The sequence below is a fragment of the Syzygium oleosum genome, unplaced genomic scaffold, assembly GCF_021117445.2.
Source record: "Syzygium oleosum isolate NSW1041296 unplaced genomic scaffold, Sole_v2.1 Sole_v2.53, whole genome shotgun sequence".
Classification (NCBI taxonomy): domain Eukaryota; kingdom Viridiplantae; phylum Streptophyta; class Magnoliopsida; order Myrtales; family Myrtaceae; genus Syzygium; species Syzygium oleosum.
This window is the reverse complement of record NW_026607537.1, coordinates 636,281-689,448: the sequence shown is the minus strand read 5'-3', so window position 1 is coordinate 689,448 and position 53,168 is coordinate 636,281. Positions and strand designations below refer to the sequence as shown.

At 41.2% G+C, this 53,168-nt stretch overlaps 5 protein-coding genes, 1 non-coding gene and 2 pseudogenes across 7 annotated transcripts; 4 read left to right on the top strand and 4 right to left on the bottom strand.

The window, feature by feature from the left end:
• The first annotated feature begins 9,800 nt into the window (after positions 1–9,800).
• Positions 9,801–14,506, top strand: LOC130136870 (probable disease resistance protein At4g27220). Its single transcript, XM_056307420.1, is given in 3 exon segments — positions 9,801–9,897; positions 9,900–12,033; positions 13,278–14,506. Coding segments are annotated over 3 exon segments (3,051 nt in total). The 3' UTR covers positions 14,098–14,506.
• Positions 14,507–19,325: 4,819 nt separating this feature from the next.
• Positions 19,326–22,942, bottom strand: LOC115667238 (probable disease resistance protein At1g12290; annotated as a pseudogene).
• Positions 22,943–25,798: 2,856 nt separating this feature from the next.
• Positions 25,799–26,399, bottom strand: LOC130136894 (3'-5' exonuclease-like). Its single transcript, XM_056307464.1, has one exon. The coding sequence runs from the start codon at positions 26,374–26,376 to the stop codon at positions 26,026–26,028; it is 351 nt and encodes a 116-aa protein (XP_056163439.1). The 5' UTR covers positions 26,377–26,399; the 3' UTR covers positions 25,799–26,025.
• Positions 26,400–33,369: 6,970 nt separating this feature from the next.
• Positions 33,370–33,855, bottom strand: LOC130136869 (3'-5' exonuclease-like). The gene has a single exon (XM_056307419.1). It carries the CDS (start codon positions 33,853–33,855, stop codon positions 33,370–33,372), a length of 486 nt encoding a protein of 161 aa, XP_056163394.1.
• A 3,861-nt stretch (positions 33,856–37,716) lies between these two features.
• LOC130136898 (small nucleolar RNA SNORD36) lies at positions 37,717–37,797 on the bottom strand. The gene has a single exon (XR_008815593.1). It is a non-coding gene; the product is annotated as a small nucleolar RNA SNORD36 (small nucleolar RNA).
• Positions 37,798–39,533: 1,736 nt separating this feature from the next.
• Positions 39,534–40,876, top strand: LOC130136868 (putative pentatricopeptide repeat-containing protein At5g13230, mitochondrial). The gene is made up of 3 exons (XM_056307418.1): positions 39,534–39,614; positions 39,814–40,080; positions 40,472–40,876. Exons 1-3 carry the CDS (start codon positions 39,534–39,536, stop codon positions 40,874–40,876), a joined length of 753 nt encoding a protein of 250 aa, XP_056163393.1.
• Positions 40,877–42,069: 1,193 nt separating this feature from the next.
• LOC115691190 (protein FAR1-RELATED SEQUENCE 11) lies at positions 42,070–46,269 on the top strand. Of its 2 annotated transcripts, XM_056307407.1 has the most exons (4): positions 42,070–42,258; positions 42,793–43,888; positions 44,143–44,586; positions 45,377–46,269. In XM_056307407.1, the coding sequence occupies exons 2-4, from the start codon at positions 42,911–42,913 to the stop codon at positions 45,992–45,994; spliced, it is 2,040 nt and encodes a 679-aa protein (XP_056163382.1). In that variant the 5' UTR covers positions 42,070–42,258; positions 42,793–42,910; the 3' UTR covers positions 45,995–46,269. The 2 variants fall into 2 exon arrangements, with proteins under 2 accessions (XP_056163382.1, XP_030473626.2); XM_030617766.2 differs by lacking the exon at positions 42,070–42,258 and having other exon boundaries at positions 42,265–43,888.
• A 1,276-nt stretch (positions 46,270–47,545) lies between these two features.
• Positions 47,546–52,831, top strand: LOC115668481 (uncharacterized; annotated as a pseudogene).
• Positions 52,832–53,168: the final 337 nt, after the last annotated feature.

Sequence of the window (53,168 nt, the reverse complement as noted above, 5' to 3'; positions counted from 1 at the left end):
CCTAAAAAACCCTACACACGATTTTTGCATTTTAAAAAATATCCGTGGCTAAAATCCGTGGCAAATTTGCCACGGATTTTAGCCACGAATTTCCTAAAAAAGCCTTCAGACATTTTTTTTTTAAAAATCCGTGGCTAAAATCCGTGGCAAATTTGCCACGGATTTTTGTCATGAATTTCCTAAAAAAGAATACAATAGAATTTTTTTTTTAAAAAAAATCCGTGGCTAAAATCTGTCGTAAATTTGCCACGGATTTTTGCCGCGAATTTCCTAAAAAACCCTACACACGATTTTTGCATTTTAAAAAATATCCGTGGCTAAAATCCGTGGCAATTTCCTAAAAAAGAATACAATAGATTTTTTGTTTAATAAAAAAATCCGTGGCTAAAATCCGTGGCAAATTTGCCACGGATTTTTGCCACGAATTTCCTAAAAAAAGAATACAGTAGATTTTTTTGTTTAATAAAAAAATCCGTGGCTAAAATCCGTGGCAAATTTGCCACGGATTTTAGCCACGAATTTCATAAAAAAAGAATACAATAGATTTTTTGTTTAATAAAAAAATCCGTGGCTAAAATCCGTGGCAAATTTGCCACGGATTTTAGCCACGAATTTTCTAAAAAAGAATACAATAGAATTTTTTTTTAAAAAAAAATCCGTGGCTAAAATCCGTCGCAAATTTGTCACGGATTTTTGCCACGAATTTCCTAAAAAACCCTACACAGGATTTTTGTTTTAAAAAAAAATCCGTGGCTAAAATCTATGGCAAATTTGCCACTGATTTTAGCCACGAATTTTCTAAGAAAGATACAATAGAATTTTTTTTAATAAAAATATCCGTGGCAAATTTGCCACGGATTTTTGCTACGAATTTCCTCAAAAAGCCTACACACGATTTTTTTTTTAAAAAAAATCCGTGGCTAAAATCCGTGGGAAATTTGCCACGGATTTTTGCCACGAATTTCCTAAAAAAAGCCTACAGAAGATTTTTCTTTTAAAAAAAATCCGTGGCTAAAATCCGTGGCAAATTTGCCACGGATTTCATAAAAATCCACAATCATGCGTACGGCCTTTGTTTACGAAATCCGTGGTAAATTGCCACGGATTTTTGCCACGAATTTCGTAAAATTAAATTTTGGCTTTTCATGAAAAATTACTTAGCCTTGTGAGTGGGATTTTTTCACGAAATTCGTGGCTAAATTTCGTGGCAAATTTTCGACAGATTTTAGCCACGAATTTCATTTCTACTATCCCACACTCGCGTAATTCATTTTTTTTTTCCGGACAATAACGTTTCATTAACAATAATAGCAATAATAATATTCAACAACAATTACAATAATAATAATAATAATAACTACCACAACAACAACAACAATACTAATAATTACAGCAACAACAACAATAATAAACATGACAACAACAATAAACTTTGTCATAATAATAATAATAATAATAATAATAATAATAATAATAATAATAATTACGACATAATTAGTAAAAAGTCTCAAAAATCTAAATCTTCGTCTTCACCTTCGTCCGCATCTTGATCTTAATCGTCTTGTTCATCATCATCGTCATCATCATTGTCGTCATCATCGTCATCATCATCGTCATCGTCATCGTCATCATCATCATCATCATCATCATCATCATCATCATCCTCTGTCTGAAAATCAGATTCTGCAACACCTTCTAAATTTGATTCGCGAATTTCAATTAGATCTACATCTATCATTACTCCACATGGATCTCATAGAGTAGGAATGTTATATTCCTCAGTTTGAACCGCATTATAAACTTCCTCTTGTTGATATGCTGTATCCTTCCAGTGTTCCTCGATTTTTCTTCGTGCTTTGGTTTTACGTACAGCCCACCAATCAGCTTTGTCACATTTCAAACTAGGATATGATGCATAATATACTTGAATTGCTTGTTGTGCCAACACAAATGGTTCATATTTCTTATACCTTTTCTTGTGATTTATTTCAACCAAATTAAACTTCGTATGTACCTTCATTCCTTTGACGGGGTCGAACCACATGCACTTAAATAACACAACCTGCATTAATGGTCCGGGGTACTCTATGTCGATGATTTCATCGAACAAGCCATAAAAGTCATCTTTTGAACTACCATAATTGGATGACCGAACACACACACCACTATTCATTGTGGCTTTTTCCATTCCATATTCTCGAGTGTGAAAATTGTACCCGTTTATGAAATATGCTGGCCAACTTCGTATACTTGACTGTGGACCCCATGACAGATAATATAGTAATCCTTGCTCTTCAACTTGATCATGATTACTGTGAACCTAAGATTACACACGCAAAGTCAATAATATTTATTTAAATGATGTATAAAATATTAATAACTTGGTTTTGGTCTATAGGCAACTTACATATGTTTTGAACCATGCTGCAAATTGTTCATCGCACAAACGGTTGAACTCATTTGGTGGTAGTCCATACATTGAATTTTGAAAAATCCTATTAACAATTTACATTTCAATATTAGTAAATATTTGACACGCAATACATATATTTGCAAAAATATACACTTACTGGAAGTATGGCTCCACTTCTGGACAGTTCAGTAAAATATAGGTATGGGCTGCCTGCCGTTCTTCGCCTGTTAAGCAACGAAACTGACATGCGCCGCTTGGTCGACCGAGATAATTGAAAATAGAGAATGATTTGCAATTGGGATCGATGGGACCCTCATCATTTCTTCCTGCTCTCCGCCTCTTGCACTGCACGTGCGGCTCAAAATAGTATGATGCAAATGTTGTCACTTCTTCCACAATATATGCATTACAAATTGAAGCTTCAACACATGCCTTATTCTTCACTTTTTTCTTCAAATGATATAAGAACCTTGTTGCAATAGAAAGAAGTTTATCAGAACATAATATATAATAAAGTATTTTGAATTTTATTTTGAAAAAAATTTTACCTCTCAAATGGATACATCCATCTAAATTGGACAGGACCTGCAACTTTAGCCTCATAAGGCAAGTGAACTAGGAGATGCTCCATTGAATCAAAAAACGATGGAGGAAATATCCTTTCTAAATTGCAAAGAATAATTGGAATGTCTCTCTCCAGTTTCTCCATGTGTGATGCTTTTAACACTGTTGAGCAAATATCATGGAAGAAATTACTTAACTCTGTAATGGCGCCCCATACAAAGTTTGGTAGAAGTTCCTTCAAAGCTATTGGAATTAGTCTTTCCATAAATATGTGACAATCATGACTCTTTAATCCTGTCAACTTGCATTCGTTCAAATCAACACATCTCCCGATGTTCGAAGCATATCCATCAGGAAACCGCACAGATTTTAACCATTGACAAACGACTCGTCTCTACTCCTTATCCAATGTATAAACTGCTTTTGGTTTTGGTCCTCTGCTGCTTGCATCCACATCTAATGTTGGCCGATCACAAATATCTCTCATATCTTTTCTTGCATTCAAGTTGTCTTTTGTTTTTCCCGTGACATCCATCACAGTATTTATGACATTGTTGAAAACATTCTTTTCAATGTGCATAACGTCAAGATTATGATGAATAAGATGAGCTTTCCAATATGGTAGATCCCAAAATATACTGCGTTTAGTCCACTTATGTGCACTTCCGTACGCAATAGTTGTGCCATGAGGGTTTTCAACAACAGTTGGAAAGTCCTGCACTCGCTCCCATATTTGATCACCAGTCAACCTCAATGGTGGAGGAGTTCTTTCAATCCTATTCTTGATGAACTCTTTTTTATTCCTTCTGAATGTATGATTCATCGGCAAAAATTGTCTGTGACAGTCAAAATAGCAAGGCTTCTTACCATGTCTTAATCTGAATGACTTCGATCTCTCCAAACATATCGGACATCCTAAGATCCCAGCTGTACTCCATCCAGATAACATTCCATAAGCTGGAAAGTCATTTATCGTCCAAAGAAGAGCAGTCTTCATTACAAATGTTTGATTAGTAGAAACATCATACGTAACAACACCTTCATTCCATAGCCGTTGTAACTCTTCAATCAATGGTTGCATATAAACATCTATCAACTTTTTCAGATTTTGCGGCCCGGTCACGATCAATGTCAAAAACATATAAGGTGTCTTCATGCACATACCGGGTGGAAGATTGTACGGAGTTAAGATAACTGGCCAACATGAATAACTTTTCCCTGATTTTCCAAATGGGGCAAATCCATCGATCAGAGACCTAACCTAATATTTCGAGGCTCTATCGCAAATTCGGGGTATGTTCTATCAAAATGTTTCCATGCCTCTGCATCTGAAGGATGACACATTAGACCCTCTTCTGTTTCATGATTTGCATGCCAAGTCATGTGTTCAGCAGTGGCTTGAGACGCATAAAGCCTTTGTAATATGGGGATTAAGGACAGATAAAACATTTGCTTGCATGGTCTACGCTTCTGATTACGACCTTGCCTCCTGTTCCTGTTAATCTTGTACCAAGGTTGGCTACAGAATTTGCAAGATTCTGCATTTTCATCATCTCTCCAATATAACATACAACCCCTACTACATACATCAATCTTTTCAACTGGAAGACCTAAGTTATCCACTAACTTCTTCATATCGTAAAAATCACTTGGCATTATGTTATCAGGAGGCATTGCTTCTCGCATTACTTCAACAAAAGAGTTAAAGCAATTCTCAGACACATTATGCTCTGCCTTGATATTTAACAATCTTGCTGTCGCTGATAACTGAGTATGATTGTCACAACCTGCCCATAAAGGTTCATCTGCTGCTTTCAACACTTCCCAGAACTGATTAGATGGAAACGTTTCATTACACACATTCTCATCAAAACCTGTTACTCCTATCTCTTCAAATTATTCAAGTCTTGGAGTAAAACTAGTACTTGCATAGTTTGGATCTGAATTATGACCAGCTGCATCAATCACCATCCCCTGGTATGGGTTCATTTGGTCATAATAGCTACATTCTTCCCTAACTGAAAATTGGTCACTTATTCGATAGCCTTCATCAGATATAAATGGTTCACCATGACAAGTCCAATTATAGTAGTTCGGAGTAAACCCAAATCTACAAAGATGTTCTCTAACTGTATCACATACATGAAATTTACCATTACTGTACTTTCTACACTGACACCTTCACTTATTTCCATCCATCAACTCATATTTACTACTAGCAAAGTCCAAAAATAGTTCCAACCCAGTACGAAACTCATCGGTCAATCCTCGACGTCCAGGTAAGTTCTTATTATACATCCAAGCCCTGTCTCTTTGCATTGTCTATATAAAAATAACAAAATCTCGTAAAATATTAATACCAAAAAATTTTCGATATTAAAACCATAAAATTCTAAAAATTAAAATTTTGTTTTTGCCTAAACAATTATTTTGAAATTGAAAAAATTAAAACAATTGACTTACCCAAGTATTTGACTGAAATCTTTGTAGTACAACGTGCTCAATTTGATGAGAATTGCAACGTTCACTTCATCCGCGAGACTTTCAAACGAATACGTACCTACAAAAAAAAATTGACTTCAGATTTTATTTTTTTATAATAATTTTTTCCCCAATTTTTTTTAATAATTTCTTTTTTGAATTTTTTTCCCAAATTTTTTTTCCTTCATTTTTTTCTCCGATCGCCGGTCCGGCGACCGGCCGGTGAGGAACTCGCCGGCCATGGCCAGATCTGGACCTCGCCGGCCAGATCTGGACCTCGCAGCGAGGTCCAGCGGCCGCCGCTCGACCTCGCCGCGAGGTCCAGCGGCGACCATGGCCGCTCGACCTCGCCGCGAGGTCCAGCGGCGACCATGGCCGCTTGACCTCGGCGCCCGTAGCGGCCATGGCCGCCGCTCGACCTCGGCGCCCAGATCTAGGCGGCGAGGTCGAGCGGCCATGGCCGCAGCTCGACCCGCGGCGGCCATGGTCGCTCGACCTCGCCGCCCGATCCGGGCACCGAGGTCGAGTGGCCATGGCCACCGCTCGACCACGCCGCGAGGTCCAAGTGGCGGCCATGGCGAGGCCCAAGCTCGACCTCGCCGCGAGGTCCAGATCCGGCCGGCGAGGTCCAGATCTGGCCATGGCCGCCGCTGGACCTCGCGGCGAGGTCCAGCGCCGGGCCCCATGGCGAGGCCGCTCGGCCTCGCCCAGATCTGGGCGAGGTCCAGCGGCCCCGCCCATGGCCGGCGAGTCTCGCCGGTCGCCGGTTGCCGGACCGGCGACTGGCGACGAAGTCAGAAAAAAAAAAAGAGAAAAAAAAAACTCAATAAAATAACAAAAATTTGAAAATAGTTTTGCCCAAATTAATCACACCACTTACCGGTAGAAAAGGTTCACCGAGATAGATTTTTGCGCGTGCGGAGAGATTTATCGAGAGGAAGGGATAACAGCGAATAGGGAGAGGAAGGGAAAACAACTAATAGGGATAAGAGGAATTAGCAGAGAGAGAGAAATTGGGTCTACAAGTAGAGGAGAATTAGCGACGAATAACAATTCGTCGCTAATTCCGTCGCAAAATAACCATGAATTTTTGTTCGTGGTAAATTTCATCGCAAATTAGCGATGACATTTATTTTTCGTCGCAAATTAGAAACGGAAAAACATTCGTCGGCAATTTCGTCGCAAATTAGCCACGAATTTTTTTTCGTGACAAATTCCGTCGCAAATTAGCCACGAATTTTTTTCGTGGCAAAATCCGTCGCAAATTTTCCACGAATTTTTTTTCGTGGTAAATTTCGTCGCAAATCTGCGACGATTTTTTTTCCGTGGCAGATTCCGTCGCAAATTAGCCACGAATTTTTTTTCGTCGCAAAATTCGTTGGAAATTTGCGATGAATTATTTTTTGTGGCTAATTTACGACGGAAAATATATTCGTCGCAAATTGCGTCGCAATTAGCCACGAAAAATAATTTGTCGCAAATTTCCGTGGCTAAATCCTTGTTTTTTTGTAGTGTAATCAGGGGGGCTCTCATAATTCCCAGAGCAAAATTTTCAGAGAGAGCACGAAAGACACGCGTGAGAGAGAGCAAAGAGCAAGAGAGAGTTGGTTGCACACGTGTCTACCTCACCGTCGTGCCGCCTTACGACCGCGGCGCACCACCACCTTCCTTGCGGCCAGACCTTCGGCAGCGAAAGGTCTGCCCCTCACCCTGTGCTGCTTCCTCCGCTGATCAACTGAGCCAGTCCACGAGGATCGCTACTGCCCCTGCTACTGCTACTTTCTTCGACGACGCTGCCACAAGTGCCCCGACTTCCTGCTATTGTCCGCACAAGGAGCTGCTTCTTTTCGTGAGGGCCTGCGCTTCCACATCCACGTGACATCATCAGAAGAGTCCAAGCGGTGGTCAAGGTGTTTCAGTGAAAGTTTGAGTAGCTGAAGACAATCTGAAGTAAAAATATCCAACAAAGAAAGAAGAGAGGAAAGATCCCATGTTGGGGAGTATCACGAGGACTTTCATCCGCAAATTTTCATTGACGCTCGTTAAGTGATTTCTCCTCTCGACGAAGCTTGTCCTCTCGATCTTCCAGGCGTTCTTGACATGCCCGAAACCTTGCTGCGACGATCCCCAGACCACGAACTGAACCACCACCGAGAGCAACACCCGCTGGTCTTTCCTTGACTGAGAGGCCATTACCGAGCATCAGTGGCCGTTCTTGCTCCATCGCTGCCGCCTCTCACCATCAGCCACCGCAATCCGAGCTGCCCCTGAGCCGCCGTCGGTCACCGTCCCGATCCGCAAGCCCGAGTTCAATCCGAATTCAAATTTGGAATTATCCGCCAATTAGGTAAGATTATCCGAATATTTCTTTTAAATATTTAATTTCCTAGTTTTCGGGTGTTTGAATATTTCGTGAATATTTTGGTGGATAGCTAGATATCTTAGGGTAATTTTGTGATATCCGCAATATTCAAAAAATACCCAAAATTAGGAATCATTCCTAATTTGGCAACGTATCTGGACGACTATCCGACCTTATCCCTAAGGTACGATACGCGGCGATACGGAAAATCGTTATCTTATCCATAATCATTTGGATATGATAATAGATTTTATTTGCTTTCCAAATTTGAACAATCAGCTTTCCGTCGATATCTATAACCCTATAGATATGACCGTTAGTTTGATTTCTTTGCCTAATTTGAATATGATAAGAAGAATCTTGCGGATTGCGTGGATTGTTTGAATGTGGTTGTTATCTTCGTTTAACTGTTTTCCTTTTAAATAAAGAAAATCAAAAAAATATGTTAGTTAGGATTTAAATTAGAAATTTTGCATGTTTAGGGAATCTTAAATATATCCAAAAGAATAAGACAATTATTTGATTTAAATTGGGATTTAGGGTAGCATATTTCCTAGTTTAAATTATAGATTGTTTTAATCTTAGTGGATTATTTAAGATGTTTAATAATTTCGAATTTTAATAAAAATCCCAAAAAAAGAATCACTTTAGGATAGATCAAATCATTTTCTCTAGGATAGATTGCATGTTAATTTGAGTAATTTTTAATTCCGAATTTCATTTGAAAATACCAAAAATAAATCATTTGTCTGTCATTAGAATTAGGTCACGTCCTTGCATGACATATAGTTTGCATGTTAGGCTGCATTAATCGCATGTTAATTTTTACACGTCATTACATATAGATTAGTTTTCATTTAAATAAGTGAAAATCCTAAAAAATATTGAGTGAACTGCTTGTTAATTAGAAATTATATTAGGATTGTTGATGTGATTTTTTAGCTAACAATGCAGATGCTTACGTTGCTTCGAGGTAAGTAATTCTCCCAATCTTGCAATTTATTTAATGTTTTGATTATTGGGTGTTACTTTGGTGGTTTGCGCACCCGCATGATCACCTCACATGCTAGTGACTAAATTAAAATGGATCCAGACTACATGCATAAACATTTTTTGAAAAGAAAAGGTACCGAAAGGGCGTTAGACTAGATCTAGCGTAACCAAGTCCCCGAGCTTAGAATCTCTGGTTCGTAGGAATAAAACATATCTCCCTATGTTTTATTTAGGTTTCTAATCGACCTACCACAAATAGATTAGTGGCGACTCCAAGCATAAAAACATTTGCATGTTAAAAACTTAAACCCTAAGTTGCGAATTGGTAGGGCTTGGGAGGGCCCGAGTTAGGTTTAGTCCTAATAATCCATTAGCCTGAGAAAATTTAGGTCGCGACCCTCCCCCCGGAAATGTAACCTCGGGGAACTGTTGGTGGCATTAGTCTGTTTTCCCTCTGTTGACTGAACCTTTGAATTTGTTGATGTAGGTGGCTGTTGCAGTCGATTTTAAAGATCAAGCAGGAGAGCAGCAAACAATTGACTTGCCGTATGATAATGCTCTTGTTTCGTTTGGTCTAACTTTTCCGATGCCCATTTTTTGTGGAAAGGTGACATTTCAGATTCAGTGTGTACTTGAGCTGAACCAAGAACTGCAAGGTTGTGGCTTCTGTGACATCTCTTATTACTTTGACTTGCCGTATGCTTTTATTACATGTAACATGTCATCATGTTCTAGTTTAGGTACCAATCATTCTTGACAACATAGGTTTGCACATATGGATTAGATTCACTTAGACTGGAATTGAGCTAAATGCAGAAGTTTTAAGGTTGTTGTTTTTGAGACATCTTTGTTGAAGTCTCTGAATCATTACAAAACTTTATTTCGTTGCTGTTTATAGTGATGTTTTCCTGTACATTCACTCGATAAATGTAAAGTCGAGTTTTTTCTTTTTCCTTTTGTCTGAGTAAGTATTATTACCGACATCTCATGGCTTTTGTTCTTGTGATAGTCATGGTTGAAGCAGTAGCAACTGCAGCAGCTTCTGCAATAGCAGTTGAAGCATACAAGGAAGGGCGTAGCATTTTCGCTACATCAGTAAAACAAAAGAGTATGCTGACAAATTTGAGGTTAATTTTAAGGAGTTGACCAAACAAGCACAAACGCTTTCTAAAAGACAGAAAATTGTAGAGACAGAAATAAAGGAAAAAAAGATGAAGAGTGAGGAATGTGAAGGTTGGATTGGCAAGGTCGAGGTGGCTGAAGAAGAAGTGCTCCAATTGGACAGCAAGTACAAGAAAGAAATCAAGCATGCTTGGAGATTCCCTCGGTTCTGGTCACGTGCAAACCTGAGCAAGCATATGGCCAAAAAGCATGAGGAATTACAAGACCTGATAAAAGAAGGAAAGCTCGATAATGGGTTGGTAGCTGAAAGACCCCCGGAGCCCGTGATAGTCATAGATGCCCCTAGGACCGAGGATAAGCCTTCACTACACGAGACCGTTGAAGAAATATTGGGTTTTCTGAGAGAGAGAAACGTCAAAAGGATCGGACTCTGGGGAATGGTTGGCATTGGGAAAACCACAGTCATGCAGAATTTGAATAATAATGAAGAGGTTAAGAAAATGTTTGATATTGTCATTTGGGTATCAGTGTCGAAGGCGGGGAGCATTGAGAAGGTGCAAGATGCAATCACACGACGTTTGAAGCTAAAAGTGGAGGGCGGAGTCAACGCAGTTGAGACTGCTCAACTTATATCAAATGAGTTGGGAGGCATGAGGTACTTACTTCTCCTTGATGAAGTTTGGGATCCTCTCGATCTGCATGAGATAGGTATTCCTAATAATGACAAGGACAGCAGGGTGGTAATTGCCAGTAGATTCTTCGAGTCATGCCGTAAAATGAATGCCGATGAGCTTGTCCATAAGAAGCGTTTATCCAATTCTGATGCATATAAAATGTTCGAAGAAAAAGTCGGTCGAAGTATCATAAATCCAAACATCGTACCAATAGCAAGACTCATGGTTAGAGAGTGTTCTGGTTTGCCACTATTGATCGATAAAGTGGCTAGGACTTTCAGGAATAAGAAGAACATTCACCTCTGGAGAGATGGATTGAGAAGCTTGCGAAGATGGTCCAGTATCCAAAGTGACGGCCTAGATGAAGTGCTCGAGTTTCTACAATTCTGTTACGAGGATTTAGATGAGAAGGATAAAAAGGATTGCTTTCTTTATGGAGCATTATTTCCTGAAGAGTGCGACATATTTGTGGACTATCTGATGGAATGTTGGAAGGCAGAGGGATTTCTTCAGAACATGGATGAGTTTAGAGATGCACGCGGTAGAGGGCATAAGATATTGGAGGATCTAATTAATGCATCTTTGTTTGAAGAAGGTGCGATGAAGGAACATGTCCGAATGAACAAAGTAATTCGTAATATGGCGCTTAAAATCTCATCACGAGGCCTTGACCATAAGTTCTTGGCAAGAACATGCGAGGGGCTAAAGGAGGCCCCAAAGGAAAAAGAATGGGCTTGTGCAAGTCGAATTTCTTTGATGGATAATGACTTGCACAGTCTACCAGCAACACCAAATTGCATAAATCTTTCGACTCTACTCCTGCAAAGAAATTACAATTTGATGTTGATCCCAGATAACTTCTTCTTCTCTATGCAAAGACTCCGAGTCTTGGACTTGCACAGAAGTGCGATCGCATCCCTTCCACCTTCTTTGTCTTGCTTGACTGGTCTTAGGGCACTCTACTTGAATTCATGCACGCTTTTAACAGAACTGCCTTCAAGCTTAGGGGCACTGGTGCATCTAGAGGTACTAGACATCCGACGCACCGGAATCATCTCTTTACCTATTCAAGTTAGATGTTTAACACAGATGAGATGTTTACGGATGTCATTGTCAAATTTCGGCACCAGAAGCATAATATCCGAGGTGATTTCAAGCCTTTCATTATTGGAAGAACTCATCATCGATGTAGACCCAAACACTTCGTGGTCTGATCAGGTCGCAAGGACTATCATGGAGGAGGTTTCTATCTTGACACGGTTGACTTTGCTAACATTTTCCTTTCCTAAGGTGGAGTGCCTCGAAATCTTCATCAGATCAAGCCGTGTGTGGAAGAATGTGCACTTCACATTCCAATTTTCAGTCGGCATTTGCAATTCGGTCAAGCATCATATTCTTGATTATTTTGAATATCAATCGTGCAAGTTAGTCATGGCCACGGGCCGGTTTTGGCCCGGAACCGGCCCCGAACAGGCCCGGTCAACGGGCCTGCGATTCGGAACCGGAACCGGTCCGTGGCCTACGGTTCCGGTTCCGGTTCCAAATTATTTTAAAAATAATAATGAAATTTAAAAAAAAAATTCATTATGTAATTTTTTTTTATAAAACAATTTGAACTCTAATTGCCATGCATTGTAAGTGCATTTGATATCTAATTACAATGCTTGGCTTGGGTGTATTGAATTCTAATTATAAGGCTTGGTTTGGGTTTTATACACAATGATTCTAACGCATCTTCATTCCCATTCGATGTGAGACTCTCGGCTTGCCTTGAACACCTTCAATGTGAGACTCTTGGCTTGTCTTCATGCAAATGCCAAGAGTCCCACATCGAATGGGAATGAAGAGACCATCAAAGGGGTTGTGTATAAAACCCAAGCCAAGCCATGAGCATGTGAAGTTGTATGCCTTTTGTGGCTACGATCCTTTGCTAGTTAAGAGCAAAAGGTTCCATTGGATCGCCTAGAACCGGACCAGGCCAATGGTCTGATTCCCGGTTCTATGATTTGCCGGTCTGGTTCATAGTTCTAATTTATTTCATAATTTTATAATTCATTATTTTTTTATTTCATAATTTATTTTTAAAATTTTTAAATTACGAACTGGAACTGGCCGGTTCCGAACCAGAACCAGAACCGCTAGGGGCGGTTCCGGTTCACACATGGCCACGAACCGGAACCGCCGGTTATCATGAAATACTAGCTTTTTCAGTCTTGGAAGTGTTCTTGGGTCCAAAGAAGTATTCTCGGATTCAATGACGATCTCCTCAATTTCGTAGCACTCTTCGACACTCAAATGCTGAAGTTCGGCTAATTGCTCAATCAAACCATTTGAGAAGATCTTCTTCAGCTTAGGGCAATTGTACAAGGTTAAACTGGTCATCCAACCTAAGCTTCCCAAGGGCACAGGACCATTCCAAATGCAATGCAAACTTGGGACATTCTTTATAACCATTCTCTCTAGCCGTTGGAATGTAGGATGTGGTGCTACGTTGCCGTCTATAATGCATATGATATCCTCACATCCCTCCACCGAACAAGCTCTAAGATTACCCATGTTCTTAGTGCCGAAATCTGATAAGCTCGATATATTCCTGTGATCAATCAATTCAAATACATTGGTCTCAGTGAGTACTTCTGAGATCGAAACCGGCCCATGACTAGTGCAGGTTCTTGAAGTACGCAAACCATGAAGCCGTACATCCTGTGATCTCAGAAGTACTCACTGAGACCAATGTATTTGAATTGATTGATCACAGGAATATATCGAGCTTATCAGATTTCGGCACTAAGAACATGGGTAATCTTAGAGCTTGTTCGGTGGAGGGATGTGAGGATATCATATGCATTATAGACGGCAACGTAGCACCACATCCTACATTCCAACGGCTAGAGAGAATGGTTATAAAGAATGTCCCAAGTTTGCATTGCATTTGGAATGGTCCTGTGCCCCTGGGAAGCTTAGGTTGGATGACCAGTTTAACCTTGTACAATTGCCCTAAGCTGAAGAAGATCTTCTCAAATGGTTTGATTGAGCAATTAGCCGAACTTCAGCATTTGAGTGTCGAAGAGTGCTACGAAATTGAGGAGATCGTCATTGAATCCGAGAATACTTCTTTGGACCCAAGAACACTTCCAAGACTGAAAAAGCTAGTACTTCATGATCTTCCGAAATTGAGGAGCATTGCGCCGGATGACTCATTGATTTGGTCTTCTCTAGAGAGAGTGGAGATAGCTTCATGTGGATCCTTGTTGAAACTTCCCTTTTGTGGGGAAAATGCTATCAATCTAAGATATATTGGTGCCGAGGAATCATGGTGGCCTACATTGGTGTGGCAAGACGAGGCCACCAAACAAAGGTTAAGGTCTTTGTGCAACTTTCACTCCGTAACACTTTGCTTTTTATTCATCTTGTTTGTTGTGATTGGAAAAAAGACCGGAGATCATGTATCAAGCCAGACTTTCTCTTTAAAATTTATTTGCATGTAAAATCTATGGCTATTGGTCGTGGTATCACTGGTATGAGGTGATGAAAATAATAATAAGGACAATTCTAGTTTTGTTTTTCTATGATCAGTCCACTTGGTAGCAATATTAAGCTTCTTTAGTATTGACATACAGGAGTTGGTTCTCCTCAGGAAATAGTGAATTGGATGTAGTTTCTTCTCAATATCATGCGAGTTGTATATATTGCCCGTTCGTCTACACGGCTACAATCTTTAATACAAAATGTAAAAGTGACTTTTGAGCATTTGATAGGTTTTATTAGGATGAGGGATGAAGAATTGTGCAGGGCATACATATTATGTGAATTGAGGTCATAATAGTTTGCCCAACATCTTAATTATGTCCATGTTGCTGCCTGCCCCTTTTCTCTTCCTTCTGTTCTTTATTTCTAGTGTACTACATTATTTTGAGTTTAAAGGTACCAATTATGTTCCTTCCATTCTTTTTTGCACTTTGTGGGTTAATGTCATATTTTATTGAAACTACAGTGAATCATTAGAGTTAATCTGCTTTTATTTTATTCATCACAATCTAATATATGTCTCTTGAATTTATTAAAGTACAGTTCATATACTTATAATTTTATGTTGTCTATTTACAATTTCCTCTTTAATTTTTTTGTCTTAATTTTTTTCTCTCATCTTAATAATTATGATCACATCCTACATTGAAAAGTCTACAGACTCATCGATTTATGATGAGATAATGTCGTTTCTTTTCTTAAATTTCATATCATATCCCGAAAGTTAGATGCCTGTTAGATGCTGGAGAGAAATTGAGCGCTCCTCAACTTGATGAACGAACCAAACCCAAAACGAACGGGATTCGCAGTGTCACCGATATAGTAAACTCGCCGTCTCCTCATGGAATAGCGAATTAAATATGTGTAGCTTATTTTAAACGTCACACAACTCATTTTATCGACATGTTAAAATTGCATGCAAGTGATGATAACCAAGAAGGAAATTATGGCCGTTTCAATAGCAAATTCTAAAGAAGTATTCCGTTCTGTATCAATATTCTCGTGAACTCATTCCCGGTAAAAGCAGAATTCTTGGTGATGTCTGGCATAGAAATATGTTCCATACTCGGTCATCGGCCTACAAAATGTCACTTCAATATATTCAATCCCCAAATTAAACCAAATTAAATTCCTAAATCCACGGCCTGCTCTGCGTCATGCATTGACCCAGCGCAGGAAAAGCATGGAGGATACGCCCACTGTACTGTCGAATAATCAAAACAGCCTCCTCAAAAGTTCCCATGGATGGAAGAAGCGTCTCTTACAGCCGGCGAAGACACCAACCGCTGAGGATGGAACCCTGCTCGGTTGCGATGTCTAGCCTCTCTCCTTGAACTTGGCCGACTCCGATATGAGATTCGATATGAGATTCGATGCCATGTCTAGCCCCTCTCCTTGAAGTTGCTCGGTTGCGATGTCTGCTTGCCGCGTGATGGCTCGGAGCATTACGATGGAGCTTCGACGAAGATGTATTGATCTTCCGCCATCGGAGGGGGAGATACTTCTCGGGGATCTGGAAGCAATTCCCTACCGAGAGGACTCGAAGCGCATGCCGGTACAGAATTCCAGAAAACTCGAATAGATGGCATGCTCTGTGGATGTGGATCTATTAACATCAAATAGACAATCTCAGGTAAGAGCACGGCTAATAAGAAATATGGAGCATAATAATAATAACTATGAGTTTATCTGTCAATATTTGTATATTATGAAAGTTTCAAGTGTTTCGAATAAAAAAAAATGTTAAAAGTACAAATAGATTTGACCGTTCGACATGTGATCTTGTACTAAAGTAACCAAACCGTTGGTCCTATCTACAGCTACACACATCCATGATTACTTGGCATGACAGTAATTTTAGAAAATTAAATAACTAATGATTGTGTTATTTCCCCTATAAGTTCCTATCAAGAAAAATGAAGTCCGCATTAAATGATAGAAGAGAAATCTATAGTTTCGGCATCTTTGGGGCCACATTTCGAATTTTGGTACTTGTTCTCTGCCCGTTTGCTGATTATTTGCTAGATTTAGCTTGGTTTATGACTTTTACTAGGTCTTTTGAGAATAACTATGCCAGTTTCTCATATAGATCAACTTCTACATATTTCTTTCTAATTCTTAAAGATGTATCTAGGTTGGTTCACACTTTGTAGGCTTTTATGGCCTTTTAGCCTCGGTTGGAAAAATTACCAAAAAAGTCATAAACCTATTGCACTTGTGTCAATTCGATCATAAATCTTTTAACAATTTACCGATATACTCCATCTGACCAATTTTGGCTGGAGATCATTGACATAGATGCCGGCCATCCTACGTGGCATGGCCAGCACTGACGTGGACAATTTTGTAAAATTTTTTTTTTTATTTTTTCTGATTTTTTTATTATCATTTTTTTTTTCTTTTCCATTTCTCTTCTTTCCTTTTTTTATTTTTCCCCAACTGTGGGCAAGGTCGTCCAAAAAGAAGAATGACATTGAGCCCGAAAAATCTGTCCAATCTAGACTTTCAGGTGAGAGCAAACCACAAAAAAAATATACCTTTAATTAACCGTTATTGATCTTTTAAACATACTAAACGTGTTCTTGACGTGGAAATTGCAAGCAAATATATCTAGATTTCCTCAATTTTTTTCCACTACAAAGCATCCAAAATTTCCTTTTCTTTTTCTTTGGCCTGTGGCCGATGCTCGGTCATGGCCGGCGACCGGCCATGAGGGCTGACGAGGGCATCACAGCCCTCGCCAGAGGCCATAATGTCCTTGCTATCGGCCGCAGGCCAAAGAAAAAGATAAGGAAAGGAAAAAAAATTCAAAAAAAATTATTAAAAAAATTATTCACGTCAGCGCCACATAGGATGGTCAGCGTCCACGTCAACAATTTCCAACATAAGACCGGATGGACTCAATTAGCATCAATATGAAAAGGTTTAGAACTAAATTAGTTCAATCGAAATATTTGAGACTGAATTGGTACTAATATAATAGGTTTATGATTTTTTTAGTACTTGTCCCGAAGGAAGAGCTTGGGGAGCCTTCAAACACTTCGGCAACTTCACTCATCCGGGGACGAGCTTTTGGATCAGGCTAAGGGAGCGAGCAACCTAACTGCAAAGCAATCTAGGCACCATTTTCCGAGAAACGATCTCCAAACCCTGAATCTAGCAATCTGTACAAACTTCTCTGATGTTACCTAGCCCATTCAACAAGGTTACGTTCATCGGTATACCGATTTGTGCATATGACTCATAGGCTCCGTTCGTTCTGCGGAAAATATGACGATCCAAGAAACAATTTTCCAAGAAAATGACATAATTTTCTAGTACTCGGCTGTAATCTAAACAAGAATCGGAAAATATTTTTCACCGTTTGGTGTGGAAAATCTGATTTGATGTTCTTCCGTGCACTACTTTAGGAAAAAAAAATTTAATTTTTTAATTTTAAAATTAAAATTTTCTTTTTTCTTTTTTCTTTTTTCTTTTCTTTCTTTTTTTCCCTTGTTCTTCGGCTAGTCGCCGGCTACGGCGACGGCTGGCGACCGATCATTGGCGAGCTCTAGCCTCGCCAGATTCCAATGAGCCTTATCGGCCTATGGCGAGGCTCGAGCTCGCCTGTGGCCAGTCGCCGGCCTTCGCCGTGGCCGTCCACCGGTCGAAGAAGAAGAAAAAAGAAAAAGGAAAAAAAGAAAAGAAAATTTATAATTTATAATTTATAAAAAGAAAAAAAATGAATGTTAAAAAAGATTTCCTCTTTTCATTTTTTCCGTCAACGGAAAATATTTTCTTTGACTTGTTTATTTTCCTTAAACTGAACGCCAGAAAATCCAAAAAACATTTTCTTGAAAGTTATTTTCTGCGAAACAAACACCCTCTTATTCTAGTCAGAATTTCTGAAAATACCACACCAAAACCATGGACATCCTAACTTGAATGCGGTAAATGTGCAGTCACTAGAGAGTAATACGTAATATAAAAGGCTCAATTGCTGCGGATAGAAAGCTATCAGTCATGAAATTATTAAAGTCATTGGTGGCATAGAAGTGTGGCATTTCCGAAGTACAATGCACTTCATTCATGGACCGTCATGCCATGGCATTTGCTCCGGCGAGGTATTGATTTACAGCATGATTGACATGAAATTAACTAATTATTCTGTCAATTTTGAATGATCGCCTGCTATTAGAAATTGTCATGTCAAGGGAATGCATTAACTCTTAATTATTGGATGTATAAGATACACCGCCGCCTTTTTTAATAATTTCGAAGTTAAATTTCGCTACTCATGAATGATAGATACGAAAGTATACGAAAGTAGTAATGAGAAAACAAACAAATCATGATGTAATTATCTGGTGCGTGTAGGACAGACAACTACCACACTCAAATGGAAATAAACCGGCTACTCCGAATACTCTAGATATTCCATTTGAAACCAAGAACCTTTGGACATGTGACGCTGAAGCACATAAAGAAAGAATTTTAACTGTGAATCAATGTTTCGGAAGTCACAAATGATAGAGAAATAATCGGGTATTTGAAGGACGTAGCGGAAATTCCATGTATTTGTGATCACTTGCCGGCGACGCGTGATTAACGTGGATTGTGAACTCGCCGGATTCGCACCCTCAAGATCCAACTTTCATGATTTGCGATCAGTACTTACTCATTTCCAGAGCCTGAGAGCGCCGCGGTGACTAAATCTAGATCACCTAGGAACACCAACTCATTGGGTTCCAGCAAATTTTCCAGGTTCCTCCCAGGCAAACGGTACGAGAAAGAGGAGATATGTGGTTGATTGGCAGATATGGGGACAACATCATTTGGTTGACCACATACAGGACTCAAAAACAGAAAAAAATGTTGTAGCTTTTAAGCATGATGTGCAAGAACTTCAGCTGATCGTACCATTCCTGCAAATTGTGGCCGAATATGAGTACAGATCAGAGTAATGGTGAAAAGTAGGTATATCAGTATATGACAGTCGCTCTCACTCTTTGGTCACGATTGATATCTACCTAATTGAATTCGGTTCCTAATCATACATGTTGTGAATGAGGTGTGAATGAGGTGTGTAGATTGGGGCTGGTATCTGCTTTTCTGTACGATGGGATAATTTGACATATCCAAAATATTACTGAAACCACTTTTTTTGCCGGTTACTTGCACATTTCTCATCCTCAAATTGCTCGGACTGACAAATGCATACCAGTCCTCATGTATTTCGGGTCAATATAGCCTAATGTTCCCATGACACAGGTGAAGAGAGAGTTATCTCCCTTGGGAACAATGTTTGCAAGTCCAAAACCAGAAAGCTTGGCATTGCAGTCCTAAAACAGATGTCGCCACAACTTTTGCCATATACGGCATCTAATAGGATATTGGAAGTTGTAAATTCACGACATATCACTGGCCGTTCTACTTCCTCATGAAGAAAAGCAAGACACTCTGCAGCATCCAGCGCTGGTGAAAGGCTCTGGGATTTTGTCACTAGCTGTTGGAGATGAAACTAAGTTAATCTCTATATCACAAGTGGTTGTAGATGTAACCCCGGAGGAGCAGGCTGCTCTTTGCTTGTATCATTTGTAAAGCCACGTACAAGGCCAAAACCACCTTCACCAAGAAGAATTGCAGCGCTAAAGATTCTTGCAGGCAACTTAAGATCATTGAATAAGGATTTCCACAGCCGAGGAGCCACTTTGGGTTCCCCCTTTGAGTTTATAAGTTGAAGGGTTAACAGCTGCATTACCAATGGTCGTAGATGATACCACAGGAGGAGCAGGCCGCTCTCTGCTTGTATCCTTTGGAACACCTTGTGCTGTTTAAATACAAAATCAGCATATTAGACAAAACGAATAATCACCAATTTGGGTCACTTGGATGAACAACAAGCACCAAGCCACTTCATCTAAACAGGAATTCAAAGATGAATTAGCAAATCTGCCAGTTGGCCCTCGCACGTGTTACATTTCCAGTTCAAGAAAATATCCACGCCCGAATAGAGGAGGGTATGTAGCAACCCAGGTGGATATATATGGTTTACAACAGATAACTATGACAACATACTTCTACTTGCAAGATAAGCAGCAATGACCACCTGATCTCTTGATATTGACTAAAATAATTCTATGCAATTATGACAACCTCATTCTACCGGATACAATCAAATCCTCAGTGAGCTTCACCAATTTCAGCTCCAGTCATGACATAACCCCACTCAATGCTTAATTAAACACTTAAGATTTCTCCACAAGCAACTCAGAATGCTAAAATTTCCCTTCTACCAATATACAACTTTCTCAATCTCTGAGGTGCTGAACGCTCACTTCTTGTGGTATCGGTATCATACCCTCAACCGTTTTCTCTATATCAGTCACAAACTTATTTCTTCCTATGAGATACACCACTGTCATCACCCCTTACTAGATGATCTACAACACAATAATACTAGAGGATCCATTTTGCATGTTAGTCTCCCTCGCCCTTGTAGCTTAAGCCTTTGCTTGGACTTTGCAACATAAACTTAAAGTTCATTCCTTCACCAGACCAAAAACAAAAAGTATGTTCCTTTCCTCTTTCGCATATAGTACCTCCAACAAACACAAGCAGAATTTTACAAAGATGTTCACATCATCAGGTAAAAAGTAAAGTATTTCTTCAAAATCTGAAGCAGGAATTCCAATAACCTAACCAAAATTGACATCGATAACAACTCCCTAAGCACTCTAATGAAGAGATTCTCCCACCAAAAAACAGTAACAAAGCCAGGTATTGTTAAGGCACTCTTCAAGCTTGAAGCATGTTTACAGTGGCATAAATAAACTAGTAATCCAAATCAGTGCACACTAATGCTGTGCCACCATTTTATTGTGTACACCGAAATACATATGCATCAGAAGAAGTCAGTTCTGAAGATAACAGTGGAACTGTCACTGCCTCATTCGTAAACATTTCATCAGTAAAAGATTAGATATTCAATTTGAAAGAAGATTAGTGTTCATTCAGATAAGTGTTGACTTTCCAATTTTTCTCTTCATTAAAGCTGGGCCTGCAGCTTTTAACTTGTTCAATCAAATGTATCAAGTAAAATTGAAAGAAAAAGACGTGCATCATTTCAAATGAACAATGCTCTCAAGCTGATTATAGCCCTTGCCTTAAGTCCCTGTCAGATGATTGCAACTGATCTCATCAGTTAATGGACTCTTGAGATTGGGACAATCGATAATGCTCAATTGTTCCAAGTTTGGTGCAATGCATAAGCCATTGGAAATGCTAATGAGTTCAGGCAATGCAGATAAGGATATCCTTTTCAACTTGGGGAGGAGGTATGTACTCTCGTAAATAGAAGCATCTTCACACCTCACTAAACTTAAGACCAGGGGGCAATCTTTGACTTTGAGCTCTTCTAAGTTATCAAGGTTTTCCGGTAGGCCAGGTGTGAATACAGTAGTCAACCGTGGACATGTGAGTAAGGCCAAGCATTTAAGACGAGACAAGCATCCTTGATGCAGTGGCCTCTCATAAATGCCCCTCAAACTCTTCATACCATATACATAGAGATACTCGAGTGATCCAAGAAACCTCTTATCATCCTCCCATGTTTTCCAATACAATTTCACTGCTATCGGCTTCATCGTACTTGTCAGTTCCATCCACAATAACCTAAATCTCATTGCACTTTCCCATTATGCAGCATTTCAGTTGCTCCATGTTCTCAATCCCAATATCAGAAAACTTAGTGACATCCCTATGGCGGTCTAAGAAAAATGCAGCAGTAAGCCGGACCATCTTCTGGATATCTATGGGTACTCCCACACCATTTACATATTTCATGGATCTATCCCAGTTTTCTAACTCAAACTCAAGATCCTCTGGGAGATGACACATTATGCATTTAGCATGTTTGCCAACAACAAATTTGAAATGCAACAACGATCTAGACACCTTTGATGTGCCAAACCATTTCCTTAGATGTTCCACTTGTCGAAAGTACAGTTTAGGTGTATCCAGCCTCATCAAGCCACAAACATCGTCAACAATAGCTTCCGCAACACTTTCCCACCTCTCATCCTCTGGATGTACATCAATACTTAGCTCTTCTAATTGTGATAGGGCAGAAATAGTGCCTTGACGAATCAATGCATTCGCTTTTGCAGATTCTGTGCCACAATATATGCGTGGGCAAAAAGATACTTCTAAGAAAGTGAGTTTTGTTAGCTTCACAACCTCCTTTGGCAGATCCATGATCGTAGTCCCTTCACGATCAAATATCTCAAGCTGCTGAAGTTCTCCAATTTTTGGATGTAACACACTCAATACCTCACAATCAAGGACTTGATCCGAGTTCGGGATAAATTCAGGTTTTCGAGAGCCGGCATGTCATCAAAGAAAGACGGACTAACCGTTCTGAGCTTGCAATTTCTATTTAGAAACGGTACTGAGAGTGCAGGACACCCGGGATTCTCGGGTAACTCACTCAACTGATGTTCCATCAAGCAAATCTCTGTGAAACTCTGCCATTGCATGACCCCCGGAGGATCCATCAGTCCTAAACCCGCGCACATAATTACTGTTCTGCTGTCTTCAGGTGGACTGGATTCGATGTCATTACAACAAATCTCAAGTTTCTCTACCTGGTGCGGTGGCTCGAACTGATAGGATTCATCAAAGGTACCTGAGGAGTAAAGATCCATTAATTCCCCCCAGTGATTAATAATTCTACTAGGGAAACAAACTGTTAAAACATATGTTTCAAATAACGCATGAAGATCCCAGCCAAGAACCGAAAATAGCACACAAAGATGTAGGTCCAACACCTATACCTTCTTCTGTTGAAGGAAAATTACACTTTGCATCCTGTAATGGATGGTATAATCATAATTTGCATCCTGAGACCAACCCCACTACCTTCTCCGGGTGGAATTTTTACATAGTATAGCCACAAAAATACACTTAATCTACATTTATTAGCACTTGAAAACTTCCGGAGAAGAGAGAGTGATATGTGAGTTGAGTAGGATGTTTTCATCTTTTAGATTGTGCATTTTTGTCTAAACAATTTTCTGCACAACATTGAAGCGCACTTTTATGTATCTCCTTCACAGGTATGAAATAGAAAACCACCAAAAGAGGGAAATAAGTTTCTTATCATAGAATGAATTTTAATACTGTAAATTGAACCAGGAATAAAAGTTATAGGATAGGAAAAATCATTTCAACATAAATGTAAACCCATCTGTTTCACAATATATGCTAAGTGAAGTTAATTAGGCTATACACAATAGTACCTAATATTATTTTCATTCAATTTGAAAATGTACGGGTACACAATAAATTTTTTTATTATTTCTTCCTCAGGGTGCGATTAGCTGTACGCGAGGGCACGAGTACTTCCCCATGACCCACCAAATACCTGTTAGCACAGACAAACAGATTAAGCTTAGATATGCTAGTAATTAATGCAGCTAGCATCCTATAATTTCCGAAGTATGAAAGAGTTTAGACACATGAACCAAAAGATCCAGACGGTAATTAAGTAAATCAAAATGTTGTCAACTATCAAACTTAAAAAAGAAGAGCATGGCAAAGCAATGATAATCAATTTTCTGCAGCCAGCCACAAATCCAGAAGGTAATGATAAAGAATCAAATGATTAGCTTCATGGTTTTTTACAGGAGTCTATGAAACCAGCACCAACCAAAACCATGAACAACAACATGAACCAGTGGGATTTCAGGCAGAGAAGACGGTATGGGCACTTAATAATAAAAGCATCTAGCGAGCGTCGGGTGAAGGCATTCAGCAAGGATCGAGCGAGGTCGGGCCAATCTGGGCGAAGGCGTCCGATGAGCGTCGGATGAGGGCGTCGGACGAAGGCGGCGTCGGATGAAGGCGCGGGGGAAGATCTGGGGCAAATATTTGGGAGATCAATTTGGTGAAGGCTCGATTAACCAAGGTGACTCACGGACGAACATCTTCGCTTGACGAGAATGGCAAGACGATATCAAATCTACGAAAAATTTGCAGAATTTTGGACGAGATCGTTCTAGGGTTCATCGGAATCCGATTTGGGGAAGAAATCCACGATTTTAGTTTCTGAGAACTCCAGCGCCGACGCCGTTTGGAACTTCCTCAAGGTTTTTCTTTTTTCTTTTTTTTTTTCAAATCTAAAGACAAACGACGTAGTTTTGGCTCTCCGGCGCTGACATAAAAAAAAAGGTTTATGATTAAATTGGCACAATTATAATAGATTTAAAATTGATTTGATAATTTTCCCTAAAAATTTCCACTGAAGCCCCGTGTCAAATGGATCGTTTTGGAAATTTTTTTTTTTGTCAGTTCTACTCCTACTCCTACTCTACCTCTCATATCACTTTCAGACTTTTGCCCAGCCTCTTGCAAAGCGTGGGAGTCGAAACCCGAAACTCGAAACCCACACATAAAACTACACGTTTCCACCCCTAGCCCCCCTGAGAAGATGGGAAATCGAACTCTACACCTCTTCCTTTTCAAGTGAGAGGGGTGGCCACTGGGCAACCCCCAAGTGGTTTACCGTTCTAGAATTTGATAGGGATGTTATAACCTTCATAATTTTTATATCATCCTCCTCCGTGCTGCTTAAAAAAGCTCGTCGATGGTGCGGGAACTGGTGCAGACAGCAAGCGAGCGAGTTGAATTGTAATAGCGAGTAGAGAGAGAGAGAAGAGAGAGAGAGAATGGCAAAACTGTAATAGCGAGCAGAGAAAGTCAGGCCATGCTATGCTCTTTATAACACCTCCATAAATTTGTTGCTATTTCCATGTTTATGACTCATGGATGACTTGTAAACATGGAAATGGCAATAAATTCACAGCAGAGCTTCGGTTCGTACTCGCAAGCAGATCAAGAATGGCAAAACTCTCGGCCATTGTTAACTCAATTCATGAACATTAAATTCTTGAGACCCGTACCTGTACCAAACCCTCTCTTTCTTACCGTATTGTGGGGTTGCACTCGAACTCTGAATGTGTTTGTACTCGGTACTCCTCTCAAAATATGTTCACTCTTTCCTTCTCTGTATCTTTTAGGGTTTATTTTCCCTCTCGCTTCCTGGTTTTTCAGATAATAATTAACCTGACATCATGGCTACATGTAAGTCTGTATGTATGTATCTTCTTCATGAACAAGCTTACTTTTTGTTCTTCTGATAAATCTTTTCTTTAAGGTTTTGCTAATCTTTCCTTACCTTTTCTTTCTTCTTACAGCACGGGGTACACGAACTTTCTTTCTTTGGCCTGTCATTTGTCCTCCTTTGGTTGATGTGTAAATGGGGGTGTTCCACAGGTTTTGTTTGAAGAAAGCTCAGGCGTGAGCAAGGCGATATTGACAAGGCCCAAGAAACTGAACTGCATCACTTATGAAATGGTACTCAATTAGAAGGAAAGGAGCGCACAAAAAATCTGAATAGCGAATTTGTTTCGTAATGCAACGTATGTTCGAGTACAATTGGTGCAAACAATGCGAATTAATGCATCAAATTTGTTAATTCTCCAGTTTTTAAAATGTGAAAGAGGAACGAAAATAGCCATGAAACAATACTCTTGCAATGCATTCATTTCTGAAGAATTAAATACTTGTCACTCCACATCTACAGCTAATTGGATTGGAAACCATCCCAACATCAGCAGATTATTAACTATAAAAACTCGAAAAACCTAACAAATGCCTCATTTCTTGGCGGCATCCAGAGCCTCCCTGATCTTGAGCAACACGAACGCGTCCACGCAAGTGTACTGGACTTGCGCACTAGTAAGCCATAACTTGTTCCATTGGCTCAAGGTAATCCGTTTCAGCTTCTCTATTTCCCACCCTAATATCTCCTGCGCGAGGCCCTTCAGCTCGATCACACCCTTACGCGCCTAGTCATGCAGGTCCTTCACATTGGTCACATTGAGGCCGTGGTGGTTGACTAGCTTCTGGACGTTATCGTGGATTCCAACCCCGACAAAGACGTAGGAGCAGTTGCCGAGGAAGTCGATGAGGGACTGGGGGATGCCAAGCTCATGTTGAAATAGGAAAATCAGACAACGCATGCCCACTGCAATCTGCAGGAGTGCAACTGGGTTGTCTTGGTCATGCAAGTTGGGAAACCATCCGATGTCCAGACCGATGATGTGGAGCCCCGAGTTGCGGGACGAGCTAACGTCGTGGAGCTCAGAGCTGCAGGACGTGAGCCAGTCGGTTGCGATGGAATGAGAGTGGGTGACCATGGTCTGAATGATGTAGTCGTGGAAGGTTAACTCTAAGGATTATATGTACAATTGGACATCATATGCCAAATAAAGCATGTCAAGGACGCTTGAAAACCTTGTATATTCATCAATGGGAAACGTCCATCTGTGTGTGTATTTGTGGGTGTGTGGACCCGAAAGATATACTTTTTCTAAGGTCAGTGATCAAGTAGTAAATGCCATAAGTTCAACCATCACTCAAGAGCTCCCCCACAAAAGGAGGATGGATAGATGTGAAAAGCTTTTTTTGCTGTATACGTTAATATCATGCATGGGATCTCCTCATGAGAGAGAGGGAGAGAGAGAGAGATGGTATGGGGGACCAATATGGATCATAGCACTGTAACTTTTTTGATGTTGTTGCATATTCCCGTGAGACCAAAAAGAGTGACTTCTTTTCGTTAACTGCCTTTCGTCCACTAAATAGTTGGAGCTCAGCTCGCAGCAACAGTGATGAGGATGGAAAAGAAAGGGAGGAGGAATTGTCTTAATCTCGTCATCGATTCATCATCAAGAGCATCATCAAAGCACCATCAGAACGACAATGCTTGAGAGAGAGAGAGAGAGGGTTATCATTTTTGCATGTGCATGTGAGTATAATGAGTGCCAATGTCAGTCCATGCATGTGAATTTGTGGGGATTGTAAACAAGTGGGGTATTCGTTTTAGGGTGCGTTTGGCAACCATTCTGTGCCCGGGATCTGATTCTGCTCACAAATGATTCTTTTTTATTCTGTACCCGGGAATCGATTCTAAGCATTTGAAGACGTTTGGTAATAGCCCAAAATTTCCATTTCTGGAATGGAAAAAGAACAAAAATACGTTTAGTAAGGCACAAAATTTCTTTTTATTAATAATATTTTAATAATACTTTTTAAATATTTTAATGTTTCTTTTTTCTTTTCTGTTTTTTCTTCTCCTCCTTCTTGGCCATGGCATGGTCGCCGACGAGCGCAAGGCCTGGACCCTCGCAGCCTGGGCGAGGGTCGCCCTCGCCCAGGCCACCAATGGCGAGGGCGGCCTCGCCGGCCTTTTCCAGCCCTTGCCCGAGCCGGCGAGGGCCGCCCTCGAGGCCTGCAGCCTGGGCGAGGGCCGCCCTCGCCAGATCTAGCGAGGGCTGGATTTTTGCTACCACTCTCACCAGATTCGGCGAGGCCGGCCCTTGCCCAGGCCACGAGCCTCAAGGGCGGTCCTTGCCAACTCGAGCGAGGGTTGGAAAAGGCTGGCGAGGGCGACCCTCGCCCAGGCCGCAAGGGTCCAGCCCTCGCCTGTGTTGCCAGTCGCCGATGGCCGGCCAGGCAAGACGAAGATGAAGAAGGAAAAAAAAAATTCGTTTTCCAAATCTAATTCTTGTTCTTAGAATCAAGAAGCTACTTTTTTTTTGCTTTTTAATTCTGTTTCAAAACTAATTCTGGGAATAATTTTTTGCAAATTTATGCCCGGGAATAAAAAGTTTACCAAACGGATTTATATTCCAAAACTAATTCTGAAAACAAAAGAACAGAAATTTTCACTATTTGGCAACTTGTCAAACGGGCCCTTAGTGTCGCTTTTGCTTTTGTTTAAAGTGTTGAAAGCGAGGGAAGAGTGCATGGCGACTCTCTTGTTGCTTGTTGCTGCTGCTGTAAATTTGTCAGGGTTTCGTCTTTGATTTTTGGGTTGGAGTGCATGTGTATACTTTGCTTCCGATTTTCATTTTTACTTCCTTTTGCCCCATGTGAAAAGCCCGTCAACCCAACTTAGTGAAACATAAGCAAAAGAACACTATAAGTGCCATAAGTTGTGTACATCGCTCACTTTGGTGCCAATTTTTTTTTTGGATCACTTCAGTGCTAAATTTTTTGAAAAACGATCACTTAAGTGCCAACTCCGGTGCCGTACACAACTTTTCGCCGGAAATCCGACGTGGCATTTTTTTTTATTAATTTCCGAAGCTAACGTGGCTAGCCGGAGTTGGCACTTAAGTGATCGTTTTTCAAAAAATTTAGCACTTAAGTGATCGTTTTTCCTCCAATTTGGCACTTAAGTGAGCCGGCGAAAACTTTTGACACTAAAGTGAGCGCCGTACATAACTTGTGGCACTTATAATGTCATTTTGCCGTGAAACATGCTATCATGATATGAGCCCCTTTTATGTTTTATGCGATTTCTTTTCTTTTGTATCGATATCTTTTCACAATTCACCACAGAAAAGAGCTAGATGCAATACAAATCTTAATAAAATGTATTGAACAATGTGACGAGGTTTAATTGAATGTGGAATAAGTGACATCCGGGAGTTGGATAATCGATTTCCTTGAAACTCCAACAAAAAATTACCACATCATTAAATAATCAAATTTTAATAACGTTTCATTGTGTATATGTTGCATTGCCCAACACGGGAATTCCTAAATTTATAGGGGAAATGTAACCGAACCGGTGAAGATCACAAACTCCATTGATTGGCAAATGGGCTCTCGTTAGCCGCCCTGAGCACCTTTAAGTGTTCAAATATTTAAAATTAAGTAGGATTCACCGATAAATGATCATCATTATAATTTCAGATTTTGCGTAATTGGGTAGAAGATTAAGAGATTTACAGCTCAAGAACCGAAGGTCACGCGTCTAAATGCCATCAATTGCATGTAAACTAGGGTTGTGCAAGAAAAAACCCATGAAACCGGCACAATTGGATGTGGCGGGATAAGTTTCAAGTAGATATTAGAGAGCGCACGGTAGGTTTTAAATTTTGAAATTTCGAAATCGCCAAATACAAGATTGTTGACACCCAAATTTTGCCTATTCATTTAGAGTTTAATTGCATGAAAATTTAGGGATTGATTTTTAACCCCTAAACAAAAATATTCTCATTAAATTCCATGGCACATAGATATTAGTTGTCTTTGCATTAATATAATTTAGTGAAACATGTATTCCTTTTATTCTATTTTATTTTTATTTTATTAAAAAAATAGTCATTAGAAAAATTTAAAAAAAAAGAGAGAAGACAAAAGGGGACGCTATCTTTCCCATAGACAGGCGCCCTCCCTCTGCACACTTACACCCAAAAAGAAAAAGGTGTTCAGCCACAATTCGGAGAAAAACAGAGAAAGTAGAGAGGAGTGAAGGGAAAAAAAAAAAAACAAAGAAGGAAGGAAAAAGACAAAAATGATGAATGAAGCCTTTTCCTTTCTTCTTCCCGGACTAACACAAGGGGATTTGTTTCTCTCTCTTTCAACACTTTCACAAATAAAGAAATAAGTGAGAAAGGACAAGAAAAGGGGGCTGCATGTTTTCGTGAGAAAAAAAGAGAGAAGAAAGCAGAACACGAAAAAAAAACAAGAAAGGAAATGGAGAAAAGCTTTACGGTCCCGAGGCTTAAAAGAAAAAGGAGAAATCGCAGAGAGGAGAGCACCAGATCGAGAAAGGAAAAGCCAAAGAAAAGACGAGAGAAACACTTCTCTCCAGAGGATTGAGACGAAAGCCTTTCTTTCTCTCGCTCTCTGGTCTCCATCCACGGACACACGAAAAAGGCAACACGATAATCTGCACATGAAAAGGGGGAGTCAAGATAGAGTTTCACTGGAGAGAGAACGGGGAGGATAAAGCTTGATGAGCAAGAGAAGAGGAAGAGGACGGAGGGGGGAGTTTTTGAAAAGGAGAAGAGAGAGTTCTGAGAGAGAACTCGAGAGAGCTAAAGGGGGGGATAGGAGATGGAGGAGAAAAAGGAAGAACATGGAAGTTACCGAGAAGAAAAAACAGAGACAGGGAGGACAGTTCAAAAAGAGAGAACAGAGGTGAAACCGTGAGAGAATAGAGAGCGGGGAGAGGGACCAAGAAAGAAGAAAAAAAAAAAGGGAGAAGAGTTAACAGGGAGGAAGGTCTGTTTTGGTGGGGGGCTCCTTGAAACCAAAGAGAGGGGGGGAGCTTGAGGCACGAAAGGGAAGAAACAGATAAGAAAGAAGAGTTGGATAGGAGATGGAGAAGGAAAAGAGAGATCTTTGGGGGAGAGTCTAAAAAAAAAAAGGCACAAAAGGGAGAGAATAGAGAGTAGTCAAAGAGAAAAAAAAAAGGAGAGAGTTTCAAGAGAGAAAGGGGAGACCGAGAGAAAGTTGAAGTGAATCGGAGAGGCTCGAGCCTCCTCCGCTCGCCGGAGGACCGTCTGAACCATCGCCGAGCCCCCCCAGCCATCGTGCCTCGCTCCGGTCGACCGCGAACCAGGTGGGTACTTGCTCAGGTCCCCCGTTTTTGCTTCCCCTTCCCCTGCCTCTCGGGTGCCGGGCACACCGAGCCTATTCGGTGGTCGCCCGGCCCCGTCGACGGAGATAAACATTTTTTTGGCACCCAATGAAGTTGTTCTAAGTGTTATATGTTGAAAATCAACCGTAAACTTCGTCGAAATCGGATCTGGGATCCCATCTTTCAAACGCTCCTCACATGTTTGATGAAATGCCCGAGTGAGGACCGAAACTGAAAAAACACGAAAACAGTCCGTAGAACCGTTGATTTATGCTTTATTCGTTGGAGATTGATGTTTGGTCACTGACTTCTTGATTTCGTGTGATTTTATGGCATGTTAACTCCGGTACGAGTCGACCATGTGTACATTCCGTACCCGCCGGAAAGCTTTTCGTTGCCGGAGCGATGCCCGCGGTTGAGGCCGCCCCCCGTTAGTTTTCGATCTTTGCTGCTTGTCTGTATGTTGGGTTGTTTGGTTTTAGCGCGTTTCTTTGGGGCTGAACGTTGGACGGTCGGAAAGTGTATTTCGAGTCGCCGGCGAGGAAATGTGGTTTTTCTCCAAGTCGCCGGTGCGGTTGCCGGAACATCGACCTTCGGCGACGGCGTAAGACCAGCGTCCGCCATTGACGTTGGCGGCTCGAGTCGACGGCCGGCGGTGGGCTTCCTCGGCGATGGTTATCTTCGGTGATGTCTCGGTGAGTTCTTGGTTGAAGAAGCAAAGGAGAAAACGTTCTGGGGAAGACGTGCATGGGAAAGGCACGAAGGGGATGAAGAAGAGTAATAAAAAAATAGAAAAAAGTAAAGAAACAAAAGAAAAAGAAAAAAAGAAAAAGGGGAAAATCAAAAGAAAAAAATTAAAAAGAAATGAAAATGGGGTCCCGGATAGGGTCGGAATTTCGGGCCAGGTGTCGGGCGGATCGGGTCAGGGGATCCGGTTCGAATCCTTATTTTATTAATAAACATTAAAAAATATTTAAAAATTCAAAAAAAAATTAAGATAATTAAAATATTAAAATTTTCAAAAAACTCGAAAATGTTAAAAAATCTAAAAAAAGTCTGAAAAACATTAAAAAATTCAGAAAAAATTCCAAAAAATTAGGAAATGTCCAGAAATCAGTTTTGGGCTTAATTTCACTAGATTTTAGGTTAAAAGCTTAAAAAATTGAGAAAAACCCCTAAAAAATTTCCAAAAATCGAATAAGCCATTAGGGCTTTTGATTGTCTTTTCCTTTCTAGAAACGATGCTAGGTCGCTGATTGTTTATTTTCTTTATGATTATCCAGTTGCACACTTTTAACATATTGATTGTTATTTTCTATTTTTAGAACGGTTAGGTGAAATCTTAACTTTTTCGGTAGGCTGCCCAATACATTAGTTTGCGAGTGATCAAGTTTAGGTACCTAAAGGGCACTAGTAGATCGCTAGTGTAATCAAGTTCCCAAATTTTAGAATCTCTGATTTTCGCACGTATCGAGACGACACTCCCGCGTCTCGGTTAGGGTTTCTAGCCGATCTTTGATTATGGCTAGTGGCAACTCCAATCGAATGCTTAGTTTAGACAATTTTCGTCGCACGAGGTATGAGGCTCGAGAGCGCCTCGGTCTTTGGATTAATGAACTATTTGGTTCCTCATTCGAACGAATCAATTAACATTCATATCCATTGACAAATACCTCTTGGCCTAATCCGATCAGTTCGGGAAGGTCGCGACAAAGGTATGTTCCAACTAGACAATAAAATCGCTGCTCACCGTTGAATGGCCAGGAACCCCCTTTGAGAGTACCAACCGAAGCTCTGTGAATTTATTGCCGTTTCCATTTTCATGTTTATGACTGTCATAAACATGGAAATGGCAACAAATTTACGGAGGTGATATAAAGAGAACAGCATGGCCTCACTCGAAAAGGGGTTGCATGTTTAATTTGCTAAAATTAAGAAACTGGAGGTCTTGTCTGAGCGCATTTAGCAAAGAGCAATCAGATTCACAAGCCCTTGCTCCTACGTTGGTTTCATTGTAGTTTGTAAGAAGTTGCAGTGCACTGTATTTCACTATAAAAAGCACAACCCGAGTATTATTTATGCGCTGTGCTCTGCTCTCTCTGTCTCCTTTAGTCTCTCTTCTTCTTCTACACCATGTCTTCGCACGGGATATCGATCATCGATCACGAGATCGAAGAATACACCCACAACATATACACTGTAACCTTCCACGACTACAGCATTCAGACCATGGTCACTCACTCTCATTCCATCGCAACCGACTGGCTCACGTCCTGCAGCTCTGAGCTCACGACGTTGGCTCGTCCCGCAACTTGGGGCTCCACATCATCGGTTTGGACATCGGATGGTTTCCCAACTTGCATGACCAAGACAACCCAGTTGCACTCCTGCAGATTGCAGTGGGCACGCGTTTTCTGATTTTCCTATTTCAACATGAGCCTGGCATCACCCAGTCCCTCATCGATTTCCTCGGCAACTGCTCCTACGTCTTTGTCGGGGTTGGAATCCACGATAACGTCCAGAAGCTGGTCAATCACCACGACCTCAATGTGACCAACGTGAAGGACCTGCATGACTGGACGCGTAAGGGATATTAGGGTGCGAAATAGAGTGATCGGGCTGAAGAGCCTCGCGTAGGAGATATTATGGTGGGAAATAGAGAAGCCGAAACGGATTACCTTGAGCCAATGGAACAAGTTATGGCTTACTAGTGCGCAAGTCCAGTACGCTTGCGTGGACACGTTCGTGTCGCTCAAGATAGAGGCCCTTCAGCTCGATCACATCCTTCCGCCCAGTCATGCAGGTCCTTCACGTTGGTCACATTGAGGCCGTGGTGGTTGACCAGCTTCTGGACGTTATCATGGATTCCAACCCCGACAAAGACGTAGGAGCAGTTGCCGAGGAAGTCGATGAGGGACTGGGGGATGCCAAGCTCATGTTGAAATAGGAAAATCAGACAACGCATGCCCACTGCAATCTGCAGGAGTGCAACTGGGTTGTCTTGGTCATGCAAGTTGGGAAACCATCCAATGTCCAGACCGATGATGTGGAGCCCCGAGTTGCGGGATGAGCCAACGTCGCGGAGCTCAGAGCTACAGGACGTGAGCCAGTCGGTTGCGATGGAATGAGAGTGGGTGACCATGGTCTGAATGCTGTAGTCGTGGAAGGTTACAGTGTATATGTTGTGGGTGTATTCTTTGATCTCGTGGTCGATGATCGATATCTCGTGCGAAGACATGGTGTAGAAGAAGAAGAGAGACCAAAGGAGACAGAGAGAGCAGAGCACGGCGCATGAATAATACTCGGGTTGTGCTTTTTATAGTGGAATACAGTGCACTGTGACTTCTTACAAACTACAATGAAACCAACGTAGGAGCAAGGGCTTGTGAATCTGATTGCTCTTTGCTAAATGCGCTCAGACAAGACCTCCAGTTTCTTAATTTTAGCAAATTAAACATGCAACCCCTTTTCGAGTGAGGCCATGCTGTTCTCTTTATATCACCTCTGTAAATTTGTTGCCATTTCCATGTTTATGACAGTCATAAACATGAAAATTGAAACGGCAATAAATTCATAGAGCTTCGGTTGGTACTCTCTGTCGCGACCTACCCGAACCGATCGGATTTAGGCCAAGAGGTATTTGTCGATGGATGTGAACAACGATTGATTCATTTGAAAGACAAACCAAATGGTTCATTAATCCAAAGACTAACGCACTCCCAAGCCTCATACCTCGTGCGACGAGAATTTTCTAATTTACGCGTTTGAATGGAGTCGCCACTAGCCATGATCAAGGGTTGGCTAGACACCCTGATCGAGACGCGGGAGTGTCATCTCGATACGCGCGAAAATCAGAGATTCTAAAATTCGGGAACTTGATTACACTAGCAATTTAACTAGTGCCATTTCGATACCTAAACTTGAATGCTCGCAAACTAACGTACCGGGCAGCTTATCGAAAAAGCTACGATTCCGTCTAACCGTTCTAAAAATAGAAAACAACAATCAATATATTAAAAGTGCGCAACCAGATAATCATAAAGAAAATAAACAACCAGTGACCTAGCATCGTCTATAGAAAGAAAAAGGCAATCAAAAGCCCTAAAGTAAAGCCCTAATGGCTTATCCGAATTTTGGAAATTTTTTAGAGGATTTTTCTCATTTTTCGTTCATTTTTTTTAACCTAAAATCTAGTGAAATTAAGCCCAAAACTGATTTCTGAACATTTCCTAATTTTCTAATTTTTTTGGAATTTTTCCGAATTTTTTCTGAATTTTTTTAAAATTTTCTGAGTTTTTAAATTTTTTTATTTAATTAATTTCTTTGCGTGCCCTTCTGGACGTCTCTCCCCAGAACGCTTTCTTCTTCGCTTCTTCATCAAGAACGTCTTCATGCCGTCACTGGGATTACGCCGGGAACGCCCATCGCCGTCCGTCTGCTCGGGCCGCCAACGTCGACGACGGACGTTGGCCTTACGCCATCACCGCCGGCCAACTTTCCGGCGACCACACCAGCCCCTTAGAGAAACAGTCACAACTCCCCACCGGCGACAAACGCACTTTCTGACAATCCAACATTCGGTCCCAACAATAGACGCTAAGCCTGAACACACAAGCATACATACACAAAATCAGGCATAGAACACTGTCACGGTGGGACTTCGACCCAAGGCCTCACCGGAAAATGAATGTTGACTCCGACTCGTGTGCACGTCCATGGCCGACATCGGGGAACAACGGAATATGCCATACAAACACATGAAAAAACAAGGAAAGCTTGGGATCAGTAACTACAATAGAACCATTCAAGCATATAACAAAACTTTAGGGCGTCGGTTTTGCAAAAACGGACTCGGAGTTTCAGTCGGACATTTTGTCGAACAGGTGGTGGGCGAGTTCGAGCAGGGGCTTAAGATTGGCATTCGGTGCGATTTTTGGCTTGAACATGGAGTGTGAGGATCTAAGGAACCATATCTCGTCAAAAAATCGTCTCGGCTTGCGATAGAACGCTAAAAAAAAAAAAAAAGCGACCAGATTCGACATTTAAAACTTAAATAGCTTCAGGCGGCCAAAAAAATGGATCAACAGATCCGATTTTGACTAGGCTCACGGCTTGTTTTCAACATACAACGCTCAGAAAAGGTTCATGGAGTGTCGAACGAATGTTAGCCTCTGTCGACGGGGCCGAGCAATCACCGAACGGGACTCGGTGTGCCCGGCACCCGAGAGGCAGGGGAGAGGAGAAGCCAAAACAGGGGAAAGCTATGGAGACCCACCTGGTTCGTGACCGACCGGGATGAAGCGCGGCGACTGGAAGCTCGTCGGCACCGACGGCGACTCGGGCGGCCCTCCGGCGAGCGGGTGAGGCTCTCTCTTCCTTTCTCACCCTCAAGATCTCTCTTTTTCACCTCATCCTCCCTTTCTCTCCGGTTCTCCCTCGCCCGCTTCCCCGATTTCTCTCCTTTAGCTCTCTCGAGCTCTCTCGAGGAACTCTCTCCCTCGGAACTCTCTTTCTCTCTCTCGGAACTCTCTCCCTCTGTGCCTCTGCCCCCCTGCTCCTATTTCTGCCTCTCTGCTTTCGTTCTGGCTTCTGTTCGCTGCGTTCTCCCCTTACCCAGGGGCGCAGAAAAGTTGCTTTTATTATGACATGAAAATGGAAATAAAGTACTGGCGTAACCTTAGGAGTCACAGTCGACTGATAAAGTGATTATTTTTAGCATTTGAAATGGGCGTGCCTTTTCTCTTAATATCTTAAACATAAGTTTTTTTAGCTGCTCTCTATTAAAATAGAGTAATGCTATGAGAAGTTATTAATGAGCTTTACAAAAAAAAAAGTTCATACTTAAATCTCATGTGAATTTATTATTTAAATTAAAATTTATGCTTCAACTTAATTAAAAGAGAAAAAAAATACTAGAATTATGAAAACATCATATATAAATCAGTATGTCATTATTTGCATTATGTGAAATTTTCAAGTGTTTCGGGTGTTAGAAAAGTAAAAAGAGAACGTGAATCGCAAGATATTAATTAGAAAGGGTGAAAAAAAAAAATGCAATCCGGACATGCCCTTATTTTGTAAGGATTTTGCCAACAAATGCCTAGGTGCTCAGTCAAACAATTGATTAGGGAAAATTTAAATCGAGTATGCTTGATAATCGCTCGAGGTACACTTGCTAACATGACGCCTTTTCATAAAGGAAAATATTAAAGAGTGTCTCTAAGGATTAACTCATACATTGAAATGTTAATATATCTATTTGAAGCACATTACCTTTTTAGAACTTATCCCCTTTCAAATTTCAAAATGCGTTTATATAGGTTATAGCTAATTCTAGTAATCTTAACTAGTACCAGGGACACTATTCATCAGGAAAAGACAGGGCCCTTATGTCTGACCTCTGCAAGATGACACACTTGCTTGGCAATAACAAAGTTAACTAATCGATTAATAAAAGATATTAATTGAAGCACTTACAACGATGGAGGTTATTTAATTGGGTGATTATAAACAAATTAATGGGGCGGGCCTTTGGCATGCATGATGGTGTTTCCCCATAATTACGAGAACCGAAACACTGCGACGTGGGACTTCTTTGGACATTCGCTTCCACAGCATGTGCCTCCCACCCTCCCTGCAACCCTATACGGACTCTGCATTGTCTAATATATACATAAACACACATGAATATATACATAATCCTGTATGTATTTAACAAAATTTAACAGAATTGAATATTTCTCGATATTCAATTTGTCCAATGCACAATTTAAGTTTTGAAAAAAAAGTGCAACCAAATCCTGTATGTTTCCGGACGAACAACCGCTAAGGCAAATTCCATTTACACACTCGCGATCGGGCAATCTCATCTTTTATGTTTAAAATTAACTGGGATTCCGATTCTTAACGCAATCTAAAACCTCGCCTTGCAAGTCTAGAAAAATCTAAAACAAAATATATATGTGGTTTAATCCTCCCAACATTCGACCTAAAAAAAAAAGAAAGAAAATATAAATCCCACCAACATTAACATTGAATAAAAGAAGGCAAAGAGCTAACCGTTCATCGAGACTGAAATTTTTCATGAGAAGGAAGGGCTTGAGCATCAGTTTTAAAAAGCTCGATTTTGGTGAAACTTCATGGAGCGATCCAATCAGAGCATTCAATCACATCGTTTCTCATCATCTGCTCAGCCCCCTCGCTCATTCACAGCACCTGCCAATCCGCGATTCAGACAAGAAAATAGTTCGAATCGAAAGGAGGACGACGCAGGACGCACGCCAACGAAAACATCAAGAAGAAGAAGAAGCAGAACAAGGCGTCGTATCGAATGGAGGAGATTCAGATCTACAAAGAGAATCATAAGACGAGTAGCCGGATTTCGATGTGTAAGAGATGATGGGAGAACCGTCGATGGGGACTGCTGTTTGTATAGAGTGTACCTCAAGAAGATGGTCTGCCTCAGAAACCCTAATTGCTCCCCTCTTGAAACGCCGTCGTGTGCTTTGAGTCTCTCTGATCTCGAGTCCCCAAAACTGCGTCGTTTTAATTACGGCATGAAAACAGGCCCTAGGCCAAGGGGGACCTGTGTCGGCCGGCAAGTCGGAGGGCCCCACCAAGGGAAATTCCTTTCCAGGCTAAACCCGGTTCGCACTTCGAGCCCCGCGGGCTCGAGCTAGGGCTAAACAAGCCGCCAAGCTCACGATCAGGTATATATGTAAACTTGTGCTGTCGGCACGATTGGGTGGTGCCTTTATTCGGTTGACAAAAGCAACCTTAAGCGGATTGAAATAATCGAAATAATAAATGGAAAAGATGAATGTTGCTTTTTATTGAAAATGCAAAAGTCGCACATGGTCTCAAAAATACATGATTGTTTGTATCGATAAAAATAATGATATTTTACCCTACGAACTTATATTACTTTATGTGCCATTTTTATACAAACTTCATTTCCTCTCTTCTACTTATTAATGTGCTCAGGCTGATATTTACGAAGGAATTTTTTTAGTAATGATTATGAATTATTTATGTAATAATGTGTTTGAATAGATATAGAGCGGGTCATATAGTATAAAGCCCGTGATCCAAAATACACGCCGAAAAGAGACGACGTGAACCGAACATCAAACACCTGGCATGCGGGACTGGGTTCTTCCCTGAGCAGAGGAACACGGTCGCATGATCAGGTTCCTGAGCACGAGAGCGTTCCGATGTGCGAGCGTTGCGACACCATGCGATGGTCGTGGACTCAACAGCTTCCTTCACCCGTCAGCATGTGGGTTCTCGGCCCAAGCCGCCCATCTGCTCGAGCAATGTCCAAACGACTCGGAGCTTCCAACTTCAGACTTCGACTCACATTCCTACGCCAGTATGCCCCAAGACTGCATCCACAGCGGCGACCCCATTTCGGCCAGGCCTCTCCACTGCGACGTCATCAAGAGGGCTGCTTGCCTGGACTTGTTTGCTTCCAACATCCTTCTCAATGCGTACGTGAAGTCCGAGCTCTTGGGGGATGCGCGCATACTGTTCGACGAATTGCCCGAGAGGAATACCATATCGTTTGTGACGTTGATCCAGGGCTTAGCGCTGGCCCTCCGGTTTGCCGAGGCCGTCGAGCTTTTCAGTAGGTTGCGTGGGGAGGGGCACGAGCTGAACCCATTTGCTTTTACTACTGTCTTGAAACTGCTTGTGAGTGTGGAGAGGGCAGACATGGCTGGGGCTGTTCATGCCTGCATATGTAAGTTGGGCCATGATTCGAATGCATTTGTTGGGACAGCTTTGATAGATGCTTACTCTGTGGGTGGATCTGTTTCCTGCGTCAAGGATGTTTTTGGTGGGATTGTTTTCAAGGACATGGTTTCTTAGACTGTGATAATTTCCTGCTGTGCTGAGAATGGATGCTTCGAAGAGGCCATGGGGCTCTTCTCTCAAATGAGAATTGTTGGGTTTAAGCCAAATAACTATACCTTTGTCAGTGTTCTGAAGGTTGTCTTGGTATGGGGACTATACACTTGGGAGAAGCGTTCATGGATGCACTCTGAAAACGCATTATGAGCTGGATGTACATGTAGGTGTGGGATTGCTAGAATTGTATAGTGGATTGGGTGACATGGAGGGCGCACGGAGGGTCTTTTAAGAGATTCCTAAGAAAGACATAATTCCTTGGAGCTTTATGATTGATCGTTATGCTCAGATTAGTGAGAGTAGAAAAACGGTGGAGCTTTTCTGTCAGATGAGGCAAGCGTTTGTCGTCCCCAATCAGTTTACCTTTGTGAGTTTGTTGCAAGCATGTGCCACTATGGAGTCTTTACAATTGGGTGAGCAAGTGCACTGTAACGTCCTCAAGATTGGTCTTGACTCAGATGTGTTCGTCTCAAATGCTCTAATGGATGTCTATGCTAAGAGTGGAAGGATTGATATTTCTGTTAAAATATTTGAGGAATCACAAGCTACAAATGATGTGACTCGTGATCCTTACCTTACCAAAAAAAAAAAAAAAATGATGTGACTCGTGACACTCTGATTGTTGGCTTTGCACAAATAGGTGAGGGGCAGAAGGCATTGAGTTTGTTCTCAAATATGCTTGATCATCGACTGACGGCAACTGAAGTGACATATTCTAGCGTTCTTCGTGCTTGCTTGGGGCTTGTGTTATCCATCATAATGTTGAGCTGGGAAGACTTTCAGCAGAGCGTGTGCTTGAGATGGAACCTCATGACGAAGCAGCCTATGTTCTTTTGTCCAACATTTATGCAAATGAAAGGAGGTGGGAGAATGTCGCTGCTGTGAGGAAAAAAATGAAATGACAAGGCATAAAAAAGGAACCAGGTTTAAGTTGGTTTGAATATCAGGGAACGGTCCATTACTTCACCGTTGGGGATACTTCACATCCTGATATGAAGCTAATCAGTGGGATGTTGGAGTGGTTGAACATGAAAGCCAAAAAGGAAGGGTTTGTCCCTAATTGTAGTGCTATATTACTTGCCGTTGAAGATGAAGAAAAGGAGCGCTTGCTGTGGTTACACGGTGAAAGATTAGCTTTAGCATTTGCGCTTATCAAAATGCCCTATGGAAACCCTATACGTATTATGAAAAATCTTCGAATATGCGTCAACTGCCATGCTGCAATAAAGCTGATATCAAAGGTTGTGCCGCGAGAAATTATCATCAGAGATATCAACCGCTTCCATCATTTTCACAATGGAGCATTTGCCTATCATAGGAAAAGGAAACTCTACTATACAACGCAAACTTAGTCATTTCTTTTTGTTTAAATCTTTAGTCTGCAAGTATCGACATAGGGATAAAAGGGAGTCCTGCCATTAGATTGGAACGATGTGCTGGATCTTCCATACAACAAACGATTAATTCGGGAGGTCCACTTGCAATTTTATATGGCTAGAATTTAAAGAAAATAATCTCCTTTTGGCACATAGTGCTTTTGGATTGTTGATTTTGATGGATTGTAATTTCAATTGCTCATTTTAGGGATTGTTGCTTTTGGTGGATATTGGTTTTTATTATTCATCTTTTATTTTGAATCATTTCATTACTACCCATATTATTTTGCTGGAAAAAAATGAAACCATAAAAGGAACAAAAAAAAAAAACAGGTTCTCGAGTAGACCCTGAAACCAGACCGAAAAAATAGGGTCCAGGGAAAATAGGGTAGGTTTCAGGTTTCAAAATTAGGAACCGGTTATAATAGGGTTGGCTTCAGGTTTCAGGTCTGGATCCAACCCATTTTGGAACCGATCACCCCTAATACTGTCCATCATCGTTTCTAACTTCTTATTCTGGAAAAATAAGTACTTATCTATTCGTGACTAGTATTATAATCCAATCTTATCTAATTAATTATACTAAAAATATATTTTTGGGACATTTAATGTGTTTAATTTAACGAGAGGAGTCTTTCTTTTTCCAAATAAAAGTTTAAAATTTTTTCTAAGTAGTAAAGGAGACTTTAGATTTAAAACGTTTAACTTTAATGAGATGGGTCTTTCTTCTACAAATTAAAAAATTTGAAGTTTTAGTAAATGAAAGTAAAAAATTTGAGTATATCGTTAAAGACTCAATTCAGTTATAGATATCTTATTATATAATATAAATTCCGATATTATAAAATGGACTAGGAACAATAGTTATGTGATAGAGAGAAATATCTCGAAGTAAATGTAAAATAATTATTATCTCAATATATGCTAAGTGAGGTTAATTAGGCTACACATAATAGTACCTATATTATTTTTCATTCAATCTGAATATGCACGAGTAGGCAAGAAATTAATTTTTCATTTCATTTTTTTTCCTTAAATAGGGTGATTTTAAATTAACGGGGTTAGCTTTTAATACCGATTACAGTGATTAAAATTCATATAATTTCATAAAAAGTAGATAGATGATACCTTTTTATCTCGTGTTTGGCTGCGGGAGATTAGCATGTCCCTGCTCCGGGTCGAGCGGATCCGTTCGCGGGGGAGCAAGGGCGGCGCGAGATTTAGCACCGGGCGCACGATAGCGACGAGCCGAAACGGGCCTTCGTCACTCACCTGCGCAGATTAGGGTTGCTCCCTCAACGAAGGAAGGATTTTTCAATTTTTCTCTCCCCCTGCTCCTCCAAAAAGAAAATCCAACGGTAACCTCCCCCTCCTCCGTTCTCCGTCTCTCTTCCATCGGCATTTACGATCGTCCCCGCGCTTTTGCTTCTTTTTGGGGGGGATCTACTCGTAGCGAATCGCGTTCGAGGAAGATGGTAGGAGGGAGGGAGGGATCGCGAATTGGGTTTGTAGGGAGACGGGCAAATGTGGGTCGATGTCCAAACTGCGTGTAATGCGGATGGATGCGGGAGCTGTTCGCATTTTTTCGTTTTTCCTTTGGTTCAAGATTGAGAAATGATGAGGCGGTGTGTTTGCGAATTTGGGTTCTCTTTTTGATCTGGTGTTTGAAGGAAAAGGGGGTTCATTTTTTTTGTGAAGGAGCATGAGGGACTGGGTGTGCACTGTGCTGTCTCTTATCTGTTCTTTGACTTGAAAATCTGTTAAAGGGGTTGTTTGGTTGGGAACAGTGAAGGGCTTGTTCTGTTTGATTAGTTGAAAGCAGTCTTGGGTTTGTCGATTATGTTTTGGAACGATGTCCCGATGCGCCAACCGGTAGCTGTTTCTCTTTTCAGGGGTATTTGTCGCCTGTGGTCGGAGTCGGTTGTCCCTTTATTCTCTTGAAATGAACGGTTTGATCGGACTTGGGATCTGATCCTCAGAGATACATATTCCTTGGAAGAGAGGAGGAGTATGTCCATAGGGGCTGGACAGATGTTGGTGGCTTACGATGATCCGTCCGACCAGCATTCTTTCTCTTTAGACGACAACAGCAGCGCCGAAGAGTCTCTTGATGAAACGAGGCTCTCCCTGGAAAGCACTAACGAGACTGTTCCGTACATTGGGCAGAGATTCGACACTCATGATGCTGCCTATGAGTTTTACTGTGAATTCGCTAAACGGTGTGGCTTTTCGATCCGTCGCCACCGTACCGAAGGAAAAGAAGGAGTTGGTAAAGGGCTCACAAGGCGGTACTTTGTTTGCCATCGTGCTGGAAACACGCCTGTCAAATCAACTAACGAAAGTAAACCTCAAAGAAACCGGAAATCCTCTCGGTGTGGATGCCAGGCATATATGCGGATAAGCAAGACAACGGATTTAGGAGCTCCAGAATGGCGCGTCACTGGTTTTGTAAACCATCATAATCACGAACTTCTGGAACCAAACCAAGTTCGTTTCCTACCTGCTTACCGAACAATATCTGACACGGACAAGAGCAGGATTCTTATGTTTGCCAAGACAGGTATCTCAGTCCAGCAGATGATGAGGCTGATGGAACTCGAGAAGTGTGTGGAACCAGGATACTTGCCTTTCACGGAGAAGGATGTTAGGAACTTACTCCAATCATTTCGGAAAATAGACCCTGAAGATGAAAGTATAGATTTGTTAAGAATGTGCAGAAATATAAAGGAAAAGGACCCTAATTTCAGGTTCGAGTACACACTTGATTCGAACAAGAGATTGGAAAATATCGCGTGGTCGTATGCATCATCCATACAATCATATGAGATCTTTGGCGATGCTGTCGTATTTGACACGACACACCGGCTGACTGCATTTGATATGCCGCTTGGTTTGTGGGTTGGGATCAACAATTATGGCATGCCCTGTTTCTTTGGTTGTGTACTTATGAGGGAGGACAATTTGAGGTCTTATTCGTGGGCATTAAAGGTAATTAAACAAACAACAAATAGTTCTCTCTGTAGAAGAAATACAATGGCTGCATAGTTGACATATTAAATGTCAGGGGTAAGCTGATTGGGAGCATATTTTGTGTGCTGGTGTAGACGTACGAGTTATTACCTATCCTGTTTTTTTGTTTCTTCTGTCCATTCTTTCTGGAATTGGAATATATGTCCTATTTTGAGCTCCGGTTCCTCTAATAAATAGTTCGATGTTTTAATTTCTCTCTCTTGCTTGTGAAGGTCTTCTTGGGGTTTATGAATGGAAAAGCACCCCAAACAATTCTTACTGACCAGAATATGTGCCTGAAAGAAGCGATATCTATGGAAATGCAAACAACTAAACATGCACTTTGCATCTGGATGATCGTGGCGAAGTTTCCCTCTTGGTTCAATGCTATTTTGGGAGAGCGTTATAACGAGTGGAAGTCCGAGTTTTATCGACTCTATAATGTGGAATCAATAGAGGAATTCGAAATAGGGTGGAAGGAAATGCAAAATTTTTTTGGGCTGCACTCAAACAGGCACATCATTAATCTGTTTGCCCTGAGATCATATTGGGCATTACCATACTTGAGAAGCTACTTTTTTGCTGGAATGACTTCCGCTGGCCAGTCAAAGTCCATTAATTCCTTTATCCAACGTTTTCTGAGTTCACAAACCCGTCTTGCACATTTTGTTGAGCAGGTACATTGTATTTTGTTTACATTATTTAATAGTTGTGGCTTGAACTGTCATATTTCTGTTTCCTCTAATTATGTGTTCTAGCTATTTGTTCTTAAATTCTGCATGGCCAATGCTGGTTACCTTTTGGAAGAGAACTAAGGAAACATTTGCGGGTTGCTTTTCTTTTGTCTCTCCGTCAGGATACCATGGGCCTTAATCATCGCTTTTAATTTAACTTACATAATCAGGTCCCTCCATCAATTAGCTTAAGCTTTATGTAGACATTGAACATTGTTGTCTCGGTCTTGATTTCGCTGGGTGAGTAGGGCTAATCAGATTATAGAGACTACAAAAAGCTGGGCAGCTTAGTGGGAATTTTTGGCAATTATGTCCAAGATGGTAGAGCTGAAAACATCATTATTTGGGCTGTGCGTGTCTGAGCCTGTTGCAATTTCGTGTCTCTTATTTCTGTGTTAACTACTAAGGTTGTGAGAGCCTATTGCTGTATTTCAAGGACCTCATAATGGAAAAGAAAGGCAGTGTGCTTTATTGGGAGAGAATTGAAGTTCTTTGAGTCCTAATTTTAGTTCTCTCCTCGAGCCAAACAGGATGGAAATGAAAACTTGTTATCAGCTGTTAATACTTTCATCAGTACCTCCACATTCATGTACAAACAATCTTTTGCTAGTTGGAATGGGTGCAATTAATCCTCAGTGTTGACTAATGACCTGTTTTATCTTTGCTAAGACACTGTTGGTGGCATTAGTCTGTTTTCCCTCTGTTGACTGAAGCTTAGAATTTGTTGATGTAGGTGGCTGTTGCGGTCGATTTTAAAGATCAAGCGGGAGAGCAGCAAACAATGCAACAAAATCTCCAAAACATCTCCTTGAAGACAGGAGCGCCCATGGAATCCCATGCCGCTACGGTCCTCACTCCGTTTGCTTTCTCTAAGCTGCAAGAGCAACTTGTCTTGGCGGCCCACTATGCATCCTTCCAAATGGAAGACGGCTTTCTTGTGAGGCACCACACAAAACTCGAGGGAGGGCGGAGGGTTTATTGGATCCCTCGGGAGGGCATCATAAGTTGCAGTTGCCATCTATTCGAGTTTTCTGGAATCCTGTGCCGGCATGCGCTCCGAGTCCTCTCCACTGGGAATTGTTTCCAAATACCCGATAAGTATCTCCCCCTCCGATGGCGGAAGATCAGTACGTCTTCGTCGAAGCTCCTTCACAATGCTCCGAGCGATGACGCGGAAAGAATACAGTTACTCCAGAGCATGGTATCGAATCTAATATCAGAGTCAACCAAGTCCAAGGAGAGGCTAGACATTGCAACCGAGCAAGTTTCCATCCTCTTGTCGCGTATCAGAGAGCAGCCGGTGTCTTCGCCGGTCGTAAGAGACGCTTCTTCCATTCATAGGAACTTTTGACAAGCCTATTTTGATTATCCGGCTGTAGGCGTGTCCTCCATGCCGTTCCTAGGCTGGGCGAATGCATAAGGCCGAGCAGATTGTGGACGTCAGTGCTAAATTCTTGCTAAATTCGGGGATCGAACATATTGAAGTGAAATTTTGTGGGCTGATGACTGAGCATGGAAGATGTGTTTCTATCTTAGATAGCACCAAGAATCCTGCATTTACCAGGGAAGAGTTCACGAGAACAGTGATGTAGAATGAAATGCTTCTTTAGATTTTAATCGAAAGGGCCATAACTTCCTTGATCAGACTTTTGACTTGTGATGATATACTTGACCATCGCTTGCAGGTGACGTTAACTTATTGTGTGATATTTAGGAGAAGCTACGTTTGATTCACTATTGCATAAGGAGACGTCCAGTTTACAATACTAAAGAAGCTCGATATTGCGATTTGAAGGATTGCACCTCCAAAGAAATCAAAGGGAGAGCAGACTAGGTGAAGTTATCAATAGACTGTAATCTAATCTTTGTTTGATGGGTCTGTCTTGCCATACAGAATGTAGACTACCATGATTATTCGCCGTCGATGGACATCGAATTAATAGCATTCTATGTAGAGTAAGATTATGCGATGCGCAACATATATTTTACTTAGCAATCCCATTAGAAATCACACCCTTAAAGAACCAATTTTTAATAAGAAAAATAATTAAGTAATATAAACTATGAAAGTTCTTTGAGGAGAATATAGAGAGAGAGAGAGAGAGAGAGAGAGAGAGAGAGAGAGAGAGAGAGAGACACCAAGATTAGGTAGATATGTAGAGATAATTTAATTAGATAATGAAAAAAGGGGGAAAAATAAAAATAAGATGACCACAGACTTTAATAGTGCTTAGAAATTTTTTCATTATTTGCCTTTTTGGGAAGGAATGTGTACTTACCAGCTATTGATAATTTTATACAGGATTATTTAACTTTTAACCTATCTAATAACTTCTTAATGGAGTCAATATGCTAATAGTGATTTCACACAAAATTATCAACATTTACCGGTGAAATTGAGATTCTATATGCTAATAGTAATATGTCAACAACATATCCACGTAAGGAAGCAACTATTTCTTGTTAAAAAAAAAAAAGGAAGTAACTATTTTTTTTATATTCTTAATTAGCAATATTTACATTATATTTACTTTATTAATGTGAAGTTACTTAGATTCACCTTTCTGTAGTAGATCTAATCAGCGAGCAAGACCAAACAGGGTTAACATGCCATAAAAGTGTGTATTCAAATTGCCCATCGTTCTAGACCCAAAAAAAAAAAAAAAATTTGCCCATCGTTCCGAAGATATTTTACCATTTGCACAAATTCATCGTGCCGACATAAACCTAAGGAGGCCTCGCCCAAATCAAGCAGGCCCACGCTCGCATCATCGTCCTCTCCGGCCACCCCGCCGCCGCCGCCGGGACCAAGAACCGCCTCCTGGGCCACCTCCTCCTCCGCGTCTAGGGTTTCCTGGTTCTCTGCTTGGCGTCCTTAACGCCTCAATCGATCTTCTTCTTCTTCTTCCCTCTTCTTCCCTCGTTCGCTTTCTCCGGCCTCGCCCGCCGCAGCAGCCAGTCCACACTCTCTCGTCCGCCCCCTCGCGTCGTCGGCAAAACCCTAAGGCTCGGGCAATGGCGGACTCCGACCGGACCCTGGGGTATCTGACCCGCCGGGACACGGAGGTGAAGCTCCCGCGTCCCCACCAGGGTCAAGAACAAGACCCCGGCCCCGATCCAGATCACCGCGGAGCAGATCCTCCGGGAGGCCCGCGAGCGTCAGGAGGCAGGAAATCCGGCCCCCGAAGCAGAAGATCACTGATCACACCGAGCTCGGCGATTACCGCCTCCGGAAGCGCAAGGAGTTCGAGGACCTCATCCGCCGCGTCCGATGGAACGTCAGCGTGTGGGTCAAGTACGCCCAGTGGGAGGAGTCTCAGAAGGACTTCAGCCGGGCGCGCTCGGTCTGGGAGCGCGCTCTCGAGGTCGACTACCGCAGCCACACGCTGTGGTTGAAGTACGTGGACATGGAGATGAAGAACAAGTTCATAAATCACGCCCGGAATGTGTGGGACTGCGCAGTATCCCTCTTGCCGAGGGTCGATCAGCTGTGGTATAAATATATACACATGGAGGAGAAGCTGGGCAATGTAGCAGGCTTAAGGCAGATTTTCGAGAGGTTGATGAATTGGATGCCCGATCAGCAAGGTTGGTTGTCTTACATCAAGTTCGAGCTCAGGTACAATGAGGTTGAGCGCGCGAGGGGAATTTACGAGAGATTCGTGCGGTGCCATCCTAAGGTCAGTGCTTGGATTAAGTATGCGAAATTCGAAATGAAGAATGGCGAGGTTGCTAGAGCTAGGCATGTGTATGAGAGAGCGGTGGAGAAATTCGCTGATGATGACGAAGCGGAGATGTTGTTTGTGGCATTTGCAGAATTTGAGGAGCGCCGTAAGGAGAGCGAGAGGGCGAGGTGCATAAATAAGTTTGCGCTAGATCATATTCCGAGAGGAAGGGCAGAGGATTTGTATAGAAAGTTTGTAGCTTTTGAAAAGCAGTATGGAGATAGGGAAGGGATTGAGGATGCTATTGTGGGTTAGAGGAGATTTCAGTATGAGGACGAGGTCAGAAAGAATCCGTTGAATTATGATTCATGGTTCGATTACATTCGCTTGGAAGAAAGTGTGGGCAATAAAGATAGGGTTAGGGAGGTTTATGAGCGTGCAATTGCCAATGTGCCACCTGCTGAGGAGAAGCGGTACTGGCAACGTTATATCTATTTGTGGTAGGTATATATATGTGAAATGTATATACTCATATTTACTCTCGAGATGAAATATGCCTCATGGTGTTTCTATTGGCGTTTCAGGATTAATTATGCATTGTATGAAGAGCTTGATGCTGAAGATATGGAGCGTACACGGGATGTATACAGGTATGTATGTCCTTGTGTTGTGGAAGTTGTATTTTTCGCCTTTTTGACAAGGATGGGATCTATCTCACATCCTCCCTGTTTGTGTTTTCAAGAGAATCGGGTTGGATAATATGTTGGTTTACACCAACTTTCCTATTTATGCTAAGGAATCATAAAAAATGGTTCATTGATCATGCTACGCTATAAATGATTGCTATATTTGTTTCTAAACTCATGTATATCTGATGTCTTGGGAGAGTTGATGCTACATAGGACTTGTACTAGCTAAACTGATGACATGTGATTTTCTCTTGTCCGAAGCTTCATGACTCGCAAGAGGGTGTATGAGAGTGTAAAATGGAATCAGTGGCTTGTCTATCTGAGTAATTATTTATTTTATCTAAAAAAGGGGGTTGTTGACCTTAGGTTGTTATGGGTCCCTAATGGTTGGAGATTGTGTTTATGAAGGTTTTAGTGGTTTTGCTGCATGATTGAAAGTTTTGGTGGCGGGATTAAAGTTCGAGCAGATATCGTCTTTTGCAGTATTTAGTAATACTTTGATGCGTTCTTGAGAATAGAGTTTACGTTTTCTTCATTTTGGGTTGACTCACTTCATTTTTCTTGTCAAATGTGTTCTGTTTGTCACACTTTCATGCTTTTTCTTTTTTACTATCAATTTAAGCTGTCAACTCTAAGTGAGACTCCTTGTCCTAGCTGATATATCTTTTAATTTTTAACTAGATCTGTCACTCGCGCTACGCGGGTGCAGAGTGAGTCTTTGTCGCTTTGTTGCAAGACATTACAATCTTTCTCAAATCAATTCACATGCATACAGATAAAAAGAAACCCATGTTTCTAATCCAACATATAGGAGTTGGAAGGTTTTTTTTATTGTAGAGACAGTTATAGCTGGACTTGGAATGTGGATGAACATGTGTTAGTGGAGGGTGAGGGTGAGGGTTAATGCCTAATGGCGATGGAGAGTGATGGATAGATGAATTTCTTCATGTACACACTCCTTAAATTGATTTGCGTTTTCAGCCCAAACTCGGGAGAATACGATTTATCTAAGGGTATTCTTGGAAGCAACTAAAAGTGACACAAAACCCACTTTTTGGCTTAAATATACAGATATATGTAAGTCTGTAGCATGGAAGCCATGATTGTGAGGGTTTGAATGCATGTAACCCCAAGTATTCATTTTGTCTTTTTGTTCCCTCTCTTTCCAGCATTGAAGACTAGTCTTATTACTGATGGAGCTTTCTCATTCAATCTTGCAGAGAGTGTCTCAAACTGATTCCTCAACAGAAATTTCATTTGCCAAAATTTGGCTCTTAGCGGCTCAATTTGAGATTAGACAAATGAATCTTACGGGTGCAAGGCAGATCCTAGGCAATGCAATTGGCAATGCTCCTAAAGATAAGGTAATATAGATTGGATAAAGTTTTCACCGAGAGAGACTAGTCTCTAAGTTTCCTGTCATTCTTGTCCTTCAGTTTTTCCTCCCCGTCCTTTTCTAAACAAGTTTCTTTGTTGTGCTTGGTTATTAATAGATATTTAAAAAATACATTGAGATAGAGCTGCAACTTGGCAACATAGACCGATGCCGAAAACTATATGAGAAATACTTGGAGTGGTCTCCAGAGAACTGTTATGCTTGGAGCAAGTATGCTGAATTGGAGATATCCTTGGGAGAAACCAACCGAGCTAGAGCCGTTTTTGAAGTAGCGATTGCACAGCCTGCACTTGACATGCCCGAACTGTTATGGAAGGTAAAGGCCTGCCTTTTGTTTTACTTACCCAAAATATGCGTGACTTAAGGTCAAAAGGGAAAAATATTGTTATATTTTGCAAGAATCATGAAAACATACATCTCCAAATGATGTACATGTCCGTGTCCTTTTAAAATTTGAGGTGTTCAATGTTGGCCAAAAATCAAATTTCAAATGCAAAATGCAAAACTATACGTGAACAATTAAGACCATATTCATTCCAAGCCTATGCTAGTATGTTATTTTTTGATATAAAATTGAGTTAACCTAGGGTTCTACTCTCAAACTCGTCACTTTTATGTTATTTTATAATGGGCGCTTGCCAATGAATTTGCCCGATGTGATCTTAATGCATGTTTACCATTGTTGTTATTGTGTTAAAGGCTTACAACTACTTAAACAGCGTATGTCTCTATGTGGATCTGTAGGGTGGTGTTTCAGTCCTATCTTATCCATTTTTATTCTGTTGTTCTCTGTATTAGTTGACTGCCAGCACAATTGCTGAGTGGCACAATTTCTTATTAATAGAGGTTTACATGGCCTGTCCTTGATATGATTTTAAGTTTTATAGGGCTCTAAGGTTCCGACTTGATGACCGCAGAGGCAATTATAATGACTCACAGAGTTGTATTTTTTAAGTTACTGTTGATGTGTGCTGTTTAATTGGGAGAATATACGGTAGTAATTGTAGTTGTCTTTTGATAACAGGCATGCATTGATTTTGAGATATCTGAGGGAGAATTTCAACGAACAAGAGAGCTATACGAGAGATTATTAGATCGGACTAAGCACCTGAAAGGGTGGATCAGCTATGCTATGTTTGAGGCAACGGCTGCGGATGCCCTTAATTCAGATTTGTCAGAAGATCAATTGCAATCACATCTGTTGGAACAAAAAAGGGAATGCGTACAATATGCCAGAAGTGAGTGCTCAGTTGCAATTTAAACTGCGGTTTTTTCCCTTTTGTGGTTTGAGTATTGATATATTCTTATTTCCTCTTTGGAAATGCTTCAGGAGTCTTTGAAAGAGCCATTAATTACTTCAGAACGTAAACTCCCGAACTTAAAGAAGAAAGGGCAATGCTACTGGAGGAGTGGTTAAACATGGAGAGCAGTTTTGGTGAACTTGGTGATGTTGGCATTGTCCAGCCTAAACTGCCAAAGAAGCTGAAGAAGAAGAGGCCGATTTTGGCTGAGGACGGTCCAGCTGGGTATGTAACTGATTTCTGTTGTCGCTTATTTCTTCTCTTTGCTACATTTGATGCTTGTCAACGAAGATGTCCTTATATTGATTTTTAAGCATATCTCTCTTTAATTGGTTCTCGACCGTAGTTTGTTGGGTATCACTCACTGACTTCCTGATTTAGTGCTGTCCTTTTTGTTCATTTTGATTCATGCTTGTTGGTCTATCTGTGTGAGATGCCCCCCATAGTGAGTACTAAATTTGGTTATGCCCATCAATGATAGGTCCAGTGAGTCGTCTGTTGGGTTCTGCTCTTTCTGGTTTCGGATTTTAATTTCTGCTGTAATGCAGTTCTTTGTGTTGATGTCTATGTTTTTTTCAATTCCCGGGCCAAATCTTGGTGTCTATATTGATAGAATCTTGTTGAGCCAATGCTTCTGCAAGCTGGGGTGTAATGTGTCTGATACAAGGCATACCTATTTTGTCAGTTTCTATTTGTAACTGTCCTCTTCGATCAGCCCTTTGGAGCTTGTCTGATATTCTTGAATTTCAGGTATGAGGAATACATAGACTACTTGTTCCCTGAGGAGACCCAGTCCACAAATTTCAAAATCTTGGAAGCTGCTTACAAATGGAAAAAGCAAAAGCTCGCTTCGGATGACGATTAGTCGATCGAGTCTGTGTACAAGTGGAATTCGTCTACAAAAATGTGTACATAATGCTCTTCAGACGGGCTGTTCTTTCAGGTGATGACAGCGGATTATTGGCATTCCCCCGAACACACCCCCCCCCAAAATGGAACCTCGGGGAACTGTTGGTGGCATTAGTCTGTTTTCCCTCTGTTGACTGAACCTTTGAATTTGTTGATGTAGGTGGCTGTTGCAGTCGATTTTAAAGATCAAGCAGGAGAGCAGCAAACAATGCAACAAAATCTCCAAAACATCTCCTTAAAGACAGGAGCGCCCATGGAATCCCATGCCGCGACGGTCCTCACTCCGTTTGCTTTCTCTAAGCTCCAAGAGCAACTTGTCTTGCGGCCCACTATGCATCCTTCCAAATGGAAGACGGCTTTCTCATGAGGCACCACACAAACCTCGAGGGAAGGCGGAGGGTTTATTGGATCCCACAGGAGGGCATCATAAGTTGCAGCTGCCATCTATTCGAGTTTTCTGGAATTCTGCGCCGGCATGCGCTTCGAGTCCTCTACACTGGGAATTGTTTCCAAATACCCGATAAGTATCTCCCCCTCCGATGGCGGAAGATCAGTACATCTTCGT

What these genes read in the sequence shown, in the direction of transcription:
- LOC115691190 (XM_056307407.1), top strand. Translation starts at nt 42,911, where the DNA reads ATGTCCATAGGGGCTGGACAGATGTTGGTGGCTTACGATGATCCGTCC. An exon ending in CTTATTCGTGGGCATTAAAG is followed by an intron (nt 43,889 to 44,142) that starts GTAATTAAACAA and finishes TTGCTTGTGAAG; the next exon opens with GTCTTCTTGGGGTTTATGAA. An exon ending in TTGCACATTTTGTTGAGCAG is followed by an intron (nt 44,587 to 45,376) that starts GTACATTGTATT and finishes TTGTTGATGTAG; the next exon opens with GTGGCTGTTGCGGTCGATTT.
- LOC130136869 (XM_056307419.1), bottom strand. Translation starts at nt 33,855, where the DNA reads ATGTCTTCGCACGAGATATCGATCATCGACCACGAGATCAAAGAATAC.
- LOC130136868 (XM_056307418.1), top strand. Translation starts at nt 39,534, where the DNA reads ATGGGGCTCTTCTCTCAAATGAGAATTGTTGGGTTTAAGCCAAATAAC. An exon ending in GTGTTCTGAAGGTTGTCTTG is followed by an intron (nt 39,615 to 39,813) that starts GTATGGGGACTA and finishes CGTTATGCTCAG; the next exon opens with ATTAGTGAGAGTAGAAAAAC. An exon ending in AATCACAAGCTACAAATGAT is followed by an intron (nt 40,081 to 40,471) that starts GTGACTCGTGAT and finishes TTTGAATATCAG; the next exon opens with GGAACGGTCCATTACTTCAC.
- LOC130136894 (XM_056307464.1), bottom strand. Translation starts at nt 26,376, where the DNA reads ATGGTCACCCACTCTCATTCCATCGCAACCGACTGGCTCACGTCCTGC.